At 43.1% G+C, this 58,254-nt stretch overlaps 4 protein-coding genes and 2 long non-coding RNA genes across 8 annotated transcripts; 3 read left to right on the top strand and 3 right to left on the bottom strand.

Moving 5' to 3' along the window:
* Positions 1 to 8,591: 8,591 nt before the first annotated feature.
* On the bottom strand, positions 8,592 to 12,415 carry LOC129592285 (uncharacterized). Of its 2 annotated transcripts, XM_055488284.1 has the most exons (5): positions 11,863 to 12,415; positions 11,671 to 11,708; positions 11,543 to 11,572; positions 9,474 to 10,204; positions 8,592 to 9,218 (listed from the first exon to the last, which is right to left on the bottom strand). In XM_055488284.1, the coding sequence occupies exons 4-5, from the start codon at positions 10,183 to 10,185 to the stop codon at positions 8,800 to 8,802; spliced, it is 1,131 nt and encodes a 376-aa protein (XP_055344259.1). In that variant the 5' UTR covers positions 10,186 to 10,204; positions 11,543 to 11,572; positions 11,671 to 11,708; positions 11,863 to 12,415; the 3' UTR covers positions 8,592 to 8,799. The 2 variants fall into 2 exon arrangements, with proteins under 2 accessions (XP_055344259.1, XP_055344258.1); XM_055488283.1 differs by lacking the exon at positions 11,671 to 11,708.
* Positions 12,416 to 16,311: 3,896 nt separating this feature from the next.
* On the top strand, positions 16,312 to 18,079 carry LOC129592308 (uncharacterized). The gene is made up of 3 exons (XR_008690957.1): positions 16,312 to 16,415; positions 16,544 to 17,156; positions 17,480 to 18,079. It is a non-coding gene; the product is annotated as an uncharacterized LOC129592308 (long non-coding RNA).
* Positions 18,080 to 19,344: 1,265 nt separating this feature from the next.
* On the top strand, positions 19,345 to 25,413 carry LOC129592274 (uncharacterized). Of its 2 annotated transcripts, XM_055488266.1 has the most exons (3): positions 19,345 to 19,530; positions 20,192 to 21,003; positions 24,878 to 25,413. In XM_055488266.1, exons 2-3 carry the CDS (start codon positions 20,340 to 20,342, stop codon positions 25,330 to 25,332), a joined length of 1,119 nt encoding a protein of 372 aa, XP_055344241.1. In that variant the 5' UTR covers positions 19,345 to 19,530; positions 20,192 to 20,339; the 3' UTR covers positions 25,333 to 25,413. The 2 variants fall into 2 exon arrangements, with proteins under 2 accessions (XP_055344241.1, XP_055344243.1); XM_055488268.1 differs by lacking the exon at positions 19,345 to 19,530 and having other exon boundaries at positions 19,966 to 21,003.
* On the bottom strand, positions 20,052 to 21,507 carry LOC129592275 (uncharacterized). The gene is made up of 3 exons (XR_008690953.1): positions 21,284 to 21,507; positions 20,830 to 20,889; positions 20,052 to 20,723 (listed from the first exon to the last, which is right to left on the bottom strand). It is a non-coding gene; the product is annotated as an uncharacterized LOC129592275 (long non-coding RNA).
* Positions 25,414 to 29,661: 4,248 nt separating the features above from the next.
* Positions 29,662 to 31,989, top strand: LOC129592260 (uncharacterized). Its single transcript, XM_055488251.1, has 5 exons — positions 29,662 to 29,667; positions 30,767 to 30,848; positions 30,908 to 31,067; positions 31,169 to 31,401; positions 31,691 to 31,989. Exons 1-5 carry the CDS (start codon positions 29,662 to 29,664, stop codon positions 31,987 to 31,989), a joined length of 780 nt encoding a protein of 259 aa, XP_055344226.1.
* A 178-nt stretch (positions 31,990 to 32,167) lies between these two features.
* LOC129592258 (uncharacterized) lies at positions 32,168 to 33,524 on the bottom strand. Its single transcript, XM_055488250.1, has 3 exons — positions 33,370 to 33,524; positions 32,992 to 33,226; positions 32,168 to 32,929 (listed from the first exon to the last, which is right to left on the bottom strand). Exons 1-3 carry the CDS (start codon positions 33,522 to 33,524, stop codon positions 32,168 to 32,170), a joined length of 1,152 nt encoding a protein of 383 aa, XP_055344225.1.
* Positions 33,525 to 58,254: the final 24,730 nt, after the last annotated feature.

The raw sequence follows: 58,254 nt of genomic DNA, 5'->3' as shown, positions 1-58,254 counted from the left end.
CTTTAAATTTATTGAATTCTAGCAGACGAATTAATCACGCCGATAAGTTACTGACTTATAATTATAGGCGCACAGTAAATAGTTATTTATAAATAATAACAGCCGCTGAGTTATGCATTAGAAAATAATACTGGGCTTTGGCCGAGTTGTACAGTAGAAAGTGTTTATGTTAGCCGCCGGTTGCAGTATGTGTTAAAGGGGAACAAATAAAGGGCGAAACACTTATAAACTTTATTATTTACTTTTTCTAATGGAGAGCATCTTCTTGGGGAATTTTACTATTTTTTACTTTATCGAAATCCGTTTGTTAGTTCGTTTGTGCGTTATGCCCTAATATGGGGCGGAACCGCGCCACTGAAAGTTTCACTCCCGCGCGCTTTGAAACGATTCTCGGTTATGTTGCATCTCTTTCTTTAGCTGATGCATATCACACAATTAGGTTAATGGATAAATTGGCATGAACACAATTCTCAAACGCAACATTTGGTTGCGGGGATGTGGCGAATCATTACGGACAAAAACTTTAAAGGCCAGGTACATGCCGCCAGATTTTCACATACTGTATTTTTATATATTCTTTAAAACTTCTGGCTCCGTATGTGAGCGCTGAAATATTTTTTCGCATTGCTTCATGTCATTCTGTTGTCAAACGACTTGCGTATGTACTTTGAATGTTGGCCCGAAAACCGTTTTTTTCGCGCAACATCCGCTTGTTGAGATAAAAAATTTATTCACAATGTGCAAAAAGTTTTATGTAACCCGTTGTTGCGCACCGCAACTTTGAGTTATTATTAGATCCTGATTTGTTACGTACAGTATACAAATACGCTTACCACAAATTTAAGGTCTTGAATACTAACCATAACCCGGGTCGTACTATGTGTGCGTCGGGTCGCTCACCCAAAGCGAAGTTGACCAGTATAACTACCCAGTTCGGGTCGGGTGTGGCAACGTTTGCTTTCGTGCACACCCAGAACATTTTTCGCATTGTTGTATGACTTTCTTGGTAGCTGGTTAAGCCTTTTTTATATTCGGTTCGTAATGATTCTTTTGGCACTTTTAATACGTATCGATAACTAGGAAAGGACACTCGCTTCTGGCGGGCAGTCCATGACCAAACCGGTGGAGGATTAAAATGTTTTACTTACTATTTACAGTCTTTACCAAGCTGTACCATACTTTTCCCCGGGTCTGTGTCTACAATGACCACAAGCCGCGAGTATGAATGGCCACTGTGCCTTTAACCTTTCTAATTGAAAAGGCGGTGACCAACAATGTGGTGTTTAGACAGCGTTGCAAAACACTAACGTTGAATTATCAATTATCAAAGAATATTTATCCCTGAATTGAAGGTTTAGTTGGCGGCACAGCAATTATATATTGTACAGACGTACTGTGCCCCAGGATACTTTATCAAGAGAGATGGTGGCCGATTTACATCGCATTTTCATCCGGCCTGAATAGGTGTATATGACTAGCGTGCATATACGGAATCGGTGGCGGTGACCGACGGTCACCATAACTTGGAAGCGGCTTTGGTATTTACTGCAGCGCGCGTATGTATGTGTTCTTGATAGCAAGAAGACCGTAGATATGCGCTTTAGGTGGCAGCAAGCCCGTCGCGAGACCCCTGTGCAGTTTTCAGAACTCTACTCCTCCTAAAGTTTTCATCCGACAGTATGTATCCAATTTTTCTGGATATAGTATACGTATACCAATGAGCTCGCCGTAAAATTCTGGACAAGATGATTGAGGCCGAATTTTGAAATTCGTTTCGCCCCCAAGGTTGCATTAGCGGGCGGTCCCCAACGCGACACCCCCTTTTGGGGTGTTTCCCCTAGCAATTTTCAACAATCTCCTCCTGCCGTTCCATACCACGCCGGATTTAAACACCGGGTGCACTTCCGCAACGTCATACTCAAGCTGACTGACACCAGCAGTGCTACGAAACGGTGTTATCTAGTGATCTGGTGATGGAATGTGAAAAGAAGACTTCGACAGACGACGACAGTAAATAAACCGAAACTTGAGCCAACATAAGACATAAAAAATTCGTAACAGAAACTGTATTATAAAAAGTTTATATGCCACCAGTACCAATAAGAAGTGAAGCGTTAATCTCGATGATAATCTTCCCATGTTAAAGATGATTCTGATACAGTATTTATGTCATACCACTTGGGTAAAAAATGAGCAAATGAACTTAGAAAAACCATAAAGAAATAAGTGTAAGAAATAGTGATAAACTTTGTAAGTGATAGTCAAGTAGAGAAAAATTAAGTAGAAACAGAAAAAAATGTGTAAAACATGGCAGGCAGTAATTTCCTTACTACTTTGCAACTTCGGATGAATTTTCCCCGAGAGACAGACTGACAGAGTACGCCTCGATTTATTTGAAATACACAAAATCCATTTACGAGTATTATGAACACTAAAAAAGTTTTTCGCGGCAGGTCAATAATTCACAGCGGTGTCATTCTATGCAAAGTTGTAAAACAACGACGGAATGGACGACAGAAGAAGTAAACGGATAAATAAACAGCTCACTGTGCGCACGGATGCCTGCACAGTGCGGGATGTACCGAAACCCGTGGTTACCAACTTGCGTCCCCCGAAAAGCGCTTACAAAAAGGAAACATCGACACGAATGATGGGACGACGAGAGAGACTGGCGGAAGAGCAGAAAAAAGCGATCATTCAGCTAGCAAGCAAAAACAGGCGCAGTGCGGCACGCATTGCAAGGCTGTTCAACGTGGGCGCTTCGACCGTGAAGCGATTATTGCGAACGACTGCCATCACTGAAGAGCAGAGGAAGAAGGTCATCCAGTTATTCCACCGCGGCTATTCAAAACCGGATATTGTGCGCGAAGTTAACGTAATGGATGATGCCGTAGCCGCTGTAATTCAGCAAGTCGGACTTTCTTTTTCTGCGCGGGATAAGATGTCTATCAGTCACGAGCAGGCAGCAAACATACGTCAAGCTTTCGAAAACGGCCACAGTGGGCAGTACATCCGGGAGATGTTCGGTGTGTCAAACAGCACAGTTAAACTGGTTCTGGGGCAGCATGGGAAAGCTTTCCGGGAACGCAACTGCCAGACGTTCGCGCAAATGCGACCTGCAGTTTTCAAACTCACTGCTGAGGGATTGTCACGGACTGCCATAACGAAGCAACTTAAAGTAAACATGCCAGCTGTAAAACGAATCCTGGACAATAGCGACCGAGAACTGTTCACGCTGTATCCGCATCCGGTGGACAACACAGATATTCCCGAACCTTCTGGGCTGCAAACAGATAGCGTAGAGGAATATCCGAACGTTCAGAAATTTTTAGGTAATGAGGATGGCGATAAAGGCGCGGTGCATGGGTGTCGGAGGTCCGCGCGACTGAAGGCGATACAACGTTCTTATTCTGGACGTTCAGAGCAGAACAGTTGTGATTGTATTTCTACACATGAAAAAGGCGAAAACGCCCGAGCTCATTCATCAGCCTGCAACAACGTCCTCGCAGAAGAAGCGGTTGGGCCAGCTGAAGTGGATGCGTCGACGCCTCAACCGGAAAGATGCAACGGCAATGACATCGCTACGCAGCCGGAAGTGGACACAGTATTTGTAAGCATTTTACGAGCAGATTTCGGCCAGAAACCGGCAAATGCGACTGTGCTTCGTCCAAATAATCTAGAGGCCGTCCAGGTTTGCGGACCGGAACTGAATATTTCCGATGTAGCTCGAGTAAATGGTGGTGACGGTGCCTTTGTCGCAGCACGCCGGAAGTCGATACGCTCACTGAAGGCCAGACGGGGCTCTACCGGTCGAAAACGAAAATATTTGGGTTTTTCCAGTTTGGACCAGACTTGTACGGAGTTCCACGATACAAAAAGTGCGGCAAACGTGTGGTTGCTGGCACATGGCATCGAAGAAGGGGTCGTGCTTCCAGGTTGCGAGAAAAGCCACCTCGGTACGAGTAGTAACGAGCTTCTCTTCTACATTCATACATAATACGAATATTACTGAACTACTCATATCATTATATTAGTAATATTATGATTCATAAAATTGTTAATTGCTGAATTGCACCGCGTGCATGGTTCTATGTACTGTCTAACAGAGTACACAGTATACTTATATAAAGGGGAAACCTAGTCTACCCGAACCGACTCCTTGTACTGCTGCCGTCACCCGGCTGGAGTTTTACGTTGTGGCTAAACATGGCGCTTATGTACCGCGCCTGATTTAACCATATGTACTGCCGTAACGTCACACTTCAGCCGGGTGACGGCAGCAGTGCCGTGAATTGGTACGACTGAACTGGTTTTCCCCCTTATATAATCACTGGCTGTTTCAAAGGTTCATTTAAACCACACTAATGTAACAGCATGTACGCAGATAATACATCTTTCTTACTTCTCCAACATTTGGCTTCAACTTCTAGAAACAGACAGTCCCGCTTTATCCGAGGTCCACAGTGTTGGCACGCCACAACTCGGTTTCTTTGATGATTTCTTTGGCGGAAAGTATCATTTGGCTAACTTGGCCAAGACAGTGAACCTTTCAACGGACCGTGTCCGCAGTCTTCTTAAGACCGGTCCACGACAGCTGCGTACTCCAAAAGCCTCCAGTGTTCCTTGTTCCAAGCCTGCCCCAGTCAAACGTCAGCGGTATCCGGCATCCAAACGCAGACGCCCGGCCAAAGTTGCATACAACAACAACTTGGCGGATCAACGTAATCGCCACGCCGCAGCGTCGGCACGTGCGTCGGTGCGTTCCAGCGAAACTGCAGCGTTGCCGGAATCGACTGAGACTCAAGAAGTGCATAATACAGGTAGCCACAACGGTACGTGTGTTCTGTGCCGCTATTTTATGTATACTTACCTGCAATATCACGAACAAAAACCAATCGGAAGTATCAGTCGTTATAATATAGTAAAAAGCTTAAGCAATGGATTTATTATAGTACTATTATTGAATAATTTTTTATTTATTATTACTTATTAATTTTATTTCTTATTTATGATTAATTTAATTAATGAATTTTTGAATATTAATTTATTTCTTAGTTAGTTTATAACTAAATTTCTGCATATTATGTTTAACTATTTAGTTAATTTATAATTCGTTTCCCATTCAAAAGTTAATTACTAATTTTAACCCATTCTTACGTGATGTTCTTTTAACCTAATTTAGACGCCGAAAGGGAGCTCGGGGATCCGACGCAACAGGGAAGTGAAAAATTTCTGGCTGCTGTACACAATATACCGTAAGTACATCAAATGTCCAGCGGCCGATGTCATCAGTTGCCCAAGTGTGTAACATCATTCAAGGACTTCAACAAAAGGTAATTGACAGTGAGCCACCCGTGGCACTGGCCGTTGATGCGCCTACCACTTTGCTCGATCAACCACTCAGAAAAGCACCGGAAAGGGTTAAGGACCCAGATATCAGCCAGTGCCAGGAGTTGCAATCCGTCGTCCTGAAACTACTCGACCAGAGGTGTCCCTATGAAACCATAAAGCAACACATCGATATTTGCTTCCTGTCTGGCTCCACGTTATTGCCACGAGTTAGTGGAGATGCTGAAAAGTGGGATAACAGCCAAAAGGTAACGCTCCCGTTTGGCCAACTGGTTGGTGTAAGTTGGCCCATTGCACCAGCCGACTGTTTTTTTTTGTTCCTTTTCTCCGTCTTCGAATCGCAAAATTGATGATTTTATGGTGCTAGGCTGCTAATCCAGAATAAAAACCAAGGAAAGATAGACGCCTGTCATTTGACGCAACGTCAGACGGTACTAATACTTTCGCTCGGTCATGTGCCTGGGAAGAAAATTTAGAAATTAGAAATTTAGAAATTAGAAATTAGAAATTAGAAATTAGAAATTAGAAATTTAGAAATTTAGAAATTTAGAAATTTAGAAATTTAGAAATTTAGAAATTTAGAAATTTAGAAATTTAGAAATTAGAAATTTAGAAATTAGAAATAGAAATTTAGAAATTTAGAAATTAGAAATTTAGAAATTAAATAGAAATTAGAAATTTAGAAATTTAGAAATTTAGAAATTTAGAAATTTAGAAATTTAGAAATAGAAATCCAGAAATTTAGAAATTCTAGAAATTTAGAAATTTAGAAATTTAAATTTAGAAATTTAGAAATTTAGAAATTTAGAAATTTAGAAATTTAGAAATTTAGAAATTTAGAAATTTAGAAATTTAGAAATTTAGAAATTTAGAAATTTAGAAATTTAGAAATTTAGAAATTTAGAAATTTAGAAATTTAGAAATTTAGAAATTTAGAAATTTAGAAATTTAGAGAAATTTAGAAATTTAGAAATTTAGAAATTTAGAAATTTAGAAATTTAGAATTTAGAAATTTACAAACTGAATTTTTAGAAATTCAACAAACTTCAACTGACAGTTGGAGCTCTCATCACCTAACCTGTATTTATTCGTAAATTTGCGGATAAATGCTGGTTTAAAAATTTAGGCTCCTTCTAAACTGGTTTAGCATAGTTATTGCGGGAAAAGACCAACTGGAATTGTAAAACTACAAATTCCCACTACTTCCGGTCCGTGAAAAATGGCGCCTCGCAGTGTGGCATTGGGATTAAGTTCGCTTTGAGAATTTCTGCAAAACTTCCCTTTTCTGCCATTGCATTATACCAGAACCAAAGCAACTTTTTCTGTCTATGAACATAGACAAGGAAGAACAAAGTTTAAAATGACAAGGAAGAACAAAGTTTAAAATATTTTTTGTTGCTGTGACTGCCTATGAGGAATTTTTTTTAATTAGGGCGATTATACTGACTTTGTCTGCAGTGTCAAAATAAAAATCCTTTAACGTACTCTGGTGTACACAAATCACCATCGCTCGGTGGCATTGTAAAGGATACTAATGGCTGAAGTTTTAACAGTTTAAGAATATGTCAGTAAGTCATAATTTAATAATTTTACGGTGTTTCCTGCATTGAAAGCACCGTAGCTCAATGACTTAAAAAAACTAATGCCACTCAAATTTCCCCACACAAGCGATGCTGTTCTGCAGGTGTACAGCTAAATCTTATAACTACACTACTTCACTTTGTAACCAGTATACATACTTCACTTTGTAACCAGTACTTATACATACTTTACTGAAGAAGTTTATTTGGAACTTTTTGACTGAAAGTCAGGGGTGCAAACGAAGGGTGTGGCTCATACTCTGCATGCTTCGGCTCCGTGCAAACTCGGCTCTCTCAGCAGTTCTTCAAGTAGCCGCTTGTTAAAGGGCAGGCATTGCAACGGAGCGTTTGCGGTGCAAAACCTTGTACTATACAGAGTACCTTGCATGAAATGTAGTGACTGTCTTATTCTTATCAGTCTTGGCTGCTCAACGTCACTTCATATTCGTAGGCCCCCTCTCCAGTCACCATACGCGGCGCCGATACCTTCATTACGCCGGTCAGTATCTGTACCCCGGTTAACACAATGGGCCCGGTTCCGGATGAACCTTCTGCTGATACCGGGCTGCGGGGATCAGATTCATCGATAGATCCAAACATTATCGTGCCGCTTCGACGATCACCTCGCCGTGAGCAAATGCCAAGTGGAAGGCGCCCACAGCCGGCTCCATTGTTGGAAGACGAGCATTCAACTAAAGGTAAAAGAATACAGAGTGGTTCAGATTTATCGCCCAGTGGCAATGTCGATTCCGAAGCCCAGAGTTCACCTTTCGGAAGTTGGTTAACAGAAAGTGGCGACGTTCAGCATGTCGGCGGATGCCGCACCAGCGCCAACCAGAAAAGTATGTGTACTTGTATGAACAGCGAATGCGTTTCTTTTGACCCAAAGGTGCTATTCCAAAATACGTATAGTATATAGCAATCAGCACTCGCATTTGCACGTGTGCCCGGGAGACGTAGAAATCCACAAAACGTCGTATTGGCCTATGGTGGTTTTGGCCCCTACCGGCTACTAACCTCGCATTCTTTCGTAAAATTGCCTCCTTTTAATTGGGTTAAACATTATGTTCGAGAAATAAAAAGGGGAGAACTTACAAATACGAACTCTTAACCGCTTCCGGTTGGGGGTACAAATGGCAGCCTCCCGAGTGTGGCAACGCGCTCTAGATTTCGTGCAAACCTTTTTACTTTGAAGCCTCAAACCATTTTTCTTGCAACCTCAATGAAAAGCGGAACAAAGTGTAAAATAATATTTCATATCTATAAGCAGACCGGCACGAAACTATTGACTCGCCTCCGCGGAGCATGCGCACACGATAACCTACTCTAAACCTAAAGATAGTTGCTTGCACTAGCCGCTAGTGCAAGCAAACGTTTGCAAAACGCGAGCGCTTAGGCGTCTGGGTAAATATATCGTATATATCTGTGCGTCTCGTACAGTCATATCTGTATATGATGGTTTTTGGGCTCATCCCATCGGTCGCGCGATCAGACACTTTACCGTGAATACTAAACAATACGAAAGTTGGAATAACGATTATTTTACAGAAAGCCTTCCTCCCCCCTGTGCGGAATGTTGTTGGCCGTCCTTCGGTGATTATTTTGGCAAGCGGACGAAATAATCATTATCATCGACACACTGTATATGCATGCAGACGACACTAATCAGCTGGGAGGATTAGCGGCAGCGATTATACTTTGACTTGTATTCACATATTTGTTGTTACTGTACATTACCTTCACAAAGCTATGGCTAGCAAGATTTACAGCAAACGTGTATTTTGATACATATGACGGAAATAAAAAGCGTCGTAAATGGCAACAGCCGCCTACAGCATCTGCAACACCGGGAACAGTCGCACTATGTTTATCACAAAACGTTCAATTTAACAGAATGAAGGTCCCCGTTCTGCAGCGCACTTTGCGATTGGTATTTAAATATGTGTCTGCCCATCTTCGCGGGTTTTCGGGTTCTGAACTGACATCCGGTACAATACAAAAATATCCCGGTGCCATACAGTTGTACATGCTCTTTGCCAGCCAAATGTAGCAGGAATGCTTCCTCGTCGTCCCAGGATAAATGGCACGCTTGGCACTGATATCTGCCACTACAGCTGTTCGTGATCGCATGTCCTGATTGAAGCAACGGTATTGTGGCAGCAAATCCCTCGCATCTGGTTCCCATAATCTGTTCCTTCTGCTTTCTGCCGTCGGAGAAACGTTCTTCAGACGGTATGTTCATTTTAAAGCTGGCTTCGAGATTATTCGTTGCCATAATATTTCTGGAAACTAAAAAAAACAAAACATATGTTGCGCTGGAATGTACACAAGGCGACTGATTTCTATACGTGCCCCGCTCAACTATTTTGCCCTTTTTTGCTTTTCCGGCCCTTACCTGTAAATTTGTTTTCTAATTCCTAATTACCCTTAAATTACAGTTATCAGTTTATAATTACTGTAATTTATTTGGTAATTATGAAATACTTATCGATTTTATCGATAATTTTACGAATTTAAAAATGAAAATATTTTTACTGGACATACCGCTCCGGGCTTCACGCCGGCTTTCAATTGCTTCCAGGCCTACTTTGGCATCGTCTGCGGTAGAGCGTTTATTTTTGCACTGCATAATACCCAGAGAATCGCTGGAACTATCAAGTAATTTGCTTCCGGCGTTCTGCGGTGGTAGATCCTCTTGTGCGGTCTGATCGTGCTCACGTTTAACCCGTGGATTCTTTCTTTTTTTGGGACGCGGAATGCGCAAAGCAGCACCTTGGTTTGTAATTGTTCTAGCTCCATGATTATCGTGGTCTGAGGATTTTGACGGATAGCCGGCTAACGCAGGGTCATACATCGATACCGAACCGCCCCAACAATTGACACTTGCAGCCGTTGCTGCAACAACCGTTGTTTCATCGAAGCGATTTTCCCATCCTGGTGCCGCAGTCGGTTGCACTGGTAGCTCGGTCGGGTGAGTATGCGCGATGTTGCATCGTAATGCGCTTGTTTCCGGAGTGGAGAAAGGATGCTTTGCCCGCATTAGAATTGCATTTAGAATTTGCGTCCCTCGAATTTCGTCTTGGCTGCTTAGAAATGGCAGCTGAACCGTGGAATATCCGCTTGTTTCCGGAGCGGAGAACGGATGTTTCGCCCGCATTAGGAGTGCATTTAAAATTTGCGTCCCTGGAATTCCATCTTGGCTGCCTAGAAATAGCAGCTGTTCCGTGGAATACACGCCCCACTCAGGACAATACATTCCGTTCCACAGCGTTGATCTACCAAAGAAGGCCCCATAAAGGAACTTTGTGATTCGATTCTACAGTACATGAAATAATATGGAATAGATCTAACAACCTTGCACTTAACAGCTTATTTTACAGTTCGAACTTTAGACACATGTATATTGGTATGCTGGACGTACTTGTACACATAGCACATTCACCATTTAACTATTACAGTATTTAAATTAAGGAAATGCTACGGCTGTTTTGAGTACATTGCCTTTTAATCAGAGAGAGGATAAGGATTTCGGTTGTTTTTTAATGTTTAATTTTTAACTATTAAGTAGTGTACCAGCGCTTGCAATTATTGCTATTTGGGTAGCTATTGCCAATAAATCTGTCAATTTACAGTATTTTGCCTGTAGTTACACCGCGACATACCGCGAATTGCGCTACAACAGACATTCTAAAAACGTTTTAATGAGGATTGAGGATTACGTTGCAGCGAGTTTCTTTTATGGCGAGTTCCGCTTCAAGGTTAAGCTATTACCCGATAACTGGAAAATGATAATTCTCTATAAGTTAAATAGGTAGTTGGAAATCACTGAACAAGTCTGGTATCTGCTGTACTACTCTAGTTATTAAGTTGTTATTAACATGCAGCAATCGCTTGTTTAAACGGCAAAATGTTGGCTCGAATAAAACCTGCATCTTATGTTACCGATACATAATAATTATTTAAAAAATTATTATTCTTGATACTATTATTATCTTGGTAAAAGTTCGCGGTACACACGGTCAAGTATAAAAACAACGATCATGTGGGAACGGATATAACATCATAATTATGATTGTAAAGCTATGTTAACAATTATTGTAAATTTTCTTTTTCAGGCTGTCCCTTTCAATCAGCAGGTATTTGGTGCAGTTAGTATACCGTTTACACAAAATATTTTTGTGTAAACAGTAAAATAAAGTTGATATTTGATGTTTCGATATTATCATAAAATAAATATTTTCATATAGATAGAAATGCTTAAGAAAGCACTATAATCACCGCCTTCATCACCGTATTTTCGAATAACCAAACTGACACCATGCTAGTGGCGTTTTATGAGCAAATTTCAGATTTTTTTCAACAAAGTGGGGGTATGCAAAAATGTGTTAACTAGCTACGAGGTACCGGAAAATCTGAAATCACTGCATGAGTCAACATGACAATAATCTTCATCAGTTATTCGTTTCGAAGGTAATAATTCTCGATGGCAGTGCGTCGAACTAAATTATGACATGCCAGCACATTTCTTAATAATGGCTAATGCATCCAATTCCTCTAATTGTTACCATACAAAATCCAAACTATTCAACGAAGAGCAACGTTTTTGTACTTACTTTCACATTATTTCACCGCTGCTTTCTTGACTGCAACAAAGCCGAAAGGAATTAGTCTAAACTCCGAATCAATAATACAGAAGAGAACTTTGTCACCCAGATACATAAATTATAGCGTCAAATCATACTGGCTGTAAATACCGCCGTTTTAAATTCTCCGTAATTCCTAAACAAAAAAATTTGGTAACATGTATTTATCATGTTTTCTGATGCAGAGAAACCATGATTCGTATGCATAAATTCCGGCCGCACTAACTGCAGTCTTCATCCTTTTTGACAGAACACCCAAAATCAAATGGGCATAATGAGCAAGGGTATACCTGGGGCTGGGATCATATAATTCCAGAAATATAGTTCATAAAAAGATGGCCGAGATGTGAACAACTGGAAATCAATATGCTCCACTCAGATTAAAGATTAGTACCGCAGTCTAAAACTCTATACTTTTGCACTGTTACTTCCGTTCGAACCACCTGCAATATGAAAAGTGGAAAATTAGTTAGACCGGGGTTCAAAAATGCATTGCTAATCTAGTTGAACAAACACTCTGCAACGGCAGCAGGCGCAGTGCGCATCAAAACCAAATATGGTGGCTTTGAAGACAGATTATGCACTTTTCCTGGAGAAGACTTGTCACCTACTTCATTGCTCTACAGTGAAATCTGTCAGTCAATCTTAAATTCGCGCTCGGCCCGATTAATGCGGATGAATATCTCAAGATGCGAGCTGCGCCCGGTCGTCGGGTCGATCCTGCACGCAAGATCAAGCAAGCTGCAGCACGCGGAAAGGGCGGAGTTTATGAAAATAAATCGCACCGTATGTGCGAGTTACATCAGAATAAACCGGCCCGTGTAAGCGGGAAAAATCAAAAGCACAAAGGATGGGATGCATTACTGTCTATTTTTTGTGCCGCACGTTAAGCCATCGTGTTGATAGTAACCGGCCGGCGCGGGAAGCTGCACTTTCAGTTAGTAACACGGTGTAAAGGGCAGACAAGAACGTACTCGAAGCTGCAGTTAAGAACCAAAGCCTAATTTTCAAAATTGTTTTCTTGTTTAAATTAATTTTTAAAATTAAGTTCTAAGTACTGCATCTTTCTGAAATTTCAAAAGAATTATGCTAGGAGAAAGAACTTTACTTTTTCGAATCTATGCGCGATCCGCCCTGCCAATGAACCAACCGGTGTACTTCCCCGAGCCTTGAAGTTACAAAAAAAACGTACCATAAACTTAGTTTTCTGCAGTTATGCACATCGCAGTTGAAAGGATCGGATACGTGATCGATATCCTGAATTCCGGATAGTGCGCGTAATATTTTGGATCGATTAAATTCCGAGATATACCGTGACCGGAGGCTGTGCGCAAAAAGGCCTTCCGGAATCCGGGCCATTGTAAATATCATTTGGTTCAAAAATGGCGTAAAAAAGCGGTGTCTGACTGAAATCCTTTAATATGGCCGATCAATGAATCTGCGTGTACTCCGTTAGAGACCGCTTTAGGTCCTTTATGGAGACTGGCTCCACCGCAAGCACGCCCTCATACCGCACATAGTACTCTTCTCCATATAACTGGGAATTAGTAGTCTTATTTAGCCACCGTTTAACGTGCTAGCCGGAAATTGGTCCGGAATCACAGCGGGCTGGTTGTTTATTTTTCTATCTTAAGAACCTCTGAATGTCGCTGCTTTCTCACAATATCGAACAGCTGGACAGATTTTATTCTCTCACTTAAAATCCAAAACACTATACACAAGTACTTTATAGATTCTCACAAGTAAGAACACAGAGTTGGTGGAAAAGAAAACAACACCCGCACGCACGGGCATTTCACACATTTCACTAAATTATACTCCAAGAGCAGGCATTTCCGACTTCCCCGTTTTGTCAAACTTGTGAGGATGACATTTTCGGCATTTTTTAACAAATGATCAGTTGCAGTACTCATGTCTCATAGAGGTACATTTGAACAAAATTTTTATTAGTGGGACCGTGGGATGCAGTAATATGTCAGTCTGATGGCCACTGGCGAATGAAAAAAATGTTTGAACAAGTGCTCACTTTCGCTATGGGAGCCGCAGCGAAGAGCAGCTCTTCCTGTATCATATAAAGGAAGGGAGAAGCACAGTGGTTCCGAAAAATTGAAACGCTTGCGGCTCCCCATTTGGTAGCGTCCCATTTGGTAGCCCCCATTTTGTTGGTTTCATGAGAAACTGTCAAGCTATAGGCTTACCGCGATTTTTTTCACAGTTTAAGCGGTTCTGTTTTATTGTGTGTACAGTGTATCCGTTGAGATATGAATCGGAGACTGAAAGGTCAGCCGCTTAGAATGTGATTATGATAAATTTCTTAATCTGATTATGCTTATCAGTGCTTTTGATTCTCTTGGACCGAGATCTTTAATTAAGGCTTTTTCTGGTAAGAGTGTGGAACATGAGGAACTGACTGTCGTTTACAGGCTTAGCTAATAAATACTTGGTAATTACAGCAGCTGTAGTAACTACAGATAGTTGTACTTAATTAGGCACTAATAAATCAATGGGCCAGCGCAGATGCCCGTGTTAAATACTGTATGTATACTTCTGGTACTGTAATGATTACAAATAAATTATTACAATCATCGTAAATTTTATTTCCTTGTATCTAGCACCCAGTGCAATTCTTGAATAACAAAAGCATGTTGTATTATCATTCGTAGCAACAAATGATCAATTTTAGTATATTAGTGTTTCAGATTAATGCCAAAAAAGAATGTGAAATCGAAACAATACCGTCCAAGGCACCGGATTTCATGAGTTACGAAATTCCCCACAAATATTGATCGAAAATCTATCTGAATCAGGGAAAGTGTGAGCAAACATTTGCAGCTAGTGGCATACAGATATAGTATGCTGGCCAAAGTGATGTACTTCGTCTTATGCTGGACATCTAAGCCTGCTTATGAATTTATGGACACAGAAATCAGGATTTTCATCGCTGAATTGTGACGAAAAGGTATGGACTATGGATTACGAAAAGGTCTGTAAAAGGTAGGTTAGGTATGTTTGAATGGGCACATCAGTCATATATTGTCATTAGCCATCAGTCATATAAACAATATCAGAGAAGTTTTCAATATAGCCCAGTTTTCGTAATCTGAAAGCTAGATCAGCAGAAAAATTCTTCATGTAAGTACTGTATATCAAAAGATCGCACAATACCCCAGTTTTTAATCACTTAATTTTTAAGTATTTATTCAATTTTTCTGCAAAACTAAAGTCGACAAAAATGTTAGCAAACTGAAAGAACTTTAGCCAATCTGACACGTCGACAGCAACAGGAAAAGTAGCCGGTAATGTTATGTACGTTCTGGGACAACAGTCAAAAAATCGTGTGCAAGTGATAAACAACGTAAACTTCCTAGCAATTCAGTTTTCAGCGTCCTTAAGCAGCCGAGAGTTGCCGGAAGCAGAGCCGGCTTGGATGTCGTGGTTTCCGGCTGCTCGTCACGGCGGTGTACGATGTTCGTGTAAGACTACAGTCGGCTTATCCTACCGATGCCGGCAATCACCTACGCGTTGTTCCCCGCGCATCCCGCTGCTCCTGATGTACCGCACAGAAAAATACCGGGAATTGAAAAACAAAACTATTAATTTCGTATACACATCCTATATGGCAGCTTGCTGTTAATTGATAACTGTTAAAATTGTTAGATGGACATCCCCTCTCGAGTATACCTTTAACACCATGGGAACGTTGAACCATCTGCATGGGTATATACTCGTACACATAATTACATAATTACATATTTACTACTTTGCCTATTATTTGGTTTTATCGGCCCTGCTTTCATGGTCGCTTTCGCTGTACGCGTTAAGCTTAGTAAACATGAAAAAATAACAACTCGTAAAGCAGTTTCATTGCATGTTATTTTCCTAATTTTTGTGTTTGATTCGTAGCGCCGGACGGTCGCCTGAATGGGATCGAGACCACGGTATGTGAGCTGGTATTACACTCAACTTTTTTGAACTTTAACCGTTTAAGCTTTTTAAAATTGCGTTATTTTCTTGCAGCCTCCCATCTGGGTTCCATCTCCCATGCTGAGTGAAGAGCACCATCTGCAACTTGCTCGATAGCATACTAAAGCAGCCCAAGTCTTGCGCGAAAGCCATCGCCGTTTACCCAACTGTATCGCTCCCACTCTGTCAACTTCCGTCGAGCCCGCGATCATCGTGATTGACGACAGTGACGACGAACGAGTGGTTACCAAAGCGGAAGGATCCATCTGGTGCTGCACGGAAACGCAGAGACCGATCACCTACCGTTCCCGCTGCGTTCCCGCGGCAACCGATCGCCCCTGTCGATCAGCAGTCGCGAGCGCCACGTTTGAGATCGTCAGCATGCGCCTCCGAGCCGGTGTCCGGGATCATCCCTGTATGCGGCATTCCACCGGATGTGGTTAACTCATTCCCACAGCCCTAATTCAATCACAACCGCTGCCTGCTGCGAACTCCGAGAATGTAACGGGATCAGCCATTCTCGACGAACTGCTGGCTGCTTATCCGGGTGTTGACACGGCCATGTCAGAGGACGAAGTAAACGAAGAACTGTTGTTGTTGTCTGCAGACGATCTGCGTGCGCATGTTCGGCGGATAACACATTTCGATGTACGGTTATCCCAAATATGTCATGTGCCGTTGTCACAAATGTCAAAAGATTCAACACCGCCCATTCATTACCGCTCTACATTAGTACTGTACTGACTACGAAGTACGAACTGGTGGTTGAAATTAAACAGCACTGCATTTTTTGGTTGTGGTTCAGCGAAAGAATTTCTATGTGCTCATAAATCTAAACTACGTATACGCACTTAACACGTTATATCCGGACTCGTGACTCGTGAGTGCTTAACAAGGGGTTGGTCTGCTTAATAAATAACAAAAATAACCTTGACTGGATATTTTTTGTGTATTCTTTAACGGACCTGAGCAGTGGCGTAATTATAAAATTATAAAATTCACTTGTAGGGACACTGTACCACTTTTGCCGGCTGCCAATGTGAGACAACGACCGGTTGCTCATCATTCATTTTACTTGGAAGAAAAGAACGAGCACAAAGAGCATCAATTACCCTCGTCACCGTGATCTTGAAAGGTGGACGCTATTAAGCGCATTGCAATGACTTGCAGTGGTCCACGTCAACACTACCATCTTGTTATAGCGTTATCAAGTGGATTATGAGTTATGACTGCATAAACTCCAACTCAAGATGTGCATCATCTACCCAATCATTCGTTTTCAAAATCTTTTTTTTAATGATTTATTCTTAAAAAATTGAATATCTGGATGTGCAGATAATTTTGCACTTGAGCATGCGATTTGAACGATCAGCATCTGCTATAAAAGAAGTGCATTTTATTGTCGAAAGGCGGTGGAATCGGTGTCTGGACTCTGGAGCAGCCAACGGCCGTGCGGTTATCAGTTGAACAATTACAAAATTCAGGAACAATCGGCGAGGAAGATCTTTCATTCAATTACCCACTAAATATCTGGAATAATAAGGCTTGTAATGGCAGTGGTGGTAATAAAATGGAACTAAAGTTTTGCGTTTGTTGGCTGAACAAACCGCGTGGATTCATGGTAATGCCGATACATGTAATATGTACATAATTCGAATAATTGTTCTGGTTGATATTATTTTTAGCAATTTACCAGTTGCGCAGTAGCCTGTAGCTTATACGTACCCCACACACCTTTGTACTCGTATTTTTTTGGTAATCTTTTAACTATAAGCACCAGTTTTAGCAGTGCCGATCCTTTGTAATAATGATCTAAGTAACAGTTGTAAAACTTACAATAATTGTACGTACATACAGCACGTACTGCTTTGACTTATTATACGGTCGTTTGTAAATGATCTGCCGCCATGTCATGCATCACTAAATCGTATTTTCTTCTTTCAGTTTTAAGATAGAAATCTCTCTGTGGAGTTATGCAGACCTTTTTTTTAATGGATGGTGCACTTCGGTAATCAAAAGAGAGGAACGGACCATAGTACTCTACAATACCTGGGAGCTCAAAAGCTATACATATTATATTTTATAACAGATGTCGCGAGTGCAGCGCAATATGGATGGAGCGGAAACGGGCAAATACATTGGCGGTTGGCTGCCGCTGGTAAGCAGCAGCAATATTCCCGAAACGCCAGTTCTGGATGGAATCCTGCAGGCGCAGTATCCTTTCTCCACTGAGGAAACCAACATAATGCACTGCCAGTTAGCACAACTTCACGCACCTCAGATTCTACCAAATGCCGTAGAGCAAAGATGGCTCGGTCCTTTAGATTACCACACTTCCTCACCAGCGGTCGTCCAGGACCGCTCCGGAGGAATTCGGCACTCGTCTGCTCAAGTATCATCCACCCAGAGTTTTCACTTGCAAACAGTACCGGCGTTGCCGCAGCAAGAAACTGGGTATATTAACGCACCGGATACAGACGAAATGGCTTCGGAAATAAAAAAGGAAATCTTGGATTTTTTCCTTGCAGATTATCCATCCTCTCAACACAATATCGAACTTGAACTTATCAACTACATGGCACAATCGTTCAGACGACTATACTTGTTGCAAACCAACCCTGCATTCGTTGGTTCATTCATCCGGCTTCCAGGGATCACAGGGCGCACCGGAAAAAGCGACGCGACATTTCAGTGCGCGGAGCAGAGACTCTCTCACCCCAGAAGTCAAAAGAGAAATCTTGGATTTATTCGACAAAGGCCACACTCGCTCGTATATTACGTGGCAGCTGAAGCTGTCCCGCGAAAGCATTACGCAGATGTTGTGCGACGCTGGAAAAATGAAAAAATTTCGAAAAAACAAGGAAACTGTGTACGAAGAGTTGCGACCGGTTATTGAGAAGCTCTTCAAAAAGGGCTGGTCCTATCAGACGATATCGGAGTGCACCAAAATTGAAATGAAACATGTGGAAGAGATAATAAGGGGTGCCGGTTAGCTCCATAAGCGCATTCCAAAACGTCCTCATCTGTTCACCAGAAGTGCATTCAAAAACGGTGATCCTGCTGACAAGGGACATCGTGTTTTTCCTGCAACACTATCAGCAATTCTGCAGTTCGCTCCGATACAAAGAAAGGATGCTGAATAATGAACTTTTAGTTTTCAAATACGAATGCACAAATTCTTTTGCTGCTCTGCACTGACATTTTTTGCTGCTCTGTATTAATGAAAGTCTGAAGCAAACCGAATTTGTTGAAATCTACAGTAGTACAGAATACAGAATGCTCGGAAGATCCGTTCTTCTCTATTGCACCCGACCGACTTCCTGTTGTTCCTTTTGTGTTTGTATGTGTATTCATTTTTATGCTTCAAGCTGATAAGGGAAGTTTTAACTAAAAGAAATAAGCATGTTTGTAAGGTTAACTGGGTAAAAAATTTTAACAACTGGTGAGCAAAATATAAGAGCATTTTGTCGCCAAGTGGGCAGCGAAGTACTTAATTGTACGCGTTTCGTTTAACAGCGCGCTTTATTAATTCCAGCCTTTGCTAACTGAATTGGTGGTGGCATGAATTATCAATTCGCTTTTTAGTGTATTGGAGTGGGCTGCCAAAAAAATCGAAAGCCTATAGGTAGTGCTGAATCAGCACACGTGAGGGTTTGTTTTCCTTGAACAGAAGCCGGAATTCTAATCCAATCAACCAGTCATGTGGAAATTACTGGTGGAGCCTGCGGCAATTATTCGCTGATCGAATACCAGACTTTGGAACGGTCGGAATACTAACATAATTCATACTTTGTATATGTTTGTTTAGTTTCATTTGGCAGAACCAAAAATTAAACACGCCGCCTTCCATGATGTAAAAGAAGAGTAACTCGGTTCCTGTTCTCTTATTCCTACGTTTATTATGTTAGCTGTACAGGTCGTATATTATACGAGTTTATTTCAGGTTACCAAAAATATTAATATTGAATGCCGTTAATGAAAGTGTGTTCAGTAAGGTAAGGAAACGGCGCTAATTAATGAGAACCGGCTTATTATGCTGCTAACAATTCCCATAATTTCTCTCTTGCTTTTAAGTGAACAGACTCCCTTGCTTTTCCGTCTCATTAATTATTTATTTTTCTAATTAAAACAACACCGATGAGTAATCTGCATGAGAATTTTGCATTCATAAACGTATGAAAATTGAGTACTCGTATAGAAAATACTCTTATTTTAGCGGAAGTGACCGTATTCATAACATCTAGGTATTTCGTATTTATTCACTACCATTTTTGCTTTCGTGTCTGAAAAACGATTCCTGGTATACAAATCAGTTAATGATTTAATGTAGAGTCAAAATCAAGACCCGATTCCTTGACTTTTCCGGAAATTACAAAACAAATTCTGAAGTTTATGAAATTCGATTTAAATGTAAAAAATGTCAAGATTTCAGTACTGGATCAGATTCAGAGTTATCCTTATTACAGTAAAATTTAAAAAAATGGGATAACAACCTTTTGGTACATTTTAATTCGCCATACGTTTGGAATCGTTGTTGCGCGCATAAACGATTTTCAGGCTGTAAATCTGCTGGCGATAAAATAACATACGTGAGACAACACCTAATTACAAACAAGTGCTTTGGAATGCGCGGCAGCATAGTATTATGTATTGTAGTCGCAAAGACTCTGATCGGCGCAGTCATATTAGTCAACGCTGGGGAAAAAGAAAAAAAATCATAACGAATACTTGTGAGTTGGTAGTCCTAATATAAGGAGAAAAACCAAGCGGCTCGAACAGGAGTGTGGGACTGCGACATCCCAAGATGCCCGAGAAACAAACTACAAGTATCAATACGCGACACCTCACACAGGAAGAGAAACTGGAGATCGTGGATCTATTTGACAAAGGTTGCAGTTGCGTCCACATCATGCGGAAGTTCAGTGTGTCCCGTCACTTTATCAAGCGAGTGCTGATCGCTGCTGGGAGAACGGTCATCTTCACCGAGCAAGATCGACAGCGGTACGACGCGCTGCGACCGGTTGTTCTGCGGTTGTTTCGGCAGGGATGGTCCTTTCAAATGATAGCGCAGCGATTTAAAACTTCGCTATTATGGGTGGAAATGATAGTAAGGGCGGCCGGTTTAACTCCGGAAACACCGCCCGGACGGTCGGTATCTGTTAACGGGGTCCCAGCAAGTAGCTCGCAACTTAAATTTAAATGGCCGAATATTATTGACATCATTACGATTGACGAGGAGGACTCTGCAGGGCAAACTCCTTATACTCCAAAAACAAATGATCCATGTACCGTACCCCAGCTTAATCCAACCGCCGACGGTGGGCATATCTCCAATTCCGAGATCAGTTCACCTGCTGATAACAACAAGATGTTGTGCGGTAACCAGCCGTACAAATACAAATGTCCAACAACAGAGAACGTTGAGCTTTGCCACGACATAAACGGCATAATTGCTAAAGATCCCAGTTGTAAGTCCAGTTAGGTTTACCTTTACATATTTTCAAATTATTAATAAAAACAATCACTTAACTACTAGTGCATGCCGGTATACACATTTTAGTTTTAGTGATAATGCGGTAGTATTTGCCACTTTCAGCCAGAATACGATTTAACCTCTTTCTAAAATTAGTGAACGCTTTTTTAAATTGGTGTTCTCGTTCACAACCTTGCACAACCTTTCAATCGGTTTACACATTTTTGCACTACCTTTTACTTCATACACATCCTTGGGCGCATTACCTTGCATACCTTTCAATCCGTTCAAAACCTTTCTTTTGTCCGCTTGTCATCTCCTTTCATCAGCAGAAATGAAAGAAAACTTCGTAATATATTTCCCGCATCATTATTTTGCAAAGATAAAACCCATTAATACAACAGAAGTACTCAGAAAAGGAAGGCAATCAAGTAGTGGTAACATGCTTCCGTGTATTACGGAAAACAGCAGGCGAACTGCTATTGAGAATGTCGTTTCCGCCCTGGTTAAATTCTTGTGGAAATTCCGTAGCCAAAACGCAGCAGAAGGAATTGGGCGTTTGCGGTAGAACAGGTCGTATGGCGGCGGCATATGCGAAATCGAAGGTGCAGGTGATGACCCTCACCGGTTCGAGCTCTGATATCCCCACTTCCACCTGACTGCCCTGTTTATTGCATTGAGTAACAAGACAGTTGCGAAAGCAATAACATCAAAGGCCACCATGTAGGTGGGCGGTGGTAAATGAAAAACAGGAGAGGGCTAATCATCAGAATGATAATACAGCAGCTCGTCAACACGACTGATCAGAAGAGAATGCAGCGGCAGTCGGCCGTGCGCACGGCCGGCGGCAACTCACGCGTATTCGCCAGGCATAACAAAGAAAGTGGGCTGAGCTGACGCGAAACAAAAGCAATACGGAATTTACCACGAATTTAATCTCACTTAGCTAGCTAACTGTCCTTTAAATTTTGTGGAAATTCGCAAGCAAAACGCAGCAGAAGGAATTGGCGTTTGCGGGTAGAACAGGTCGGCGGCGCGGCGGCATATGCGAAATCGAAGGTAGGATGACCTCACCGGTTCGAGCTCGATATCCCCACTTCCACCCGATCGCCCCAAACAAATTACTCCGTCCGATAAGGGTCTATAATGGAAGGTGCCACGGAGTGGTGAAATGTAACGGTGGTTGTCACAGTGTCGGTCCAGCTGATTTCGCGGTCGGTACTGGTATTTCTAACGGCGATATCCCTCCAGTCCTCCAGTGTCCGGCGGCATTATCATAAGCGACGACTGCAACTACACAAGCGTGCAGCGACAAGAACAGATTACGTGTTTGCGGAGGTAGGCTGAGGCGCGGCGGCGTATGCGACATCGGGGTGCAGTGGCGACCTCACCAGAACGTGTATCCGATACCCACTTCCGCCCGACTGCCCCCAAACAATCTGTCAAGTCCGGTAAAGTTTCAGGCTGAGGTGGCCTGGGGTGTTGAACGTAGCGGCTGTAACGATGACATCACCAGCGCCCGGTTTGTAGGATTAGTATCAGCACAAATGCGGCCATCGTAGCAGCAGTTTTACCATGTTTATAGTCGGCAAGCGGATTGTCGGCAAGCAGTCGGCGACGGCGATGGCGTGGTGCATCATGCATGGAACGCGCACTCGCCGGCACTGTCACCTTAAGGGTCGCTTTCGTACAGTTGACGGCCTGGTGGTTGAATCCCACACCGGAAACAAGGTGAATCCGGTGCGCTTTTGGTATACCGTGCAGCTGCCGAAATTAAATTGCGACAGATATCTGCTTCAGCGGCGGAACGCTTTGAGGGCTGCCCATGCCCTGGTTGCTCTTCCGTGGCAGCGGCAGCTGCTAATAAGTGCCCAGCCATGCCAGTTGTGGCATTCGTCGTCCTCTTCGGTTCCTTCACGCGGCGAATATTGTCAGTCATTCTACACGGTGTTACGAAGCGGATTTTGATACAGTCGATGTACGTATCCTCATGCTGATGCGCCCAGAGATCGTACTCCCGCGGGTGGCTGGTCATGAACGCACGGAACTGCCTGTCATACTCAAGCCAATTAGCGGTTGGTACGTCACGCTCAGCATACGACGCAACAATGGCCAGGTATTTGAAAACTTCGCGCTTAACTGCGGTGCAACGCGATGCGGTAGCTGGCAATACGGAAAAGGCCCTGCCCATGCCTCGAACGAGTCAATTCTGACTTTGCCATCTTCAGGGGTAAGGGTTATCTTCCCATCCACAAAGCGACAGATTCGACTGCAGCTTTTTGGCTTTTCGACCCTGCTTCTGCCGCAGCAGCAGATCAAAGTCCACATATTCCGAAAGGTCCAGCAATTTCTTTCGTAGCTTTTTTATCCGAAATGGATGGCAGCGGTGAACAGAAGAAGGAGATGCAGACGGTTGCAGCATCGGTGGCCCTAAGTGGCTGAACACATCAGGGCGGTTGCGGCGTTGGGCACTGCGCTACGCTCCGGCGAGCTGTCACTGTCGTTTTCCTGTTCAGAGGATGAGGAACCACTTTCCTCACCTCGTTCCGATGACGCTTGCGTTTTCCTTTATCCGCTCTTGTTTGTAGAGTCCACCTGGCGCACGATTCTCCCGAAGTCGTCACCAAGCTGGATCTGAAGGTTTGACGAAGGCGACAGCGGCCGGATTGTTTGAGGCTGCTGCTGAGATTTCTGATGGTGAGCAGCGAGTCCAGCTGCTGCTGATGTTTTTGCTGCTGCTGGAAGACGGACTGAAGAGTAGGCTCCATTAACTGAACATCGCTGGATCCAGATGGCTCAGGCCGAACAATGACACTTTTAAGGCGCTTTCGATGGCACTTTCTTGCGAGGGTTCCTGACGGCACTGCGCTGCTTTTAGCAGTTTTCCCGCTTCTGGGTGGCTGGAGGCATTATTTACTGATACCACTGGTGGAATTTCTAATTTATGGAACTGTTGAGGAAAATGAAAACAGAGGGCTAATCATCAGAATGATAATACAGCAGCTCGTCAACACGACTGATCAGAAGAGAATGCAGGCAGTCGGGCTGTGTGCACGGCCGGCGGCAACTCACGCGTATTCGCCAGGCATAACAAAGAAAGGGCTGAGCCGACGCGAAACAAAGCAATACATGGAATTTACCACGAATTTAACTTCACTTAGCTAGCTAACTGTCCTTTAACTGGTTCAGAACGTTGTTCAGCCTCCACGCCAACGTGGACTCCCGTCCTTGTCCTTCCCTCTCCTTCAATGAGGCCCTGATTCCGCTTCGAAGGCTGCATGCCAAAATTCCTGGATTTGTTGTCACAAAATGGATTGCCGAGACGACATAAATGAAATTTTTTGTGCTATTAACTGGATGCAGCAACATCAATTCACAAATCACTCACAGAACTTAGATCGAAATAATTTAAGGTACAATTCAGTGGCGGAAGTTGAGTAGCAAGTAAATAAATCCGTTTCCCACTGGTTATTTACCACAGTTAATTGATTTAGGAGCAATGCCGGAAACAGGTAGTTAACGGAAAGAATGCTGGCATCGAAAGTTATTGCACGGAAAGAAGAATAGCGCGAAAGGCTGTGAACCAAGTAAAAGGTTGCGAAAGGGTGCGAAAAATTGGTCATCTGTTAAATTTGAAGTGCAATTTTTTCGATTTGGGCAGAACTACAAGAACAAATTATTTTGCTCATATTTTTAGCACCATTTTTGGCTGTTGAAAACCCTTTTTATACTAGAGTACCTCATACTGTCATCATGTCTTACATCATGTCATGTCGTATATTACAGTGTATGTGTTAATAATTTACCAGCATTTCACCTTGCACATTTTACCTTCAAAAACGAAATAAAATTCTTTTTTGGCACCCAAGCACCAGAAAATGTCAAGGAAATGAGGGCTCTGGGGGCCGCTCCGGAACGAGAAAGCGCAGCCGAGTCACTTTCCACCGGCGCAGTAATCCAGTGGGTACAAATGGTGGAGCATCCTTGCGCTTCTCCGGACACATTCGTGGAAACTGCTACCGAAGTATCGTTACTTCCGCCAAACAGTGCGACCGTGATCGGCCGCAGCGCAAGATATCAGTGCGAGATTTGCTGCTTTTCCTCCGATGAAGGAGAAGCTTTTCTGTTGCATTTGGCAGACAAAGAGCATGAACAGTTTTGTGCCACTGGGATATTCTTACATTGTACAGGATGTCCATTCAAAACCCGCAAACCGGCTACGATGGGCAGGCATATTATTACGTACCAATCGCAAAGCGCGATATACATGTATATGCAAAACGTGAACATGCATTCTGTGAGGATTTACAAGGTAGAAACTTAATGACTATCGAAATCTTAATAAACCTTATACGATAAACCTTATACGTGATGCTTAATTAAACCTTATACGATCAAGTTATCTTTTGCGTCTGAGCTGTTATTGTTATGCATCATGTTGATGATAATAAAAAATAATAATTTTCTCATGAACCGGCCACTTTTACTATGCATGCAATAAGACAACTGGCCATTAGTCCCCATGCGCATGTAACACGGTGACGCTGAAAATTAAAAAAAGCTCGTTGCAGAAGATGCTCTTGCATCGGAACGGAGAAAGTGGAGCATGTAGAAATCTGATTGTAAGCAGAAGAAGAGTAATCTAGCCTCAGTAGAACCCATTGTGGAAGCAATCCAGTGAGTAGCATATGTTTTAGGTCATATTCAGGCCCATTCTTTTTGAGAGCTACTGGTTACACTTCCAAACTTGTGCTGGTCGAAGAAACGTAATTATAACTAAAATTAAATAGAAACTAAAAGCATAATTTTTTTGTTTTCATTTTTACTGCGCAAAAATCGAACGGCCTTAGGTTGCGTTAACATTTGTGCAAGTGATTTGCGGATGATGGTCAAAGTTATTCTGAAATACAGGGCACTATTTTAAGTATCTAATCTACACCTATGGCACACTTCGAACGCGACATTTTTTTACGGCCATCCTTAGACGATGTAGTGCACCTTTCCGTTGTAGCCTATGAGCCTATGTATTCGCAAAGGCTGTTTATACAATGGCAAAATTTTTTAGCCATGCCCGTAGTTACCTGCATTTTCATTATTTTGTGCGGTGGCCTGTAGTAACTCGTAGTCTCGGTAGTTTGCGTAGTCTTCGGTAGTCCCGGTAGTTTACGTAGTTCTTTCCTGTAGTCTCTGCAGTTTGCGTAGTCTTCGGTAGTCCTGGTAGTTCGTGCAGTTTCCTGTAGTCTCGGTAGTTTGTGTAGTTTCCTGTAGTCTCCGTAGTTTGCGTAGTTCTTTCCTGTAGTCTCAGTAGTTTGCGTAGTCTTCGGTAGTCTCGGTAGTTTGTGTAGTTTTCGGTAGTCTCGGTAGTTTGCGTAGTCTTCGGTAGTCACCAGTAGTCTCGGAAGCCTGTGCAGTTTCCTGTAATAACCCTAGTTCGTGTAGCCAGCGTAGTCGCCTGTAGTTTCGTAGTTTTGGTGGCTCTTAGTAGTGTCGGTAGTCTTTATAGTATGCGTAGGCGCAAAACCAAACTACTGAGACTACAGCAAACTACGCAAACTACCACCGACACACTACAAACCGGCTACGCAAACTACAGGAAACTACAGAAAACTACGCAAACTTCGAGACTACACCAAACTGAAACTACACAAGGCTACGTAAGCTACCGGGACTACAGGAAACTACAGCATACTACGCAAACTACCAACACTACTGAACAAACTACGCAAACTACCGAGACTACAGCAAACTACGCAAACTACCGAGACTACAGCAAACTACAGCAAACTACGTAAGCTACCGGGACTACAGGAAGATACAGCAAACTACGTAACCTACCGGGACTACAGGAAACTACAGAAAACTACGCATACTACCGAGACTACAGGAAACTACATCAAACTATGCAAACTACTAAGACTACCGAGACTACAGAAAACTACGTAAACTACCCAGACTAACAGTGAGTACTAAGGTTTTCGGAAGTTGACAAACAGAATATGAAGTGTAAAGGTTACTACGGTGGCTACTAGACTACGACCTGGAACTGCCTTCATAAAAAAATTGTTGTGTTCGAAGTGTGCCATATCTCTACTATTTTTTATGAACTCGGGGAATGTAGACTTGTAGTGATACTTTATATGGAGTACGGACCGCGCAACAATTACTGTAGAAAAGTAACGGATTTCGGTAATACGAATAGAGTACCAGATTTCGGTGACGAGCCTTTTTTCGTATCACCGAAATCTGAAATTTGGTATGATCTCTTCACACCTGACATGTTGGTTTTAAAATATTTAGAAGTGTGTACGGCAAACCTAAGGCCATTGGTCATTCAAACGCTTGTTACCATGGATGCCATAAGCATAACATGGGCTTGTCCGTTACCACGAGCACATAATACTGTCCCGTATTGTAACAAGAAACAGCTTGTCAAAGTGCGAGCTTTCTTTTTAATTTGGAGTACAGTTAGCTGAGTTATGGACTGCATAGACAATAATAAAAGCGAAGTGTCTCGGGGCAACGGTTTTTATTGGAACTGCAGTACTTTATACTGGTATTGTTGCCTGGAAATGGAATTCCACAAAAAAAAACAATATCGCGGAAATAAAAAAAAATTGTTTTTTTTTAACCTTCCTGAAATATGATTGGCCCCTTGGGGGCCGGGGGTCTCTTCATAGTCGCTTTACTTACTTTGTTCGCAGAACATAATATAATTCAGACTGTATGGTCCCAGTTTTGCTCTACTAATACTAGCCCAAATTTGCCATGAAAGTCAAAGCTGCCAACATTCTTCGCCGTAATGCACGTTTGCAGTAACTTACTTGCAGTTGCAAGTACCTGATTGAAGAAAAAAACCTACTTTACTGAGTCGATTCCGTCATAACTTTTTCCTCCAACGTTGTACCGTAATAAGAACGATAACAATTAGGGTTGATTAATAAGAAGATGATCGTGATCTGCTTTCCTTTCTACTGTATTTTGTGCTTTTATTGTATTTTTGAGAAATTCTCATAAAACCTATACCGTTTGCAACTCATAGAAACTTCTCATAAAACTAGAGCGTTTACTTTTTTTGTTGTTGACTTGTTAATGGTAGGACAAGCTCGTATTCTTAAATTCAAATACATGTGGCTTTAGTTTGAACCTTTTTTGATGAGCATCTTGTACGGCGGTTCGGTACTTGTATCCCGTAAGAGCACTTTCGATTATGTAACTTTTTCGTGCAGCACCGTGGACCTTTTGCAGCTGTCCGCTGTCGTGAAATGATATAAGAGAGGCCCACGTACGTCGGTTCGCGTCAATGCTGCTTGAGTACACATTTTCGGAAATTTTTCATCGATTCGGGTTGTAAACAATAAGTTGCGCAAAAACCTTTTTTCTGCTAATATACAGATATGTACTGTATTTCATAACAAATTTTTGAAAATTTTCACACCGGCAGCAGTAACAATAGCCTACGCACGTGGGCTTCTTTTACGTCATTTCGCGACAGCAGACAGCTGCAAAAGGTCCACGGTGCTGCAGGAAAAAATTAATAACTTGTATTGCTCTGCATTACACAGTATGTGATAGTATGCAAACTTTTAATTGTTGTCTGGCCGCGCACCCTTGACGATGGCAGCTAAAAATATTTTTTTAAGAATACTAAAATAGTCAAAAAATTCTTATATTTTGTAAAATGGTAGTGCCATTTTACAAAATATGAGAATTTTTTTACTTTGGAGGGGGAAAATGTTCCCTGCATGGTTAGTAATTTTTAGAAGAATTAAAAATGATCTGACTACTGATTACACGTATTAGCCAAAAAAGCCTCTGACATTGTACGCTACATTAATACGGTGTTCCCAATGCATAGTGCTGTATGTATTAAAGCAATCATTGCAATGGAATCAAGTTTAGATACGTCCACTTCGACCATGGCCGATGAAAATATTTTTTTAAGTATACCCAAGGGTTACTCTGTCTTCCTGCAAAAAATGAAATTTTTCGGAGTCGGGAGCACGTGATCGGGCCCTGGTTAAACATCATTTCAAACAACCTCAAAAATATATCTTCAGAATGATTAATTATTGTAATTAAAGAGGGAAAACGCCCGCTACGTCATTTGGAGATCAGCATTTCCGAAGAAAAGTGCCATTTTCATTGGCCAATGGGTTTTCTAATTAATGGCCTTTCTATCCACTACTCTTTCTGGTTAACACTCACGCAGTTTCTCACTCAATTCACGTTGAATTTTACGAGTACTGTGCATCGCGCGGGCAGAAGCCTCCTTCGTATTAATTCTGGTCTCAGCACCAATCTGATTCGAGACGGTACATTTACAAAAAAAGGACTACGAGTACCGTAATTATTTAAGTATTCGATTTAATGTTTTAATGTTTAACTAAAGTTGCACACCATGTAGATTATTGTAGCCAGTGCTTCAGACGAAAACAAAAATCAGGAGGTTTCGAAAGCTTTTCCAATGTGAGCCAAATCATGGTGTCACAGCGGACGGGTCCACTGGAAGATCTTAATATTAAGTCCTTAAAATGAAGTAAACTCCTCAAAAATTAAGCTTGTCAAAATTAATCGCTTCCGCGCAGGAATGTTAAAATTTAAATGTGTGCCCTGCGCAGTTCTTGCACCTGTACACCTTTGCGTGCCGCACTGTATGGCGGTATGTGAATTCGTCTGGATTAGTGCTGTCAGATTACAACTGGTCCGGCTTGCACAAAGGTCATTTTTAAGCTAGCGGCGATATGTTGGCTGTATGTTACTTGTTAGTAAAAACAGTATCAATAGGGTGCCCAATTTATTTACTGTTACAACTGTATGTGCCCGGACCGTTTCACTTTCCTGCCGTACTTCCGAAACCTTTCTCACTTATTTTATGACAACATGTAGCCAAAACAAATATCTTGCATACACTGGCGTAAAAACAGTTTGTCTGCGCAATATCCGTTTGAGAATGTGCAAACCAGGGTTGGTTTCACATCTGTATCCTGGTAGTTTACAGTTTTGTACAGAACGGCCTGCACGGTATCTAATTCTAAAACAGCTATCCATGCGTTGTTTAATTGATGCGAACCGTGCACTGTGTAATAAACTATTGCCGCAGAGGTTGTGTGCGGATGTGAATCCCGTAAACTGGTTCTAAAGCAACTATCCATGCGTTGTACAAGTACACAACTGTACTTAAGCCGATGTTATACTTCGATATGACGGCCAATATGTCTAGCATACGCTGTCATATATGTGATCGGCATTCATACTTTTATGCTGCACATTTTTTATGCTGAACATAAAAGTATGAATCGTTTGCATAAAAAATGTTAACATAAGCGCATGACGCTCGCATGTTGACTATGCTACATAAAAAATGTCGAAATGAACCTGCTCATTTCGACATATTAATATGTCAACAAAATGCTCAGTAAAAGCTGTCGCCCCGTGTAGGTGGCGATATTACTACCACGGGCGGTTAACAGTCTGCTTTTAGCGCACTCGACGTCGAACAAAGCAGTTCCTGTTTTATTATTATTTAATTTACTTATTCTTATCAATATTATGGTTATCGATTGCCGTTTCACTTCTGTGGGGCCTCGGAATATCAGATGTACGAATAAAGTTTTTCAGCGTCGTGCCAATTTAATTTTTGAAGATGTCTCGTACTGCTGTTGGTAGTAGTGCTGCAAACAAGCGCACTATTGAGCATAAATTTAATGATCGCGAGAAAGAAACTTTAATCAGCCTCGTGGAGGATGCGAAATGCTTAGGGATATCAAGGACCCAAGTTATCTGAAACCAACAAGACTCCACAATGGGAGATTATCGCAGGGCTAATTAACGGAAAAACTGGTAGGTGTATTGGCACAGTGCAAAAGTACGATGTTGCTTAGTGGATGACTGTTGTTTAGTGGATGACTGCAAAATTCAATGGAACCACCTCCGTAATACGTTTCGCGAAAAATACAAAATCATCGTACTAAAACCTAGCGGAGCTGAGGCCAAGCAGGCAAGAAAGTGGTGCTGGTTCGACAGGTTGTTTTTCCTCCGCGATGTCTTCGCATTTGCTAAGTAAGTAACAAATTACTTCATACATTGTAGTGTTAAATCACATGTGTTAAATTTAATTTGATTATTACATGTGGTAAATCATAAACGTCGCAATTTTTTAGTACGGTTGACAGCACTGCGGTTGTTGTTGAGAATCAAGAAGAAGGAATTGAACAAGGTGGAGAGATCGAAGAAGGACAATCTCCGGATACCACGCCAGCAGTTTTGAACGACGAAGACTTTGATCCTCGCACGCCTGCCAGCACGTCGTCTGCGACTAGCAACGCTTTTGTTGTCTCAAGCTGTCTACCAGAAAGCAGCGGGTTAATGACTTCCCAATCTAGTGAAAAAGCTTGTAAGTGACTTTTTTGTACCTTTTTGATATAGCTTTGATTAACCTTTCAAAATGTCTAGGAATACGACTTTGAAATTTAATTTTAATTTGCATTATAAGGCTTACTTTTCAAAAGACGCGGGGTGCTGCAGTAATTTCTCGTGATTTACCAGAGCCCGTGGAAAAAACAGGTTTGATAGTGGACTTGGTATGCATGCTTACTGGTTTGTATACTGCTTTTTTTTGTTACTGTTATTAGTAATTACTAAGTTCCCAAAAAATTCCGTGGCAAACGCCGTTCACTTTTTAGATGTGGGGATACAATCCAGCGGCAAAAAACGAAAGAAAGGTACTGCGCTAGACAAGCTCTTGGCAGACATGGACAAGTCTAATCGTGTCGACGCTGAGAACACGCGAAGTTTGGTTGAAGTGCTGTCGTCGTCCATCAGCACATCTGCAAAGGAGATTTCTGATGAAGAGCTGTTTGGAAAATGGGTCACCACAACTCTGCAAACTGCCGAACCAGCGCACCGGCCGAAGTATAAAAGACAGATTCGGGAAGTTATTGCAAAACTTGCTTTGGAATGTCTTGAAGAATATACTATGTAGTCAAAGTTGAAACTGAATCTGACTGCTGTAATAAATCGTTATCCGGTACTTGCATTTTAACTGACTTGCGTAGAGGGCAGTTTAAATACTATATATACATGTATACACAGATACGTATTCATATTTATACATATAATATACAAATATTATAATGTTAGTTTTATTGCTTAAAATATTTCTATTGATCGTCTTCAGAATCCGACCCAGAGTCGGCTTGAGCCATTCCAAAAGCACGAATATCTTGCCAAGATACACTGCCGGCAGTGTTGAAATACTCACAAAACCGGTTACGAACAAGATTAGCTTGTTGGTTGCTGCGGCCGCCCCGTAGTTTTGCAAGACCACTGTCTCCGGCCGTGATGCGTCTCCATTCTCCTGGTGTCACACCTGTCCCATCCTCATTTTCCCTGTCGAGCATGGTTGGAGACACGTAAGAAGATGACTGACTCTGACGGCTTTTAGCTGACAGGAAATTATGCAAAACTACGGCTCCTTGTACAGTAAGCACAACCTGCTCAGGCTCGAAGTCCATGGGACGACGAAAAATACGAAAACGGGCAGCCAGAATGCCGAAACCATTTTCTGACACACGCCTCGCGCGACAGTGGCGGTAGTTATAGATTCTTTGATAACGTGTAAGTTTCCGATCGGGATACGGGCGCATCAGATTCACGGACATCGGAAATGCGGCATCGGCAACAAATACGTGCGGCATCAGATGCTGGCAGAGTAGAGGTCGCTCTGGTTGAGGTAAAAGCAGTGAACCGTCTCCAAGAGCCTTGCCGAGGGAACAATTTCTCCATGTTCCACCATCGCTCTGTCTCCCGTATCCTCCTATGTCGACGTATAAAAACCTGTAATCCGGTCCAACTACAGCCATTAGTACAATGGAATGGGTGCCTTTGTAGTTAATGTACTGGCTGCCGCCGTTGCGTGGCTTCTGTAAGTATAACACTTCTGTAGAACTTATTATAAGATATTAAACAAAAATAATTTTTTAACCTTTATCTGAACGTGCTTTCCGTCAATAGCTCCGATGCAGTTCGGGAACTGCCATTCTTTATTAAATTCGAATGCGCTTTTTTTCCACATTTCTTCAGACGGGGGTGGTAAACAAATCGGGCGCAAAATTTTCCATAAAGCAGCACATGTCTCGCGATAAATCTGATTGACCGTGGATGTTCCTAGACAAAAACTTTGCGCTGCTGCTTTTTGAGTTATTCCGTGTGCTAAAATTCTGAAAAAAATAAAAATCAGTACAATGAATTAATACACTTGGCCATAAAAATGCGTAATTTTTCAATTGTAAATCACAGCTGTTTATATGTTTGTTGGGCCGAACTGGTAATAAAATATAGTATTTTTACTGGATCCACATACCTTAAAGTTAAGGCAAGTCTTTGACGTTCGGATACAGGCTGAGCGTGCGTCTGGCTGTGGGAGATTTCCGATTCCAGCAGACCCAGTAATTCATCAAAAGTCTCGGCTGACATGCGAAAATACTCAAAAAACTGCTGCTCGTCCAATTCATACATACGTTCGACGATTCTACTGAATTCTCCAGTCTGCTCACGATTAATATTCATCGTACGAACACAGCAACTTCTGCTGCGTATCCGGTTATGAGCCATGAGCAGTCCCAGTCGAGTGCGCAAAAGCCGTTTGCGACGCTTCTGGCGAGATTGTATGAGATGGAAAAGAGCGATCAGTCGAAGATTTTGAGAATCCATTCTGATTTTCGGAACACCAGTTAAAATTAAAAGTTAAAAAAAATTTTTGATTTGTTTTTGGGGAAACGTTTGTTGAGTCGAATGGGCAAAACCGGCATAATCATTTTTCATGACGAGTTGGTTCATACTTCCGTTTCATTTTACTGGTGATAGCATATTGCCATTTGACATACGACATAATCATATTTGGTTTCATCTTTTATATGTTGAATATGATAATGTCGTATGCTGCTTATGACGCGCCATCATTTTGGCCGTCATATCGAAGTATAACATGGGCTTTACCCGTGTACACTATAATTTTGATTGTGACGGCCATTGTCATGGAAATTAAACGTGCAGCGGAAATACAGTAAACCAGCACGACTGCATCTAGTGTTCCCGTGTCCATTCATTTCGGCCACCATTCATTTCGGCTACCATTCGTTTCGGCTATCATAGATCCGGTTACCGCGTTACGGCTATCATAGATCCGGTTACCGCGGCTATCATAGATCCGATCCGGTTACCCGTTCGATTTTCTTAGGTTTTCGCAGGTTTCTTAGGTTATTCAGCTTATTCTTAGGTTTCTTAGGTTATTCTTGTTTCTTAGGTAATTCTTAGGTTAATCTTGTTTTTCTATGGTTCTCTTAGGTATTCTTAGGTTTCTTAAATTTTTTTAATGCTCATTGCTTAAGTACCTTGGCTAGCCTTACAGTAGAGTCATTGACTACATCATACATGTAAGCTAAAATCGAACGCGGTAACCAAATCTATGATAGCCGAAATGAATGGCAGCCGAAATGAATGGTAGCCGAAATGAATGGTGGCCGAAATGATAGGGTGCCAGTGTTCCTACCATCCATTACGAGTACTCAATAAATACACTTAAACGTTTTAAGTGTATTTATTAAGTACTCGTGATGAGCATCTTGTACGGCGGTTCAGTACTTGTGTCCTGTAGAGTATCTTTCGATTCAGTCCTTGAATCACAAGTTATTAATACTAATAACTTTCACAAGTTGTTATTAATAATAACTTGTGATTCAAGGACAGAATCGAAAGGGCTATCACCCATTCCGCCAAATGGACATTTCGCCAACCGGACATTTCGCCAACCAGACAGCAGTAGTTCGAACTGAAATTATAATACGGCATTTCGAGTCCAAAATATCACTAACGGTTCGAAAAATTTAAAAAAGAGCCAACAGAACCTTGGAAACCTGCAGAAAATTTAAGCATATCTACACATAAGAAAATTTAAAAAACCTAAGAAATCTAAGAAACCTAAGAAAACCTAAGAGGTAGTGTTGCTGGAAGTGCTGCAATCTAAAATAAATTTCGAATATTCGAAATTCAAGAACACTGCCATTTTGAATTCCGAGTAATAGGAATTAAATTGCCGTCATTCCAATTCCAATTACTCGGAATTGGTATCGAAATTCTTTCGCATGCAATTTTGAGCACTTCCAGCAACACTACTAAGAGCACTAACAAAACTAGAAAAACCGAAGAAACCTAAGAACCTAAGAAACCTAATGAACTCTAAGAAAACCTAAGAAAACTTAAGAAACCTAAGAAATCTAGAAAAACCCAAGGAACCTAAGAAACCTAAGAAAACCAAAGAAAGTAAGAAAACCTACGGTTGTAGAAATGTCTCGTTGGCGAAATGTCCCGTTGGCGAAATGGGATGATACCGTAATAATTATATAGCACTTATTAGCACAGCACTAGTGTGTAATGCGAAATGGGAATACGCCCCACGATAGAGTACTATACATGTTTGGTGGCACAAATACAGTACGCGTTATCCTTACTCACTAGCTTCATAAATAATTTTGTGTTAAATTCTACTCGATTATTAACAACAGTAATTTTTAGAAGATTTAGAAAGGAATCAAAGAATCGGACTACTGATAACACGTATCTGTTGCAAACCTCTGACATTGTACGCTGCAATAATACAGTATTCACAATACATAGTGCTGTATGTATCAATGAGGCACGCCCACTTAACCATGGCCGATGATAATATTTTTTTTAAGTATACCAAAGGTTAGTGTGTCTGCCTGCATAAGGTAAAATTTTTCGGAGCCGGGAGCCGGTGACTGGGCCCGGGTAAGCTATCCACTGCGAGGAGCCTCCTTGCACTGATGTGACTGACCCTTCCCAAAAGTATTTACAACGATTACCGTCAAAATGTTTTACTATAATTTTTGCTTGTGTGCACGCATCCGCCCTGAAAAACTCTTGCGCAAATTCGACGATCGACTGCTTCGGCTGTCATTGTCCTTGGATGTTTTTTAAGCATGGCATCAAATTCATGTGAAGGGGTGCTACCTCAAATTTCGGGCACTTTTTTCTAAAACCTGCCACAGGTCACCCATCACAAATGACTAACTCGTTACATTTTTATAGTGTTCCCGTACGCTCAGAGCGTGTTTCGAATTGCAGTGCATCCGAAACTACAGTAGACCAGTTTCAAAATGCTGTTCAACCCATGTGCCGTTGTTGCCTTCCACCGAATTGTAATTCGCTCAAAAATTCCATTGATGTCTTTATCCAAAAATAAGTCTGAAGAGTTCGCCATTTTCGACAATCATTTTATATAAAATCTCACTTGTAGGACGCTGAGAGAGACAGTGACGCTTCAGTCTACCTAATCAGCCAGAGACAAGCTGGTTTAGCAAACGGCAACTATCACTTTTTTTCCTGTTGCTTTGTTAGCTTTTTTGAAAAAGAGTAAAAGTTCTTTTCAAAAATGCTCTATGCTTTTTAAAAAAGAGTAAAGTGCATGTACAGCTCAGGACAAAATGGTCGCATACCCAACATCTCCACATTCAGTACGAATGCAGTGCAGTGCACTGTACGACTGAGTTCAAAATATCCGTTTCGTACAAGTGCACTGCACCGCTTGCGTACAGAATGCTGGGTATGGGGCTATGCGACCATTTAGTCCTACATTGTACTATGCATTTTTCCTCTTTTTTTTTCTTTAAATTTAAGAGGCGAAGCGTTTTAATCTCCAGCGTTCACTACCTGCGGATTATTTTATCAATAAAAACTAAAAGTCGAAGCTTAGCATACTACTTTGTACTTCTATACCACGGCTAGGGTTGTCATCAAGTCGTCAAACACTTTCACAATCACGCCGTCTTCTTGATGCCGAACAACTGGGGCCGCGATAGAAAAATGTGACGAGTGATGGGACGGAGATGGGATGAATTTTTCTTGTTAAAACTGAAAGGTCAAACTTCGGGTACGTGAGCCATAGTGCAAAATGCGTGCACTTTCGTTTTTCTGAAACTGCTCTGTCACAGAATTTATTAGAAACATTTCTGATAAATTCTGTGATAGAGCAGTTTCAGAATCGAGAAATGCGATAAGTTGCATACTCGCTGGCAAACATATTTTGAGTTTGATGGACTTGGTTCTCCTGATTGGATATAAAAATGTTTGCAAAGGCTCGTATCGATTTTATATCAACTCGTATCGTTTTAATTTGGCGCTCTTTGATTTAGTAAAATTATCTGCCAAAATAGACGGGAGACTGGAACGTTGAAGTGATAGTTGTGGAAGATGATGATAAGGTAGAGTACAAGTAATTGACGTAATTAGTTAAAGGCTTTTTACTTCTTGAAACTACCGTGAATTCCGAAACTGTGAAAACCAACAGATTCTGTTGCGTGCAATTTTCAGCTGCTGTTAACTTATTATACTTTACTGGTTGCGTCGGCTAATTAACTATTCAACATTTTTTCAAAAGGCTTCTTTGATGATGATACGAGTATCATGGAAATCGCTTCACATTAATGTCTTTACAGATATAAAAATTAAAAGGTTCCTATATGAACGAACAATAATGTGTATTTTTTTAATTATTATTCAAAAAAGGATGCCTATAAAAAAAGTGTGTTAGAAAGGGTGGCCATAAAAAATGAAGGTGAAAACGGGTGGCGGTAAGCCTATAACGATTTCCAAATTAAAATGGGTCAGGCAGGCATGTAGAATTTGTGGAGGAATCGAGCAGCTCAAACATTGGCGAGCGCGTTGCAAAGACGAAACGTAAACAATCCGCAAAACACAATGTATTGTATCAGTTACAATCAGTATCACTAAATGTGTTTATTTTGCAGTAAGTACGAGTAATTACTGTACAGCAACAACAAAAATATTTTGTGCGTGATGAAAGAACCAATAACCGACTACTAGTATCGCAGGAACTGAAGTTTCGAGTAAATCTAGCATGGGAGCTAACATACGGTAATTTAAATTTTAATAAATGTCATCCTGGTATGTACAGCCGAGCAGAAGCGCGCGACAAAATTTATTAATATTGTAAAAATGACCTGTTATGTTGTAAAAATCATTAACGACCTTTGTCCTTTTTATTCGTACCTTACTTTTTTGTAATTAATTGTACGAGTATTATACTTATTACTTGCTGTTACTAATATTATATAGTACCCTGCGCATTACTTATTACTAAGTAGTCGAATTACATATTTTTTTCACTGATTTAAAAATCAGTACCTCGATAGTGACGTAACATGAATAGGCGGGGCTGTCACACTGTCACCGAAATTCTAACACAAGAGGAAAATATTAAATTAAAAAATACAACCTAAAAATAAATATTTTGTGACGTACATGAATAGGCGGGGCTGTCACACTGTCACCGAAATTCTAACACAAGAAGAAAATATTAAATTAAAAAATACAACCTAAAAATAAATATTTTGTGACGTAACATGAATAGGCGGGGCTGTCACACTGTCACCGAAATTCTACCACAAGAGGAAAATATTAAATTAAAAAATACAATTTAAAAATAAATATTTTGTGACGTAACTTGAATAGGCGGGGCTGTCACACTGTCACCGAAATTCTACCACAAGAGGAAAATATTAAATTAAAAAATACAACAATTTAAAAATAAATATTCTACCACCAAAATAAATATTCTACCACCAAAATTCTACCACAAGAGGAAAATATAATTAGAAAATACAGTTGAAAAATAAAACTGTAAAACTGTAAAACATATTCATATTGTAAATCATTATTAGAAATCATAATAAATAATTATGAAAATTACAATTAAATTATTAATTTTTAAAAATAAGGAAAATAAAATATTTTTTAAAACATCCAATTCCATTAAACGAAATTCCATTAAAAACGAAACTGCTGCCCCGAGCCTTGAGCTAATTTACCACAATGACACATCTACCCCTTTCAATATTTAAGGTAATTGACACCAGAAAATGGTTAATATAGTTTTTAAGTTGTATATTATCGATAGTTTATAATAGAAATCGATATTTGTCATTCATCAGCCATGCCAATGGCCAAGTATAGTACCAGTATAAGAGCGTCAGTATGGTAGCATAGCCCGCCGTACTATGGAGTTTGGCGTAACCGGTGAAATTTTTTGTCGCTGTGTGGGTGGGTTAGAAATTACGGGACAAGCTTGTGCTTACTGTATGATATACAACTGTTTCAAATAATTATTAAAAAACTTCTATTACTTACCTGTTACCACTGAAAGATATGTGCACCTGTATTATAATACGAGTATTAGGGAGTTCAGTCCTTGTCACAACAGACAGCGCCCGTACAGATATCATAAACAAATTTCACGATCGGCTCAGTTCTCCTAACCCGGTACTCGTCTTCATGCATTCCCCGCATATAAGGAAATCGTTTGAGTGCAATAATATTAAAAAATGTGTAAAATTGCTTAGTTTTAATTCGGACGGTAAAATGTTGTAACACCACAGATTGAAGAAACTGTTGTCTTTATGTGAATCAAGTTGATGAACTCTGTAAATTGTTTAAGCAATCCATCGATAAAGGTGCCGATAAGAATTTCGTTCGCTTGCCGTAGTCCGTACGGCAACCATATACCTGTATCAGGATTTTGTTTCTAAGAAAAAGCTGGTTAGCGCAACAAGCTTTCCTAAAAGTTTTTTTAATTTTTTAAAAGTTCTGCTCTGCCGTGTTATCTCATTCTTCGCGTACTTAAATTATACTTTCTCCAACTGACGCGATTACGCCGATTACCGGGTTAAAAAACAAATGCCTGTAAGTTTATGGGTCATCATGTGTGACAGCACTCGGGCGCCAATTTATGAAACATTTTAATTTTAAAAACTCCATATATGATACGAGCTACATAATATAGCACGATGACTGAATCCTATCGCATTAGCGCGATATAAACACGGACTAGCCAGCCTTCGAAGAGCCGCGTCCGTATTCAGCCATTCAAGGCAACGTAAGAAGGGAAACGCCCAATCAAGTTCCCGGGCTTCCCAGTTCTTCAAGTAAAGGTCGTCAATTGCGAACCAACGAAACGTTTCCAAGGAGACTGAATCCCATCGCATTAGCGCGATACAAACACGGACCAGCCAGCCTTCGAAGTTAAACCTTTGCCTAATGGAATTTATTTCATTTTAAAATGATATTATTAATAGTAATTATTTACTTAAACTTTTGGAAATTTCTTTCACCATTTGTCTCTGAAAATAATAATTAATTAAACTTAAGTCAAAGACGGTAAATATAATTACCAGTTTCACTAATATTTGGATTTTTCTTCTTTTTAATGCATGCGAATTTTTCCGCAATTTTCTGTGTTAAGAAACTTTTTCTTAACAAAGGGAGATGTGATGCATGGCAACGGGTGCCATTGCAATATCGTGTTATACTGTATATGTATGGTATTTGTGCGTTTGTGTATTTAGTTGGTTAATTACAAGCTGAGCACGGATGAATATTGGCTTACGACGATTAGTAATCACATTTTGTGTTGCCGTATGCACTGAGCTGCAACTGCAAGTGTGTTAGCATTCCGAGCGAAAATAATCTGCATTTTGCACGTCTGTTTCCGTCTTTCTAATATGATGCTTAACTCATGTGGGTGTCTATGTTTTTAGTGTTTACCTCGATACTTGCAAAGCCCTTTTATTAGCTAAATTAACGTGCTGGCCAGCGTTCATAGCGCAAATTTCGCGCTACATACCTAGGTAGTTCGAAATTTAACGGGACAAAACTGTAACATACACTATAATTATGAATTTAGGGTACAACTGCTAAACGTACAGTGCAACGTATCGTTGCTTATGGTAATCGCGTGGAACTTTTTACGTGGTCAAATAGCGAAGGAATGGATGAGGAAAAAAGACGGCTGATTTGCGAACTGCGTCAAGGCGGCTACACTCGGCAGCAAATCGCGAAACGCCTGGGTGTTACATTGGGTTCGGTGATGCATTTTATTCAAAAAGAAAAATTACCTCTTCGAAACAAGTCGGCGGTGAAGCAAAAAAATGCGATTATGCAGCTAGCACGCACAGGAGAGTACAGTCTAGCACAAATTGCGAAGCAGCTGAAGATTAGCGTGTCGGCCGTGAGCCGAATTCTGCGAATGGACGGCGTTACGAAAGAGCAAAGAAAAGCCATTCTCCAAATGTTCGAGGGAGGCCACTCAATGGCGGATATAAGCCAGGAAGCCAAAGTAGATGGGCATATCGTTAGCGCTATAGTTGGCCAAAGCGGACAAAGTTTTGCCTTGCGAGATACGTTATCTGTCAGTCGGGAGAAAACACAAGAAATACTTGACTACTTCGAAAAAGGCTATAGTGGATTGTACATTAGTAAAAAATTTGGTCTGTCGAAATTCTCCCTTAAAATATTATTACAACAAAATGGGAAGACCTTCCAAGAGCGCTTTCGGAAAAACCAACAGCTGAGCCGAGATGCTGTTCTGAACCTTTACGCCAAGGGACTCTCAAAGAATGCCATAGCGAGGGAACTCAAAATGGACTACAGAAAGGTAAAACAAATGCTGAAAACCGTTGGCCAGAAGTCTATCACGCCGGATGGATGTTTATTGAAGAACACAGAATCTGCCGGCAAGCCCGTGTTGGCATCGGATGGTTTGCAGGAAGGCCTGGTAACAGAAATACCACGAACGAATGAGAACGGCGGTAATAACAGAGTACGTGAGTGCCAAAGGTCATCTCGGTTAAAAACAGCGCAACGAAAGGAACCTGGCGCTAATGTTGTTGGACGTTTCGGTTGTAATAATACCTCCACACTGGCCTACGACCACGAGTACAACACCACAGCGAATGTTCTATCCGGAGGCAACATCGAAGGAGAGCTTAGTGAATATATATGTTCTAAGGACTCGTGCGTCGCCACTCCGATAAAGGTATCTAGCGGAAATCCCAAAGAGACGATTCAGCTGACTGGCGTAAGTTAAGCCTTTGAGCCAATTTGTCTTTCGTAAGTGTTTTCAATTTAGCGAAGTTTTGAAAATGTTTGTAGAAGTAGTGCTAATCAGAATTAACGTTGTGTGTAGCAAAAGCAAAACAGCTGCCCCAGCCCCAGGTGTTATCGGCAGGTTAATTTACTGACAGACAGAACTAGAATTTTTTAACAAATGGAATTGTTTAACGATTCGACTTCTATTTAGAAAGGTACTTCTTGTTTTTAGGAAATCTCCTTGACTGCAGTTCGCCACCCTGATATATGCGTAACTCTGGTAAACTTAAGCCAGTTTCAAGATGATACCGCACAGCAAAGATCGGATACATGTTCAGGTATTAACATTGATTTGTACTCACTCGCATGAACATTATTTGTGTGCGCAGTATCCGGCCGGTTGGAGAGATATGTACAAAAAGATTAAAAAATTAATTTTGCAGTTTGAGAAAAATGGTGGAACTGTGGTTTGGTAAAATAATCTTCTTAGTTACCGTCGTTATCGTTACGGCACTGAATTCAGATTCGGTTTGTTTTCAAATAGTTTTAACTTGTGTTTAAGCTGAATCCTGAATATTGAAACCGAACTGCGCTGGTATGGTTACCGGGTACGGGATACCACTACAGGCAATTACACAACTTACACGCAGCATCCGTAACATCTTTGCAACGACTTGCTAGCAACTAGCATTCACCACATTTTTATACTCGCTTTCCGACCGACGGGTCAGAAGGCGATAAGTTCTCTCCGTTAAAATTCAAATTTTGTTGTAGTTTGCAGAGAAGGAAGAGTCTCGTTGAGTCGATTCGGCCACCGTTGGAACTGCTGTTGTCATTCGGCTTGCTTCCTTGTTTTATCGTAGAATGTACTCAACCATGCTATCTTAAAAAATTTCGCGGTCACTAAGCAGCTACATGATTATATCGTGGTTATTCCATATTTTACTGCGCTTAACACTGACGGCATCTTGTGCGGCAATTTCGTGGCGTGCCGTTATTTTTCAAAGTAAGAGATTATTTGTGTTTATTACGGGGGTGCGGGGGAGGGGGTGCCACAAATTCGATATGGTTTCAAAAATTGTAAGAAAATTTACTTATGCATTCAGATCTTTTAGAATGCAAGTTTACCTTTTGTATCCTAAAACAGAGGCTACGCAGACATACGGTTTTCACACCAGTGTATAGAAAGCGCTATAGAATACACTGAACTCTGAAGCAATGTAAAAAATTTGCAGGTACGCCAAAGCGAACTTTCCCGTAATTTACATGAATGCAGTGCTACATACCGGAATAGTTTTCGTAACTGCAGCGCAAAATTAATTTTTTTAGCTTCCGAAGGTATATATATCAGCAGAAGCGGGGCTTCAGCTAACTGGTAAGCTGGACGAGTGCCGCAGCAGGAAAAATCAATTAAGGTGTTTTAAGATATTCCGCGCGGTTTTACTTTCGAGATTAAAGTATTATAAACTGCTAAGTGGTTCCGGCAGCTCCTGAAATTGAGCATTTTTGCTACATACTGTTCTGAAGACCGATTTGGTTTTTTTGCAGAAGTTCTTGCTTTCCCTGGTGCAAGATATCGTTGTCCTTCGTTCGCTGATTATCTTGACGTGCGGCATTATCAAGGAAACAACGCACGACGAACGAAACCAACACGGTCAAAATGAAATACCAGTGCCATCTGTGTCGCGTGTCATCGGACGACGAGGATCTGTTTTTGTCTCATTTGACTGGTCAGGAGCATCGTCTGCTACTGGCAAAGGAGACTTTCCCACATTGCACAGAGTGTGCAGTGGGCCTGCACATTAGTGTTACGTGTTAGTCAGGGGAGGTTGAGCACAGCGGCTTTATGCATTCCATCGTTAATTAAAGCAATGATGATAGGGCACATACTGCAGCTGAAGCGCTTGCCGTTTTATATCTTTTTTGCTCTTCCATTGTGTTTTTGACATAATACTGCTGCTGATAAAACCTTTGTAGTTTGCGATACATAGGTAATCAGTTTTTGTGTCGTCTTGGTAGCATGAAAAGTCATCGAACGATGATCAGTTGTTCAATCCAGTTTTTACTTGTGAAACTCTTGTGAAAGTTTTTGTGTTGTACCCAACAAAAGTTGAACTTTGGTTGGAATGTCCACAGAGAAATATATTTAGCTGAGGTTAGTGCCGGTCGACATGAGCAATGACCGAAAGGAGCAGAATCGAAATGGAAACGGCCGAAATGATCGACAGTTGGTTTCGAGTACGGAAACGGCGTTGTCCCGTTAGAATTCAAGCGACACATGCTGGCGAAAAAATCGCCCTTTATGGGCGGCTTACAGAAATAACTGTCTCTATACATATAGTTACAGCCGTATTTAATGCCCCAATGAATTTTGATGTTTTGACCGAACATAAGCCGAAAGCAGAGACTTAACGAGGATATAGACACGAGAATTTATTTTTAATAACGGAGACTTTTCAAACATTTATGTGTTTGAATCTGGTATGGTGTGCGCAAATCTAGAATGGTCTCTATATTTAAAGATTCTAGAATTTGGGTTTTGTAATGGTAGTACTGTATTATATACTGTACTGCTACCCTGCACTTGTCCATTTATTTTGCAGTGCAGGCCCACGTACGTTGTATGAGCCCATTCACAATTCACATACACGGCCTGCAGCTGCGTGCAGAGAGCAGGCAGCTGACTGAACGTGAGCATCTTTAGCTCACTCAACTTACAGTGCAGTAGGCTCAAACCATTACAAAGTCTGGACAAGTGCGGGGTGTAGTACAGTGTTACTAGCAGACCCGCGCAAATTGCATGGAATAAGTCCGTGAAGGATTATTATTGGCTATGGCTATTTTGCGCGAGTATAACAATAGGGGTCTGAATAGCCCTCAGGCTATTGCCGCACACTGCGCCGGAATAGCCAGTTGGCTATTTGCCGCACTATGGTGGGCGAAATAGCTTGTTATTATTACCGCACTGCGCTAAAACAGTTCGTTAGCTATTTTGCCGCTATGGACGGAGGAGGATAATTATAATAAGGGATAAGCGTACAAGCCTATGGGAGGTGCACCTTTCTCTCCGGGTCACCGCGAGCACCAACCACGAAAAAGCTTTTGCTGACCCATACCACATACCTTAAAGACCACTCAACACTCAGTCAACAGTATATAAAATGTCCATGAAAAAAATGTCACTTGGAAATTTCTAGAAGGTCAGTTATAAGCCTTGTTTATCCTTGTTGGCTGCTTATTATTCCATCAACAACATTTCAAATTTTTGCATATTCAGATCCACAATGAAATGCTACACCAGAAAAGCGCAAAATAAAAAGTAAAACAGTACAGAAATGTTTTAAATTTAATTGGCGCAACTGTTCGAACTTGGCGCGGCACCACTGTAGTTGGATCGCACTTAACAAAACGGACGGAACACCCTCCGGGCACGCATGGACAGCAGGCTGAAGAAGGGCAAGCATCACACACGCCCGCTCGGCAACCCGGCGTCCCCGTGGACACTGTGGACCAAGCCGAGCCGCACAATCCGGAGAACAGAATAGCGGGAAACAGCTGTGGGTGGATCGTAACCCGGCACGGCAGCCAGATTACCCAGCGGATGGAGCGGACTAGCTTACACCAACGTTCACTCGGCAGAGTTCAACCGAGAGCTGAGTCGACCGCTTGACCAGCGATTCGACCATACCGTCGCCGGTCGACATTGTTCGAGCCGGAATTGTTCCAGTGTCTCTAATAGACGACAGCCGGGAATCGACACCGAAGACGGACAGAATTCGACCCGAACGAACCGGTATTTCGGACGCCGAAAGGACAACAGTTCCAGAAACTTAGCGGGCCGCCGGACCAGGTCACCGATGGCACGATAAACGGACAATCAGCTCATGTGGAAGCCCAGTTAGCATGCCGGAGACAAAATCGACCGGAAAAAGGCAACCTTGGCGGAAAAGGATGCGACTATCACTACCTTGAAAGCGGAGAACGCGGACATGGCAGAAGTCACCGACTGACTCCAAAAACGGGTGGGTACTTTCGCGATCGAGAGCGTTTATCTAAGACAGAAGTGCAGCAAAAGAACCGAAGCGTTAGCGATGCTACAATCGACAGCTTCGGACGGCAAAAAAAAAATTAACGCGTACAAGGAAAAGCTCAAAAAAACTCTGAGTTCATCGCGTGAACCGTCCAAGCACCGAAGGAGCAGACGGATATATTTTTGAAATACGTCAACCTGGAACAGGAACTGGGAACAACGATACACCTGACGGAACAGCTTGAGGAACGCTTAGCCGGCTTGGAGACGAATCGGACGACAGCCCGGCGCCGCGGTTCCTTGGTTCGGTGGGATTGAACGACACAGCATCCCGGACTACCGATGCGGCTAGGCGGACGAACCTGCCGAAGCCGGACGGACAGTCAAAACAGACTGGAACACATAGGAGGCTTCAAGATCGAACGCCGCAGCCGCACGAACATATCCTGAGCGATGGATCTAACCGGCGGAAGGAACAACCTGACACGAGGAACCTGATCGATGAGGTGGACGATTGTGGCACATCCTACAGGATGAGCTTTCGATATCAGCCCGTCACGGCGCATCCCGGATTTTCCGGAGATTCACTGTCAAACCCAGTCGGTCGCTTCAATACCGCGATTTTTCTTGCGTCCATTATTCCGGCGCCGTATTTTTAGCGTCTCGCCAAAGCCGGACCAGTTAAGGTCAGCGGCAAGGATTATCCTTTATGCCGGTCGTCGCAGTTGTGGCCGCCGTGGTTTGGCTGTCGTTTCCGACGGGGTTTGCTGACGTCAGTCTTGGGTTCGAAGTCGTGTTAGCGCCAGCGTGGGCTGCCGCACCGTCCGTTCTGGTCGGCAGGGTTCATCCTCCGGTAGTCGTGTGACCACGGCTGGCCGTTGTGCTCCTACAACTGGCGAATGTGCCGGGCGAGGCTGCGCCCCGACTTAGATGGGTTGCTGTCCATGCTGCACTAAGCCCATGTGCAATACGGCCTGCTGATACATCCGGCTTACCGGCTGTCCATATTTCATCCCCCAGTATTGCATCATGCCGGAAAGCTGTCCCGGCGAGAATTGCCGGGACGCAAAGCGCCGTGGTCGACGAGATAACCATGTCGATGCCGACCGAGACCAACGACACGACCGGAAAGAGAAACCAAGGGGATGGGGCGATGTTGATCAGAGTCGACGCAGCATTAGCAAATCGAATTACCTCGGGCGTTCGCTGATATCGGCCGCGGATGACGGACCTTACGTCAAGTTTGACGGCTTTATGCGAAAACAGGACGGATGGGTATACCAGCTTTGCCACCTCACAAAGACACGGATTAGTCAGTAGCGCAATAATCGCTGAATTCATGGTCGCACGTGAGCTGGGCTCCAGCCGGACATGTGGTGGACTAGTACTAGGTACCGGCGGCACAAGAACCGAAGGATGGTTGGCCGTTCAATTGCTGAATTTAAATTGAACTCTGAGTTGCTAAGTTTACGGCTCGATTTGGCGACCGGATGGACGGTGTTTGTGCTGGCCTGTGCAGGCGACATGAGGGTTCAGTCGCCCGGACACGCATTTTCCGTAAACTTGACACCATTCGGCCCTGCGTTTGCATCCCCGACACAATATGGACAGCCACAACTGAGCCCGCCGCGGACAGGAGGCATGATAGAACACTGGAGGAAACGGCGGGAACTGCGGCTGAAGGCCGGATATGGGAGGAAATTCAACCACCAGCGAGGTGGGGCCGCGGCAGTTTTGGCGGTGGTTAGCTCGGCCAGAACTTAACCCACCAAGGGGAATGGAATAAAGCCGGCCAGAACTTCGAAAATTCAGTGGGCACGAATCGGCCTGGCCCGGCACGACGCTGGGGGACGGAGATAACGCTGGGGGACGGAACGGGTACAATGAGCATGGAACGAAACATGAAAGGCGAACGCAAACTTGAGCGATCACCTGCTGCTGCTAGATGCCGGGAACCATGCTACGGCAATGTGTGGATTCGCGGCCGGCGACTGGAACCAGAACCCGTGCCAACGCTGGCACCAGGACTGGCACCGTCGCTAGAACGCCGGATTACCCGTCAAGGCGGCGAATCCTAACCGTCCCGGCTAGGCGCTTCCACCTGGAACATAGGATATCGGGTGGCCAGACAACTGGCAACGGGGTTCTTAATTTCCAGGGCAGCCGGAGGCAGAGTGCGCCATGAACGGAAGCCGCCCTGGGCGGCAACTGGAATAGCCGTGGTGGTTGCTTTGGGGATCCTGGCAAGACAATCAGAGAATGCCGCAAATGCGCTAGCTACTGCCGTCTTTGGCTCAGTATCCGCCGCGATTAGTGCAGCCGGGACGCGGGTGCCCTTGTTTATTAACAGCAGCAGCAGCCGATACTGCAGCCTGGAAAATCAAGCGCTCCCGTATACTGGGCAAGTTTACCAGCCTGCCGGGATGGAGAAACTGACCTCGCGGTAAACCGACCCGAATTGCCGTGGTGACGAGTGACTTAATTCCATCGGAACCAACCGCCGGTACGTTTGGTGTACGGCGCAAGCCGTAATGGGCCCAACTCGCCTCGAACGACCAGCATCGACTGCTGCAAAGGTCGCATTGGATAGCACGGGTGAGCAGCATACTTATCCGACCGAACTGAGATTCCCGACCGTTTTAATTTGGACGCTGCAGACCAGTTGTTGGTTTGTGTCCGAGCTTGCAAAGCGGCGGAGGAGGATCAATGGCGAGACCCGCGATCGATATTGACGATGACCATGTGACCGATAGAAGAAACTCGCATTAATCGAATAGCGGCAACGCCAGCCGGATCGGCAGGTTCAATGGATCACCGCTAGCGTGTGACGATCCCGGCCAATGTGTCGTTGTTACTGTTGAACACGCTTATGCGTTCGGTGTCTATATCAGCCCGATCGAGCAGCGTCGACCGGTTAGAGTGCCCGCTTGGACACACGAAATTGTGATCGGAACGACACCGACAGTGGCGACGCTGGATACTGGAGCCTTGACCTCGCTCAGCCCAAAGAAAGAAGTTTGGTGAGAAGAACAACTTAAAATGGAACCGCTCGGATACTGCAGGAAGATCGTCGGCGTGTCGTGCTTCGGCTGTGCCGTTCCCGCTGTGCCGTTCGGCTGTGCCGTTCCGGCTATGCCGTTCCCGGCTGCCGTTCCCGGCTGTGCCGTTCCCGGCTGTGCCGTTCCCGGCTGTGCCGTTCCCGGCTGTGCCGTTCCCGGCTGTGCCGTTCCCGGCTGTGCCGTTCCCGGCTGTGCCGTTCCCGGCTATGCCGTTCCCGGCTGTGCCGTTCCCGGCTGTGCCGTTCCCGGCTGTGCCGTTCCCGGCTGTGCCGTTCCCGGCTATGCCGTTCCGGCTATGCCGTTCCCGGCTGTGCCGTTCCCGGCTGTGCCGTTCCCGTAATGCCGTTCCCGGCTGTGCCGTTCCCGGCTGTGCCGTTCCCGGCTGTGCCGTTCCCGGCTGTGCCGTTCCCGGCTGTGCCGTTCCCGGCTGTGCCGTTCCCGGCTGTGCCGTTCCCGGCTGTGCCGTTCCCGGCTGTGCCGTTCCCGGCTATGCCGTTCAGCCGTTCCCGGCTGTGCCGTTCCCGGCTGTGCCGTTCCGGCTGTGCCGTTCCCGGCTGTGCCGTTCCCGGCATGCCGTTCCCGGCTGTGCCGTTCCGGCTGTGCCGTTCCCGTATGCCGTTCCCGGCTGTGCCGTTCGGCTGTGCCGTTCCCGGCTGTGCCGTTCCCGGCTGTGCCGTTCCGGCTGTGCCGTTCCCGGCTGTGCCGTTCCCGTATGCCGTTCCGGCTGTGCCGTTCCCGGCTGTGCCGTTCCCGGCTGTGCCGTTCCCGGCTGTGCCGTTCCCGGCTGTGCCGTTCCCGGCTGTGCCGTTCCCGGCTGTGCCGTTCCCGGCTGTGCCGTTCCCGGCTGTGCCGTTCCGGCTGTGCCGTTCCCGGCTGTGCCGTTCCCGGCTGTGCCGTTCCCGAATTCATTATCGGTGTATCTAAAACCTGGACAGCACCCCACCAAAACCCTGTCAAAATCGCGGTTTTCCCGACAAGAACCACGAGATTACCGGTTAAACAGGGTAATCTCGATAACTAGATTATCAGGGAAGAGTGACTCAACAGCGATCAAAACAACCCGGTTTGGAACCTCACAGTCGGCGCGAAGCCGAAATCGACGGCATAGGCCGCCGACGGCAAAAAATCCGCAAACATTCCGGATTTTCGAGCCGTCGGGACCCCGGAAGCGGAGGACACCATCGCCAGTAGATTAGTTTGACACCACTATGCCACCCAGTCAAATAACAGCGCGTCCTCTTGGTTTCCCAGGACTTCGAAGCCTGCGTCGGAGACCCAGACATCATACGGACTCCGAGCTTACCACTAGCTTACTGAGGGTACCACAGGCGAACCGTGATGTGACCGATGTCAATAAGAACAAAGCTAACAGCAAACCGGTAAACAGACATGACGACAGCCTACTAAGAACTAAGACGAACCTCATCGAATTTTTTGTTATGTCAATTTAACGCATCCCCAGATGGGGACGTAGTGAACTTAATTCGCCGCAGATCGCATCCAACCACAACCTACTACCTAACCCAAACGACCCGGCACATACAGATTTTATACCTGTCACCCTACGAAACGTCACCGCAGTTTCCGCCGAACGAGATAATTGAACAAAACTGCCTAGTTCTCACAGTGACCACAAATCCGGCTTAGAGGTATACAGGTAGATGTATTACCTGGACATTTCTTGACTGATGGTCGAACGAGAATTATTTTTCCGGACCGGGATTACTCCGGAAGAGATACCTCCTTATTTGTCCCGGCAGAACGACAGTTTTCATCTTCCATCACCAAGGAGGATGTTCATAACAGAGAAACGATATAGTCGACTCGTAAGGATCGGATTAGACTAACCATACGTAGCATACTAGCTGTTAACGGGACCTTGACCCAATATGCTTCGGTCACACTGACCGTTATAGAAACGGTATTCGTACGGTACGAGCGAAGAACCCCGGAAGGTAGAGCTTGGACCTGACACAAGCCAAAAAGCCCCGGAAGAATCGACCTAGACTTGGATCAACCGAGAATACCCCATATAGGTCCAGGAAGCCAGTGATTTTAAGTAATCACGATTTCTTACCGGACTGGATATGTAGCCTGAGATGCCGGCTGTTATTGGGATCCTCACGCGGAGTAACCTGGTGGTCGGAGGTGAACCTACGGGCTTTGCTCGGATGAAGCCTTAAAATACAGCGCTGCAACAATCAGGCTCGGTGCAGATCGCTCCAGATGGGCAGTTTCGTGCTGCCTGTTTGCTTCAGTTTATTGATTTCACAGTAAAGCTGTTTGCAATCGCTAACGTCTATGTTGTGTTGCTGATTACAGTACTGAAAACTGGTCTAAAACCTTCGATGCATGCTTGCTTTGAAAATAAATGTTAATTCGACTAACAGTGACACATTTTGAGTTGGAGTGTCTACTGAGTAGTTGCTCTGTAACGCTCTGTAAGACGCTCTGTAACATTCTGTTTTAAGTAAGTAACGCTGTTTTGCAGAACATCCGGCACTTTACCGTATAGAGCGAATTGAAAGTGCGCGGCAACTAATGAGACAGGCTGCAATAATGGTGTGGCAAAATAGCCAACTGACTATTTTGCCAACCATAGTGCAGCAAAATAGCGAGCAGCTATTTTAACGCAGTGTGCGGTAAAATAGCCAACAAACTATTTCGCCCACCCTAGTGCGGCAAAATAGCCGAACGGCTATTTAGCCGCAAACACTGCGGCAAAATAGCCACTTCGATTATTATTACCTTTTCATACTAAACGCAAAACTATAAAATAGCGATTACAAATGTAATTTTTATGAGCGAAACCTAGTGCTGATGACATAATACAGTCTGTATGCGATGTTTTTTGTTCATGACCGAATGATCTTTAGATCTCTTGACAATAAGAAATCACTCACTGTTTGTTTTCACGAAGGTATGCATTTCGTTGCTTCATGTTTTTTTTTGGAATTTTGCTTCACCCATAACTTTCCAACCGAATGTTGCGCGCGCAAACGGATTTCACGCCTACTTATACAAATATTTTTTCACAGAATATCATAAAGCAGTCAGCAATGTAAAAGATTTGTTTGTGCGCGACGGTGAAATTTTTCATGGATGTACACGAATTTGGTCCTATATACCGCGACAATCCCTTAGAATAGCTGATTTATCCGTTTTTTTTCCTCTGTTAATCGAGCCCCTGATACAGATATTTGTAAATGTACGTGGATTAAGAGACAGCCGAGTTAATTTCAACGTTTTGCAAAACCGTGCTACGACTTTGACTGTCTTACGTAATTAACAGTATGTATAAAGGCGAGAAATAAGCACTGAGTTGTTTCTCCTGAAATACTTGTTTGCAAATTTGAAAAACAGACCACCACAGTGTTCCAAGGTCAGCCGTCATGACGAGCCACATCTCAGTTTCTTTTATGATTTCTTTGGCGAACAATACCGCTTGACATGACTAAGGCGATGGACTCACAATCCTCATATCCGGTCCGCGACACTGGATCTGTGATACTCAAAAAAACAGCAAGTGCTTCTCGGTGCACTAGCCGAGACTGTCAAATGTATGCGTTTTGGAGCAGACTTAAATCACGTATTCCACTTCCTTGAGGCAAGTTGGTATTGTCACCGCCTTTGCTCACCTCTTTTGGCTATTCGCACCTATTTATTGCACTGAGTTGTTTATACTAATAAATGCATTTTTTACACATTAAAGACTTGGTAACAGATTGGTACTCTTCGAAGCTTTCGTCCGATTCCTGTCATGTACTGAAATCTTCCGGCAGTTAGGCGTCTTCATGTACATAGATAACCGAGTCATCGCTGCTTGTTTGCATCAGACGTTCCTCGTCATCAGAGAAGATATCCGATCGGGATTGTGCCATGAACTTTTTTTGCTTGTCTGCTAGTAGTTTACTTAATAATATCGGCAAATATTACCGGCTTTATCTTTACTGGCTTCTAAAGTTTATGGACTCATTAATGTTTTACGAATATCACTAGGAAGTATACTCCAGCTTCTGAAAAAAGATGTTTAAGAATATATTTGTTCTAAAAACGATTTCCCTATTAACTTAAAGTATTCGTTTACATAATATAAATAGGAAGTGGGAGTAGCCGAAAGAAAGTGTAAAAAGGTGGTGGCAATAGCCAGTGGTGGTGTAAAAGAAATTTAAAGAAGGAGGTGAGAATAGTCAAATGAGGTGCCAGGGTGGCGGGAACAGCCATTAATCATGTTGTCAATTACACATTTGTACTTGCAGACATCGGAGTCTGCTAGACGTCCGAACATAGCGGCGCCACTTGAAGCATCTCTGGCTCGACGAGAGCTCGACCTCGCGAATGACCATTTCATATTAGAAAGTGACCCGTGATCCAGCAACAAACGTGTTTGCGGTTGTTTACCTGTAGAAGGCACGCGTTGCTTTCGCGAGCTGATGTTAATTGTGTACCTAATACAGTTTTCAGTTTGCATTAAGTTCTGCATTAGAAACCTCGGCAGGGGATAAAAAGGTGGCAGCGGCACCTGCCACTGGCAACTGCCACCGGCAGTGGCAGTTGCCACAACGCGTTTTGGCAAGCGATAAAACGTGGCAACTGCCCGAATTTTGAAATGAGATGGACGTGCCATCCAACGATAATCTCTTTCTGAAATATCAAAAAAATTCAGAAGGGAGTATGTCACCGGGAAATTCTAGTTAATGGTTCTAGTATTTGCTGTGGCAGCGGTGCTGATAGTGGCACCGATACCGGTAATGGTAGTTCATAGGTACTGGTGGTGTTAATGGTGGTGGTGATGGTAATGGAAGTAGTTACGGTGGTGGGACTGCATCTTTACAATTTTCTCAGATTTCCTTGTTTTGCTTAATTTGTTTCTCATTGTCAGTTGTCCCAGTTTTCCTAATTTCTTAGCCTTTTCAATTTTCTTAGTTCTATTATTTTCCTTAGATTTCTTAGGATATATTTTGCTTTTTCTTAGGTTAGTTCTTAGATTTTCTTAAGAAACAACACAAAACTTAAGAAAAAAAATTGAAACCCGCAGAAAAGAAAACCCTAGAAGAACCTAACAATAACCCAAGAAAACCTAAGAAAACCTTAGACTAACTTGAGAATTCCCCGAATTAACCTAATAACCCTAAGAAAATCTAAGAATAATCTAAGCAACCATAAGAAAACTTAGCGAGTAAGAGCATAAGGTATGCATAAGAAAACATTCCAAAAACAGATAAGAAAATCAGTACAGCCAAGAAATTTGGGTTTCCACCTTACCACTACCATAACCACTGCCAGTCAAATTACCACCACTAGTACCGCTACGCTTACCAGTACCACTACCAGAACTCGTACCATAAATTAGAACTACCCGGCGACTTACTTCTTTCTTAATTTTTTAGATATTTGATATAGAGATTATCGTTGGCTGACACATCTATCCCATTTCAAGGTTCCGGCAGTTGCCACGTTATATCGCTTGCCAGAACGCGTAGTGGCAACTACCACTGCCGGTGGCAATTGCCAGTGGCAGGTGCCATTGCCACCTTTTATCCCCTGCCAGAAACCTCATCTTTTTTCTCCGTCACTGCTCGAGGTGAACGACGAAAACCTTTCCACTTACGGATGGAAAGCTAATCTGTTCAATACGAAAATGCATGAAATGCTGTACAGATAAACTATTTCTTGCAATTGAATCGTGGATACATAATATCAAAGCTGCTGAGAAAGTACAAAATGCTTTTAAAGGATATTAGCGCAAAGTAATACTGAGCAATCGCTTGGGCAACAAGCACTCTGCAGTTGTCTGCAGGCACCGCAATGCTAAAATAACCCGCTGCGGCTGGGTGCGTAATGCAGCCTTGTGCAATATCCCGTGACAGGCTCGTAACAGTATAACTGCCCAGTTTAATAGGTTGCCGACTTTTGAAAGTGTATCCCGTGTACCGCAGGAGCACATCCTCGATGCAAGAAAACGATGTTCCTTAGTTCCGACAACATCAAATCCTCTTCGTTTAGAGGCAGACAACAGCATATAATTATGACACTAAAATTTTGCCATGACAGTGTTAGTTTGAGAGCTCGGCGATAGCGGCTAATTTTGAGCTGTGTCTTCTGTGGAACTGTCACGAAAACATGCCGCAACCTTTTCTGGTTTTTGCCATTCAGTTGTTGACAAAGGAGAAATATTATCCTGCATAGCCGGTTGCCCGGTGCCACAAAATCGTCATTATATGCTTTTCCGTTTTTCACTTTCAAAATGCCTCCTTCTAACTTTCAGCGCTTGTTGAAGTCTCGCTTTCTAATGTCTTGAGCTGCTGGCAGTTTTCCACTGATATTTGCTCGAGGCTGGGAAACGCATGGAGCGGTATCGGATTGGCGTCAGAACCGGATCCATGCTGCTCGGTATCAGTAACATCTTCCGCTTCAACCTGGAATAATGCGTTTGCCGATGTAATGGATGTGCCAAGATTGCGTGATGCACCAGAAGGCTGAGTTAAAGAATATAAAGGTACGGCAAAGTGCAAAAGTTTGTCAGAATTGACTACATACAGAACGAGGAGTTTTAGTCTACGTAAAGTTAAGTCTACGCAAAATAAGTTAAAGTACAGTGTTATAAACTACGAACCAAAGTAAGTGTGAAGTGTATTAAGGAAAAGTAAGTGTTCTCAACGAAAATGTTTTGAAGGTGTTGAAAAATGGGCAGAAAAAAGAAAATCTTACCTGGCATTCTATTGTGATTAAGACTGCGGATCTCTAAGGGCGTTCGAAAATAATTTACAGGGTACATAAAAACGTCCGGCCAACATGAGGAAGGTCTTTCCTGCTATTGTCTGGCCGTTCGACATATCCCAAAGAAGTGGCTTCGGACAGGAAGCTAGCACTGATATTCTGCGCCACCGCTTCATAATAGCATCCTTCCTCGCGCGGTTTCAGAACCGTTGATTCCGGGTCTTGGCCCGTGCTATTGTCTCGGTCCTCATCCATTTCTTGCGATTCTGTAGTCGGACGGTTTCGTGGAGTAGGGGACGCACTAGTGGTCGGCGCAATGGACGGCTCGTTATGTGGACGTCCCGAAGATTGGTCACAGGGTTCGAGGTACGACAAAAGCCATTGGAAGTCCATTGTGCTTTGCCGTTCACTTACGGTGTCTAGCGAAAATTGCTCTGTGGGAGGAATGCGTCTACATGGAAGAGTAACAATATCCGGCGCACCTCTAACGACCGGCGGGGTTGACAGTTCCGGGTACTGGCTGCAAATCCAATCGGTAGCCGTTTTTGTAATTGTGTGGTGTGGGACAATGGTGCACGTGTTGACGATTGGTACGGTGGACGGTTTACTGCTCGCTACGTTATGATCATGTGGCAGAGTGACTGCAAGAGCAGCGGATGTTGTTAGAGGATCGTCCTGCGGAGGTCGGCGTCCAGGCGTGAGACTAGCGCGGACACGATCAACCGTTAATCCCTTTTTCTTGACCATGTGGGCAAGGTAAGAGTCTCCGCCTGAAAGCCATAAAAGAAATTTAACCCTGCCGCCAGCATTCTGGTTAGCCTGTAGTAACTGCTGACCACGGGCAAACCGCGGCCGTCAACTTATGAAACCGCCTTGAGTATGTGAGCGTAAAAGTATCACGCACAGTTAAATTAGCAGAGATACAGAAAAGCTGCATGTTTTTAAGTTAACTAGGGCTTTATACAACCGTAAGTGTGCACATATTATAAATTATGCTGCAGCACAACAAAGGTCGCGTACTCTTTTCCGCACGATGTATTCGCCGAGTGTACGTTGTACAGTTCAATTGGTACCATAACATCGGATAACTGGCCTACGTACCGGCTTGGCTTTCCCCGCAGTCCCGGTTCATTACCCCGTCTACGGCTCCATGTAAAACGGATGGTGAATTAATTATGCCTTGTTCGTCGCGGGAATTCGTAAAAGCATTTCCGTAACCAGCGTCAGCAATAACTTCAGAATGCTGGAAGATCAAATCAAGTTCGTCAACACCACTCGTTTCAATGTCACAAGTTTCTGCATCGTAAGCTTCTGTTTCTGTATCGGATGCTTCTGTTTCTGCTTCATAAGTTTCTGGGTCTGCATCGGAATTTCCCGTATCGGAAGCCTCTGTTTCTACATCGGACTTCTCGGCATCGGTTGCTTCTATATCTGCTTGGAAAGTTTCTTTTTCGAAATCGCAAGGCTTCGCATTGGAAGGTTTCGCATCGGACGTTTCTGCGTCGGAAATTTCTTCATCGGAAGTTTTTGATTCGGCATCAGATGCTTCTGTTTCTACTTCAGAAGTTTCTGCTCTGCAACGATCTGTACAGGGAGTTCTTGAATCGCAAGTTTCTGCATCTGAACTTTCTGTATTGGATGCTTCGCTTTCTGATTCTACAGTTTCAGCATCGCAAACTTTGCCATTAAAATCTTTTGCATCGGAAGTCCTTGCATCGCACGTTTTTGCATGGGATGTTTCCGTTTCTGTATCGGAAGCTTCCCCATCCGACGTTTCACCATCGGAAATTTCACCGTCGTAAGTTTCTAAATTGGAATTCCGTGCATTGGACGTTTCCGCATTCGACATTTCCGCATCGGAAATTACTATATCACAGATCTCTGTGTCGGAAGTTTCTGCATCAGTAGTTGCGGCATCGGAAAATTCTGCGTCAGATGCCTCCCTGCTCAACGAATGCCCATCTCGGGCGGTCGTTCCTTCGTTCCAATTTTTTCGAAGAATGCTGCTCACCGTATCCACGCTTATCTTCAGCTGTTTCGCTATGGCAACCATTGTCATTCCCTCAATTCGAAGTTTTTGAACAGCCGCTCGCCTCTTCCAGTTACTGTTCTGGGGACGTTTCTGTAGGGATTTCCTTCTGGTCGGTTGGAACTTTCCCATTTTGTTGCCCAATGTTGGTCTTTTGCTTGAAAGTTTGTCATTTTGTTGAAGAATCAAACTGAACGTTTTTTCTGAGATCCCGAACATCTCTTGAATGAATTGGCCACAATGACCTTCTTTATAATAATCAAGAATTTCTTCCTTCTGTCTTTGGCTAACTGGTAGCGGCTTTCGCCGGGCTAGACAACGGGAAATTACAGCCGCTACAACCGCTTTACTTAGCTGAACCTCCTGCATAATATCGGTTCTGGAGCAGCCCCAATCGTACAGTTGGATGATCTTTTTCTCCTGCGCATCAGTCACGGCCATTCGCCG

Source organism: Paramacrobiotus metropolitanus, unplaced genomic scaffold, assembly GCF_019649055.1.
Source record: "Paramacrobiotus metropolitanus isolate TYO unplaced genomic scaffold, Prichtersi_v1.0 Parri_scaffold0000051, whole genome shotgun sequence".
Lineage (NCBI taxonomy): Eukaryota > Metazoa > Tardigrada > Eutardigrada > Parachela > Macrobiotidae > Paramacrobiotus > Paramacrobiotus metropolitanus.
The sequence above is the reverse complement of the archived record's forward strand: the minus strand, read 5'-3'. Positions and strand labels throughout refer to the sequence as shown.

What these genes read in the sequence shown, in the direction of transcription:
- LOC129592285 (XM_055488284.1), bottom strand. Translation starts at nt 10,185, where the DNA reads ATGTATTGTCCTGAGTGGGGCGTGTATTCCACGGAACAGCTGCTATTT. An exon ending in CCGGCGTGAAGCCCGGAGCG is followed by an intron (nt 9,219 to 9,473) that starts GTATGTCCAGTA and finishes TGTTTTTTTTAG; the next exon opens with TTTCCAGAAATATTATGGCA.
- LOC129592274 (XM_055488266.1), top strand. Translation starts at nt 20,340, where the DNA reads ATGCCCGAGAAACAAACTACAAGTATCAATACGCGACACCTCACACAG. An exon ending in AATTGCTAAAGATCCCAGTT is followed by an intron (nt 21,004 to 24,877) that starts GTAAGTCCAGTT and finishes TTGGCACCCAAG; the next exon opens with CACCAGAAAATGTCAAGGAA.
- LOC129592260 (XM_055488251.1), top strand. An exon ending in GCTAATTAACGGAAAAACTG is followed by an intron (nt 30,849 to 30,907) that starts GTAGGTGTATTG and finishes ACTGTTGTTTAG; the next exon opens with TGGATGACTGCAAAATTCAA. An exon ending in CCAATCTAGTGAAAAAGCTT is followed by an intron (nt 31,402 to 31,690) that starts GTAAGTGACTTT and finishes TTCACTTTTTAG; the next exon opens with ATGTGGGGATACAATCCAGC.
- LOC129592258 (XM_055488250.1), bottom strand. Translation starts at nt 33,524, where the DNA reads ATGTATGAATTGGACGAGCAGCAGTTTTTTGAGTATTTTCGCATGTCA. An exon ending in AGACTTGCCTTAACTTTAAG is followed by an intron (nt 33,227 to 33,369) that starts GTATGTGGATCC and finishes TATTTTTTTCAG; the next exon opens with AATTTTAGCACACGGAATAA. An exon ending in GAAAGCACGTTCAGATAAAG is followed by an intron (nt 32,930 to 32,991) that starts GTTAAAAAATTA and finishes TTATACTTACAG; the next exon opens with AAGCCACGCAACGGCGGCAG.